Below are 72,089 nucleotides of genomic sequence, written 5' to 3' on the forward strand. Positions count from 1 at the left end.
CATGTATTAAAAATGGCTATTTTAGTGCTCTAAGTATATCAAGGACACCCGTTTTTCAATTCATATTTTTTCATTCCTGAGTATTAAGAATATTCGTCATAGTTATCTACTCTCATAAATTAGAATCTTGTTGATATGTAATCAACCATGGCCTAAGAATATCAAGACATCATATTTAGTTATAAATATATAATGTGTGATGGACTTTTTGGCAGAAGCTAATGGTCCACATGCCTTATCATGTGTGATATGATATTGAGATTTGCTTAATGTCATGTTATATTAGTATGAGTCAAGTTGGAATCAAAATATTGTTTACAAAACATACATAACTTTGAGTTTTTTTTTTTATTTTTTTTATTTTTTATTTTTTTTATTTTTTTATCTTGTTACTCTCATAATGTTTTTATTTTATTACAATATCATTGTTATGCAAGAAATAAAACGTCAATTGCAGATTCAAAGTCAACTGTTACTTTTTATGTTGGTAAATTTCACACTTTCAAACCAATTTAGCCATATATTTTCCAATTTCTACCCATAACAAGTCCAAAATAACAATAATGTATTTCAAAACCAAATGTCAAATTTTATAGGGAATATTTAAGTCGATAACCCTTTTCAATAACAGAGGACCTACACGATTGGTAGAATTTCCGAGAGAAAGCTCCATGGGCTCAGTTGGGCTTAACATGACTCTTTTCATGTCCCTTACTTAAATATATAGTAAACATATCACTCCATAATGTTTTTTTGAATATCCACACAAGATATTAATTTAAACACTTCAAAAGCTAATGTAATTGATATTAACCTATCATTGAATACAATATTTGTTGGTACTAATTCTTTCATTTATTCTTTGTTCATAACATTTCTACATCATTTGTAAACTTACATTTTTATAACATTTGTAAACGTGGTTGATATAAATTATAATTTTGCAAAAGTTTTGAAAACCACCATGATAAAATAAGTTTTTAGGTCATTTGCATGTTACAGTCATCATAAATATTTATAATAATCAACAATTATAATTGATTAAAAATAATTAAAAACGGTCATTAAAATAGTTATCTCTATTCAAATAAAAAAATCACTAAAAAAATTATTTTCTTTTCATTTCTCCACGTATCGACACCATGCCCCTACCTCTCATCTTAAACAAAAAAAAGCATACATATACATATAATGTAAATTTTTTTTATTAGTTAACAAACTCGACACAATAAAAAAAACTAATTAGAAAATAGGAAACTTACCTAATCTTTAATACAATTGAAATCGTATAGTTTTTTTTGGTAGAAAGACTTTAGTTAAATAGTTAATCCTAAAACAAATCCTAAAACAAGTTGCAACTTGAATTTTTTGCTTTCTCATTGTCTCCAACATCGTCCTTAGTTCTTCAGCTCATTTAGTAGTACTATTCACACATTCCTATTTTAACAAATTTTTAGCCATCATAATATCACGCAGTGTCATTTGGATTCGAACATCTTTGGGGAGATTAAACTTGTTTATTTGAGAAGATTTAATACCTAACCACTTGACATTTGGTGTCGTTAGATGACTATTCTCATAAGATAAATTCATTGACCCTGAAACATATATATAATAGACATTATCTGAATTCTATATGGATCACAGTCAATTAAGGCCAAAATAGGTAACTTTAGTTTCATTTTCAACTTTCGTAGAAAAAGCCGGGTGACAACATTCGGTTGCCTTCTAGCTGTTAAAATTATGCATGGAAAACGATTATAGAATTTTTCGTGGCCAAAAAAGAAAAGATTGCATCTTTTTCAAGTAAAGTATGAAAGATGCTTTAAAATGCATAATTTCAACATTTTCCACGTTGTGAGAGATTGCTTTTTTTTTTTCCGATTTACATTGTTTTGTATAATCAAAAGTATGATCATCTTTAAAAATAAGATTTCCAATTACAACTCCTTTATCACCCGTAAATATATTCAAAAAGGTTCTCGTGCAATTGAGGATACAAACATTATCTTCAATGACGGCATCGGAAATGGCCTTAAACAACTTGACATTCATATAGAAAACATCTCTTATGGTTATTGAAACATTTTGTGATAAAACCATTATGATGATTGACAGTATTCAGGATGTCATTATAGCCCTTTGAGACGTTTTTGGTTATCAAAGCGTTGCTGATAGATGTTCTCCTTAAGAAGGATCTGATCGTACTCCTTAATATAGATCTGGTAACTAATTTGTGAGAGGGTATAGTAAAGTAATAGTTGTGCCCCTTGACATTATGCTTCATAGTTGAGTGCTTTTATCACTTTATGACTCTTATGACGACTTCCGACTTTAACGTAGCAGCTTGACAAAAGTTGTAATTATAACCAACATCCGAGAGCGAACCTAGTAACTTCGGCTCGGGATTCGAGGTTTTGTGAAGTTGGATTTTTAATCTACGATGTCGGGATCTGCCGCCGTTGGTGTATTGCCCCATGATGGGGGGAGGTGGGAGCTGAAAGATAGACATGTGGCAATGGATGAGTTGAATAAATATTAGACGGAAGCAAAGGACAAAAAAGTTGAGGATGCAAGAGTATGATGATATCGAGTCTCATGACAATGAGAAAAGCTACTGCTAGGATACGTTGATGTGATTTTTTTTTTGGTGAAAAACATCAAGGGATATTAATATATGTAACCATATTTGTAAAAATTTAGACTTTGTCTGTAAAGTGTAGGTTTTTGTATATTATAGTACCAAGGAAAACCCTAAAAGATTAAAAGAACCCTAAGAAGAGAACTAACAAAGCGTTCTCTCTCGGATCTTGGTCATAATTATAACTTTCGTCAAGCTACTGCGTTAAAACTTGAAGCCGTCATAAGAGTCATAAAAGCACTCAAATATGAGGGGAATGTCAATGGGCATAACTACTACTTTAGCATACTCTCTCGCAGGTCAGTTAACCAAATCAATATTAAAGAGTACGATCAGATCTTTATTAAGGAGAACGTCTATCAACAACGTTTTGATAACCCAAAAACATTTTGGATGACTATAATTACATCTTGCATACTATCAATCATAGAGGTGACTTTATCATAAAATGTTTCAATGACTAAAAGAGATGTTCTCTATATTAATCCAAACTGTTTAAGGCCATTTTCGATGCTGTCATTGAAAATATTGCGCTTGTATGCTCAATTGCACAAAAACTTTCTTGAATATATTTGCTGTGGATAAAGGAGTTGTCATTGGAAATCTTATTTTTAAGGCAAATGATCAATACTTTTGATTGTACAAAAAAACGTAAATGGGGGAAAACAATCCCAAATGACATTAAAAATGTTGAAATTGTGAATTTTAAGGCATCTTTCATACTTTTTGTTGAAAATGATGTAAATCTTTTCTCTTTTTTGCCACGGAAAAATTATATAACGGTTTTCCATGTATAATTTTAACCGCTAGAAGGCAACCGGATGTTGCCACCCGACTTTTTCTACGAAAGTTGAAAATGGAATTTGGGTTACCTGTTTTGGCTTTAATAGACTGTGATTCATATGAAATTCAGATATTGTCTTCAGGGTCAAGGAATTTGTCTTATGAAAATGGTTACCTAATCATACCAAATGTTAAATGGTTAGGCAATCAACCCTCGCATATAAGAAAGTTCAATTTTTCTGAAGATGTTTGAATCTAAATGATACTGCGTGATTAAGAGGCTGTAAATATGTTAGAAGAGGAATGTGTGAATAGTAAGCTTAAGTGGGTTGAAGAGTTGAGTACAATGTTGGAGACTAAGGAGAAGATAAAAATTCAGACTGTGACATTTCTTGGGATGAAGTATTTAACTGAACTCTACCTACCGAAAAAGCTGTAGGATTTCGATTGTGTTTAAAGTTGGGTAAGTATAATTTTTTCTAATTAAATTATTTTTATTATGCCAAGTTTGTTAATAAATAAGAAAATTTACATTTGTTTGTTTGTTTGTTTTTTTTTTTTGTTTGTTTTTTAGATAGGAGATGTAGGGGCATGGTGGTAGTACGTGGAGAAATGAAAAGAAAATATTTTTTTAATGACTGTTTTATAATATTTATAACCAATTACAATTATTGATTATTGTAATATTTATTATGATTGTAACTTGCAAATCATTTAGGAGGTTATTTTATCAGAAGTGGTTTTCAAAACTTTTGCAGAATTGTATTTTATAGCAACCATGACACAAAGGGCAGGATTCCTGTATAAATGTTATAAAAATATAAGTTTACAAGTAGTGAAAATTTATAAACTAAGAGTACATAAAGCAATTAGTACCAACAAGTATTTCATTTAATGATAGATTAATATAATTTATATTAGTTTTTGAAGTGTTTAAATAAATTAATATATGCATGTATATTCAAGAAACAGTATGGACTTGGATATAAACTATAAAATTTGACAGCTGGTTTTGAAATACCTTTATTGTTATTGTGGGAATTGGAAAAGATGTGGCTAAACAAGTTCCGAAAGTGTGAAATTTGAGAACATGAAAAGTAACGGTTGATTTTTAATTTCTTACATAACAATGATATTGTAATAAAATAAAAACATTGGAACAATAGTTAAGTAATTTTTTTTAAAGTTAGTTATGTATGTTTTGATCCCACATTAACTCATACCAATGTAACTCATTAAGCAAATCTCAATATTGTACCACACATGATAAGGCATGTGGACCATTGGCTTTTGCCATTAAGTCTATCATATATGATATGTTAGTACTAAATCCGATGTCTTGGTATGCTTAGGCCATTGTTGATTGCAAATAACATGGGTGGTGAGATCGTTATAAAAACTAATACAAACCTCCTACATGTTTCTCAATTAACCGGTTGGTCCACATTTTCTATCGTGTATGAAATATGGTCAACCGATAGAGTATGATAGTGCAATCTCTAAAAGAAGTCTTGATATACCATGTTTCCATGGTAAGCTTTTTCAAGCTTATATGCAATAGAACTTTTCGTTGCCTAGTTTGATGCAACATACAACACCTGCTTGTATTTATATATTATATTATGGTACTTACATATATGAAAGACTTTTGTATTTCGGAAACATTCACCATGCCTCTTGTATATCATCATCTTGGTAATTGACTTCGATTTTGTTTAACTCATTTCTATTTGTTAAATGGTTTCAATAACTTTATATTGGTACATCAAAACATTGTTGTTTTTAGCTATAAACTAATTTACCTAGAAGAATTGTTTTCATCATCACTTTGTTCTTGACAAATGGTATACGAGTAACCGAAAGACAGACAAAAACGAAGGAGTAGCATGAAGCAAAGAGATAAATCCGCAGAAGAAGAGTATATATCAAGACTTGGTTATGCTGCCTAATGGGATATAAGGGGGCACATTACTCGGTGTGCTGTTGGTCTAATCCTGCTTTATCTCACCTCCCTTTCCTTGTATATCCCCTAGTCTAGGGTTTTTAGGTCATCGTTTGTAAAGAAAATTAAAGAAGGGAGGGAGAATAATACTAGCTGCATCCATCAGGTACCCTTTGCGTCTTCCTTATCTCAAATGAATATATTAATTTCAATTACATTTCTTCCTCTATCGAAGGTAACCTTCAATTTTGACTTCATACATGAATTCCAAAATGAAGCTTCCATGTGACAGTTCACAATAATTTTTTTACAACTTCTGGGAAATTGATAACCAAGAAAATTATAAGCTATATCATTTTTGGGCTAATTGTTTGATAATTATAAGCTATAAATTTCAAAATGTGGTAGGGTGACACAGATATAGTTGAAGATGTCCAGTTATGTCTAGTTGAAGATGTCCACTTTTGTCCCTCTTGGTATTTTTCATTAGTTGATTAAATAGTAACATTTTAAAGTTTTATGTAAATTACTATCTAATGATTTGATTTTGTTTGTATGTCTATAAAGCACAAAAGAATTCTTTAGTGTTGGACATGATTCTTGCTTGCTTGATACCTTGGGATGCAAGAGTTGGAACAGAAGGTTTGTTTCTTTTTTAAAATTTTATTTAAAAATTGGATAACAAATTGTAGTTAGATTATGATGGGATATAGTTATCTATTTGAATTTGGCGGAAAACCAAAATCAGAATTTCAATTTTCGAGATTAAGCCAAAATATTTCAACAATTTTAGTGATTACTATAGCATCGTTATTTCACACATTAATGTCATTATTTTTTAAGTTTAAAGTTTGTTGTCCCAAACATTCAGCAACAAAGTATAATGCATGATTATTCATTCTAACTCCGAGTTTTTCAATGCTATTGCAGATGTTACAACTCACATTACCTTCATCCTAATATTATCACAAGACATTCATGGAAACCAAAAGATATTCCCCTTAATGACGAACATGTATTTGCCATTCAATTTTAAATTAAATCCTTGATAAATGTTATAAATGTAGCTTATTAATCTGCATAGTTACATTAAAAACAGACATGAAAAAAAAAGAGTTAAATCATGAACCATGATAGATGAAACATTAGCACCATATGACACACACATACATAACATATGACACATACAACACTCACAGTTGACAGTTAGATAGCTTCTGGGATTTGAATTAGCACCCTGCATTTAAACAACACTCAAATGAATGCACAGTTTAATCAAATATAAAATTATCAAGTCTGAGATAAAACCAAACTATGGATCCAACCCTTTTCTACTCTAATTATATTTATGTAATCAATTTGACATTTTGAATTTTTAATGAAGTTTATGGATCGAGGATCATATATAGATTGGTGTTCAAGGTGCTTTTGCTAATCATTTGACTGAAGAGATTTAACTTTCAAAAGAAGACATTTACTATAACTACGAGTAAAAACATACATTAAAACGTAGCTAAATTCTACATTGGGAATGTACATATTTTGTAGAAATCGACTGCAAAATCACTTGCATTAAAATTGCGAATATACACGAAAAACGTTCCACTTTTTACCCTACTTAGATTAAAATAAATAGTAAGAATAAAGCATTTCGGACATCTTTAGGCAGCTTTTTAATATACTCATAAAACCATTTCTTATCCTCCTTTGACATGATTTTTTGGTCAACCACATTTGTTGTACATGGAAGAACCCGTAAGTCCTCTGAGTTGACTCTCTTCAAGCTACCATGACACAAAGGGCAGGATTCCTGTAAAAATGTAAAAATTTAGCCTGAAAACAAGAAATGTGAAACATGTTTGTAATAAAAGTTACCGGTCATGGAAGCAATTGATGAACATTGCATGACAACAGTTGGGCATGACCATCTTGGTGCAGGGCTCTAAGCAAATACCACTCATCTTCTCTTTCCATATCAAGATCTATATTTTTTGTGTGTTTTTTTCTATTTTCTTTCTAATTGGTTGAATATCATCTTCATTGACTTCTATCTCCAATGATTGGTTTGTTCGTAGACGTTTGAGGGGTGGCAGCATCACATCTAAAATTTTCTTTGAGATATGTTTTTGTTTTATAAAACAATAAAAAAATAGTTTGTTGTCTGACATTTCTGCAAAAAGGTTATTCTCCTAACAACCATAGCTCACAGTGTAAATCTAGTACACAACAGCCTGCTAGCCAGCTAGCAGGCCTATATTGACCAAAAGCATCATGTGAGATGAAAATCATGTACATCTGATATGATGTACCCATATGGAGTTCAATCCACATTGGAATTGAAACTCCCACACAATTAAAAGTCAATCTCAAATCATTGACCATTTTTGCAAGTTCATAGATTTTTGATGTTTGCATACCCTAGAACTCTCTTTCTCCCAAGTGAAATAAGTTTTGGTTTTTCATCCGGCAAGACCTGAAGAGAAACCGATGTTATGGTGACTTGCTAACATGGAAATGATATATGGATTTTGTTTAATTGTTTGCTTGGTTATTTACATTACTAATCTTGTGTACAACCATGTAACAGAAGTTTAAACAGGTTTGAAGGACACATGAACATGGGAAATCGATCCATTGTAGTAAAAATATGATAAAATGTATGCCGTGTCATTGTAACCCAAGTCCATTTGGGCACAAGCGCCACTTTTGCAAAAAAAAAAGAAGAAAGAAAGATTGGAAACACATTGAGATGTTGAATTTCGGTCAAGCTGGTTGAATTTACATGATTTCGGTCAAGCTGGTTGAATTTCGGTCAAGGTTGATAGAATGTATGTCATGTCATGTAACCCAACTCCACATTAGCAACTCCATCAAAAACGGGAAGGTGGGAGTTAGAAATGGTGAACTACCCTCTAAGTAAATAACATATTTAACCTTTTTTTGGAATGATATATTCCTAACCTACTTCTAGTTCCACCTATGTCCACGATGAAACCTAAGCACTAGACTTTAAGGAGGGAGAGCATTATCTGATACCCCGTTGGGGAAGAAGCCCTTCGGTTTTTAGTGTTAAATTGTACGCGTGTATTGAAAATTTTAAGCGAGTTTTTAGGGTTAAAAAGGACCATATGAGTTTCAGTTTTAGAACCAGCTTCAACAAGTGGTAAAAGATGAAAAAAAAAGTGGTTCCTAGGTGGCCTTTGGCTTTTTAAGAACCGAAACATCTTTAACAAAAATACTTTATTTTATTATAATATTAAACAAATTTTATTTTTTTAAACCACAAACAAATAATATAATATCAATTATATTTTTTAAAACATAAACATTTCATATTAAATTAAAAAAGTTACAATAAATTAAAACTTAAAATACCTAAAAACACGATTTAATAATTCAAACCACTACAAACATGGCTTAACACCGAGAGGCACGACTTAATACCTAAAAACACGACTTAATACATAAAAAACACACTTCATTAATTAAAACACATTTCATAAAAAAACACACTAAAGCAACGGGTCTTCCTCCGAATACATGCCTTCCAATTCGTCTTCCGGTGACATATTTAGATCAAGATTGTCCATCGTCCAAAGATGATCGTTCAAATGGCAGCGAAGATTGGTATGGATTACTGCTCTGTGAATTATCCTCATTCTTTGTATCCATTCTTGACCACAATATTCTAGGGGTTGTGTCTCTTGGATGACTTCATTCTCGTCATACACACATATTGCGTTTCCCTCATGTTCTATTATCATATTATGCAATATGATACATGTATACACCACTTCTGTCATAGTAGAAATATCATGAAAGATGGATGCTTTTGCAAATATCTGCCAAAGCTTTTTAAGTGCTCCAAACGCTCGTTCGATATCTTTTCTTGCTTTTTCTTGGACTCTCTTAAATTTGGACCTATAAGGGTCATCTGGACATCACAAACTTTTAATGAAAACAGAAAGCTCAGTATAGATCCCATCCACAAGATAGTACCCAAATTTATATTTCGTTCCTCGGAGTACAAATGACGAATCGGAGGCAGTACCGTCATACACCTTATTAAATATTGGTGAGTTATTGAGAATATTAATATCATTAAGCGAACCGACACTATAGAATAGGCATCCCAGATCCATAAATTCTGTGAGGCTACAACTTCAAGCACGACCGTAGGATAATGATATCCCTTTATGTATTGTCCATGATATGCGTTAGGATACATATTCCATTTCCAATGCATGCAATCTAAACTTCCTAACATTCTAGGCAAACCATGCACATTTCCATGATGAGCATACAGCTTTTGTATGTCACTAGCAGTAGGACGACACAAATATCGTGGACCATACAAAGACATGACAACTATGCAAAATTCGTGAAGATTTTTTCGGGTGGTACGTGCGAACATCCTAAAACTCTCGTCTAGTGCACCAGGGGGTGGTATATGCTAACATACAAAATACAACAATACATTTTGAATTAGATCAAAGCCTAATGTACCTCTTGCGTCCGGGAATTGGCTCATATACTCAGACACTGAAATCACACCTTCTACAATACGCATAAACAAATCTTTATGCATCTTGAACCGTCGATGGAAATAATATCCTTTAAACAGAGCATTTTCGTCAAAAAATCGTGCATGGGACGTTGGTGGGCCGCTTCAAGCCGTTTTGGATATGTCTTCTTTGTTTACGTTGCACATTGCTTGATTCAATGTTGTTAAGATGTTGTTCTGACCTATTAAGTATGGAGAAGACCGACTGTACTACACTATCAAAAACATCGTTCGGTGAAAATGACGAAGACGAAGACGACATTCTTTTTTAAAGGAAAGACAATAAAACTGAAGGAATGATACTTTGTGTGTTTCAAAATTTGCGAATGTGGTCATATATAATATATATATAATGGTTGCAATTATTGAGGTCTTGTTTGCCTATCAAGATTCCCTTTACATAAATGCGTGTGATGACATATATTAATTTCTAATATAAAATACGATTAAAATTAAAATCAAAGTCTACCTAAAAAGTACATTAAAATTAAATAAAAAATGTTGCATTAATATCTAATATAAAATACGATTAAAAATTTAAAACATTACTTACTTCCTAAATACTACACTAAAACAAGACTTAATACCGCATCTAATAAATAAAAATACTACGGCTAATCCCAATTTTATTCTTTAGCAAGATCCTTATTTACATTGTTAAAAATCCAACAATACTCCTTGGACAAGTTGTCTCCTGGGGTTAAGAAAAGTTTTAACGAACAATTCTTTTCTTTTATCTCATGGTTCCTTTCTTTCATCTTTCCCAATTCCAAAAAACCCTCAAGCTTATCGACCACCCTTTGATGTCTTTCCTTATGTCCTCCACGTCAGTCGACAAACTTTGTGCTCCTTCCAGCTTTCTTTTTTGCTTTGTATCGTCCCATAGGACGAGTTGGAACTTCATAAGGATCGTCATTGTTGAGGTCAATACCTCCGATACGCGCATTAAATTATTGAATGTGGTGTGACTCCGAAGTTCTGGTTCATTTAGACATCCCTGCGTAATCGCCAAGACTTTTTAGATCTAGCCATTTTCGATTGCCCTTCCCAACTCCCCAAAACGACTCATTGACAAAAGTTTATCCGACTTTCGCCTTGTAAATCTTTAAAACTTTAGCCATGATATCCACCTCAGTTGCACCGCTTTGGGGGGGGGGGGGTTCATCGCGTCCATGTATATGTCATTGAACTCCGTTGTGACTCGGTTGGCGGTCCTCCACTTCTAGTAAAGTGACTCGGGGTTGCGATACTTCTTATTCAAGCGGTGTTAAAAATTATTCCAAACTTTTTCTATGAATGTTGTTGAGTCTCGGTCGTTCCCATGGATTTGGTCCTCCGACACATGTAGTCATGATTGAGTTAGTGCCCTATCTTCATCATCCGCCCACCCTCTACATGGTGCCCTCCTTTTTCCTTTTTTTTTGTGCTTGTGGTTCCACTTCGGGCTCTTGAAATGATTCTTGAATGGGATCTTCAACGAGGCCTTCATCGAAAGAATCGGTTGACTCGTCGAGTAGGCGGCGTGGTTGGGATTCAAAGTTAGTTTACGGTTGGGGTTGAGAAAAGAATTGAGTTTCATGAACCTTTTCAAACAGATCAAGATCCACATTCGGACGAGGTGTTGGTTGAGATTGGTTGTAGTAATCCCATTGGTTGAGAAGAGAACAGATTAAATGGAAACATTTGCGGAGCCATCATAGGAAAGTAGAAGCTAGCGGGTGAGTGAATTAGTTGATCAAATGATGGTCGATAACATGGTGGTGATGGAAGGTTTGGGGATGGAAAGTTTGGTGATTGAGTGTTTGGAGGTGGAAGGTGTAGTGATGGAAGGTTTGAAGATTTCTTTTTGTTGGTTCTTGGGGTTTTTTTGTTTGAGATGAAAACATTTTTCTTGAATTTAGAGAGTTCCTGAGAGAGATATGGTATTTTGTGTGTGTAAATTGTTGAGAGTGTGGTTTAATTTAAATTATTTGAATGATAGTTGAATATTTATTTATTTATTTATTAAAAACATTTTTTTAAAATCAAATTTGGTAAATATAAGTTGTTGAAATATTTAATATCAAAAATAAATTATAATGTGTACATTGGTGCAATGACAGCAACATACATACAATGTTACGAATGCAACAATAAATCCAACAATTTAATATAAGCTGTTGAAATCTTTAATATCAACAATAAATTCAAAGATTTAATTTGATGGAGTCAAGAAGGGAATCCGAATAGCAATCCGATCAAACCTCACTTCCACCAATCAAATTCGTTCACAAAGTCTCTCTCTTCTCGCCAAAGCCATAGCGCATTTCAGGTAGCGAGCCCCCTAGCGAGCGCTAGGGGGTGGTGTTCATCATGCTTGGTGATCGTAGCGAGCTTCCATGGTGAGTCGACTCCCTTTAGCCTTAGAGGTGATTATTTAGAATCTAACACCTCAAAAACAAATGGGTCTCTGACTCAAATCCTATTCTATTGGCTAACGCTTCTTGAGGCGAGGAGAGCTAATGCTTTATGGGGATATTTTCTTTTTGAGACACATGTCATCATTTGTCTCATTTTTAATGTTGATGGTGGCATTTTTTTTGTGATTGTGACATTTTCTATTTGGTGATTTTTATTTTATGTTGTTTTTATTTAAATTTGAGTTGATGATCACCTTGTCTAAAAGTAAGTTAACCGATGTCGAGGTTGGTTTTGGCTATGTTCAAGAGGTAACTAGAAGTTTTGCTATTTGTCTACCTTTTATTTATTTGGGTTTCCTTATTGTTGAAAACATGATTCGTGTTAATATTTTTTTAGAATGATAATCAAAAAGAACTTCTTCAACGAAGATAGCACATTAAGAAGTTTAAAACCAATGGATTTTCCCGCATCATGAACTAATTGCCACGTTGTTGCCATCGGTGCGCTAGACAGTCTTTCGTTCAGAGATACACCCAAAACATCAAGTTTAATAATAGAGGAATGATCTATATATCTTTAGACTAAGGGCATCCATAGTCCATTGAACTCTAAGAAGTTTGATGGATTGTCACATTAGTGTTATATCAACATTTTACTTTTTATTCAACTGTACTCTTTAGCATCCACACTCCATTAAACCCTACAAAGTTTAATAGATTTCGATATCATAATCATTATACTTATAAACATAATTACAAATTATAAATTAATGTGTAATACTTCGATTAATGTAATATTTTATCTAAATTAGTCTTTATTAGATTTGTAATGGATATATTTTTCTTTTTCAGTGGGTTTTATTTTTAAATATTTCATTTGACTTATTTATTTGAAAAAATATGATACATTAAATAATATAGTACCTAAAGATATTGTTAATTTTATTTGTGGTTTAATTAAAAAAATATATAGGAATCAAATATAAAAGTAATAAGAAAATAAGATTATATATATATATATATATATATATATATATATATATATATATATATATATATATATGGTTTGAAATTTAATTGAAAAAGAAAAGATAAAATATATAAAACCATTCAATGATCATATAACTCTTCCATTCAACTCAATTCAACCTCCATTCAATTCTAGTCATCCTCTGTTCAACCCTTATTAAACTCCGGTTCTGGATGCTCTAAGTTACAAATATGGTTTTTGTAACATATCAAAAATCACAAGTTTAGTCTAAGTTCCGATATTCTGATATGGTTATCCCTCTAGTTTTATTTTGTTGCAGTTTTGAACCTAAGTCGTTAAAGTTAATAACCTAGCTGTTAGATTTCTCATAATGACACTATCAGTTCCGATTCAAATATATTTTAGGCTCGGGGCGAAAAGAAAAAACAACCACTCAAAGTCACAATAATAACATTTCGAAAAATGTGACAACATTTATAAAAATCATTAATAAGAGCATCTCCAATAGGACAACATTTATAAAAATATTTTTTTGAAAGCTTTTTCATGAAAAAACTTGAAATGAAAAAGCTCCCCAATAGCTTTTAATGTAAAAAACTTTTTTAGTCAAGTTATCTTTGTATTATCTTTACAATTATTGATTTGTTATTGGTTGGGAGGCTATTGGGCCCATCATATAATTAAAAAAGCTCAAGAGGAGAACTCACTAATTACAGAGATGTTTAAAAAAGTTTTTAAGTTAAAAAGCTCCCATAATTGCTTTTTCATATATTTGGAGCTTTTTAACTTGAAAAAACTCTTGAAAAAGCTCCTACCGGAGATGCTACAATAGCATCTCCAATAGGAAACCTTTTTTACTAAGATTTTTAGTGCTTTTTTATGACATGTCATTACCATATCACCACTTTAAAAAACTATTTAATCGTCCACTATAGAAAAGCTTTTTCATATCACCTTTTTATTTACATAATTGCATAATAATTAATTTCTTCCTCTACGAAGATGTTGACAAAGGAGTTGACTTCGTTTTCCGGTGGGGTGGGGAGTTGGGGATATCATTTTTCATTTGGCTTTGTTTGATGCTCTCAAATCCCTTTCGGTTTCTGCATGATCACTTCCTCATGGGTGGAGACGATTCTCGCTGGATAACTGCAAAGAAAAAAGGTGGGAGTGGAACGACAATCGATGGGTCTCTATCGTATAATTTCACAAACTTCCCGATAACATATCGATACTAAGCAATTATGCAATATAGGCACTAAGCATGGTACAGTGAGCAATGTTTTCATGGGGCGACACTTATCGAAACTTGGAAAGACGTATGCCTTTATCAAATTTCTTAATGTTATGAATGAATTGGAATTGGTGATGAAACTGCGATCAGAATGGATTGGGTCATTCAATCTATTTGCAAATGTTTCCAAGTTTGGTAAAGGTGCAACTTCCACCAAACCTATGCATTCTCAAGTTGTGCGAGACCCACTTGTAACTACGATCGTGGATGCGACTAAAACACATACTGGTTATTATGCATAAGGGTTCTACTTTAGTGGTCCTGATCAAATTAATCAGGATGTACAAGTTATTGTTGGAAATGTGTCCAAGGTCATAACTTATTGGTAAGGAATTTTCATTAATAGCAAGGTCCTTTTTGGGTTACCCTCAATTGTCAAGGATGTTGTAAATAATTAAAAGGGAGAGAAACAGATAGTTTTCAATTTGTTATTTGATAATGCATCAATTAGAAACTAGTTTGGAGTCTACTGGAATTAATTAGAATTAATTTGTACTAACTAAAAGTGCAGGGACTGATTGGTTATTTCTTGAAAGTTGAAGTAGGAAAGTTCTAGAACCCGATTGGGGGAGGAAAAATTTTGGCAAAGGATTTCCTTAAAATTCATTCATGGGGAGCTAAAGGAATGGATATTCTTGATTTAATTATTTAATTAATTAAATCTGGGCTTTATCCAAAAGCCCTAAGTTTGGTCCCAAGCTTCCTTCAACTATAAATAGACCTTCATGGCCGCCCCTTGAATTCACGTCTCTCTTCTCTCTTAAAAGACTTGTAGATTTTCCTCTCTCTCTCTCTCTCTCTCTCTCTCTCTCTTTCTCTCTCTCTCTCTCTCATTTCACACACCCTTTTGGATCAATTGGGTGTGGGCCATTAACGGGAACCTACTTTGGTTGCTCCTTCCTTGGCGTAGTATTTTTCGAGTGGAGCTTCTTCAAAGGGAATCACCAACTTGTTCGTGTTCTTAAAGTGGATATAATCAATTACAATATTGGTTCAGAGGCTGGTAGCTTTATATCTCTATTATAGTTGTTAATATCATTAGCTAGGAATTGCCTTGTAGGTTTTAATCAAACGCTAGGCATAGAATAATTTTTGAATGTTTCCACTGCCTGTTATTTGTTCTATCGTAGCTTTAAAACCTATCAGTAGTATCAGAGCCAATAGCTAATTGATATTTACGCTGGAAGTATGAAGCTTGTTTGATCTTGTTTGCTATAAATTGTATTCTGATCGTAGAGTGTGACACGCTCGTCATTTGTAGCACATGGTTCTTGGTATGTGTTCTGTTATTAAATCTTCTTTTATTTTTGCATTTTTGGCCTTGGACTCGGCGAGTCGAAGGACTGACTCACCGAGTAGAAGCGGGATGAGGCGCGGGGTTTAAGTTGTGGACTCGGCGAGTCGAGTCCCGGACTTGGCGAGTAGCCGCTGTTTGGACAAAAACCCTAATCCAGGGGTTTGCACCATATTTAAACGACCTTATGCAGCCTCCTTTCCCCCTTTATGCTCCCAAACACTCCTCATAGCAAACCCTAGCCGTTTTTGAGAAGATCTAAGGCTTTTTGAGTGATTCTTGTGAGTTTTGATCTCAAGGAGGAAGGAAGAGCATAGAAGGATCAGGATGGGACTGAAGGATTCGAGTTTGGTTCATCATTTGCAGTCTTTGGAAGGTATAAAGTCTAAACCTTGCTCATTCTTCTGTTAGATCCCTCTTTGAGGTGATTTAGGGTTTTTATAAGCCATTTTTGGCGGCCAACCATGTTTTCAAACATGGTTGGGGGTTTGGGCTTCTGTATCATGTCATTTTATGAGCCACAAGTCAGATCTAGGTTGCTTTTTGCACCAAGGAAGGCCCCATGCAACAAAAGAACCATTTTAGAGCCTTTTAAGCTCTAATGTCCCATGCATGCACGTAAAGTTTGTAACTTTACGTGCTAGACCGAGTTTAGGGGCCTGGATCTATCATTTGGTTAAATGTTGCACATCAGAAATCAAAGTTCTTAGTATGGAATGTGATAGACTCGGCGAGTCCATTACTGGACTCGGCGAGTCCAAGGGTTTTGATCCCATATCAATGAGGGTCATAAGGACCAGTTGAGTGTGGAAGGGTTTTAGAAGTCCCGGGAGTGACCCAACGTTCTGGACTAAGCAAAGTGTTCTGGCAATTCATGGTACTCGGCGAGTGCATGAACGGACTCGGCGAGGTCAAGACAATCTTCATGGAACTCGGCGAGTCGTTCATCAACTCGGCGAGTCGAGGACAGAACGTGTTCATAGGATGAAGAGTAACTCGACGAGTTGTTCATACAACTTGGCGAGCCAAGTCAGGACATGAGTGTCAGTTGATGATGAACTCAACGAGTTGTTCATACAACTCGGCGAGTCAGATGTGGATTCAGTCGGTGTTCATTTAAAAGGAAAAATCGTCGAGTCATCGCCTAACTCGACGAGTAGAGACAGGTATGAGGTCTGATGGAAGGATAGGGACTCGGCGAGTTGACGAGTCAACTCCGCGAGTCAGGTCAACTGGAAGTTGACTTTGACTTTGACTTGGTCAAGGGGTAAAATGTTCATTTTATCCTAAGGGTAGATGTCAGTTTCTGACTAAGTGTTTTGTGGGAATTTTAGCCGGAGGACTTCCGGAGCAGCAGCGGCGGCAGTCAGAGGATTCCCACACAATTCAGCAGATACGAGGTGAGTTACCTTCCAGTAGGGGTGGGTATAAGGCCACAATGCCGGCCCATCATTGAGGAGTATTTAGAAGATAATTGTCTTTGTGATAATTTATCTTGGTCTGGTATGCGTTTGGTTATGAGTTATATATGTATGATGTGTTACATGATAGGGATAGTTTCCCTGATAGTGGTCCTTAGGACCAAGGGGTAGGTCAATACCCGGATATGTCTGAACATGTGCTTATATCTTGCTATTGTATGCTAGTGGTAGGGGGTGGAATAGTCCCCAGTTACCGGTTGAAAGATACCGATGATGGTTACCGGTTGAAAGATACCGATGATGATTACTGGTTGAAAGATACCGATGGTATTGTATGGTATGTGGTATGATGGGGGAACTCACTAAGCTTTGTGCTTATGGTTTCAGTTTTTGGTTTCAGGTACCTCTTCGTCTAAGGGGAAGGAGCTGGCGGCGTAGCATGGCATCACACACATATGATTTTTCCGCATGGTGTTTTCTGGGATTGTACTCTGATATGACAATTGTTCATGGTTGTGGGTTTCAAATATGATACTTGGTTTTGAGTTGTCGTGTTTATACAATACTTTCTAATGAATTTTTTATGAATTAATTAATCAAAAATGAAATTTTTGGGCTTGAATTTTGGGATGTTACATCATTGAGCGTGGCGCGGCCGCGAATCGTTTCATAAAACCCTAATCGTAGAACATGGCATGTTCCTTCTTGTGCGTGACAGGCTTATGTACTGATTTTCAAATTCGATTAAAGATTTATTAGTACCAATTATCCAATGATTATGGAAAATTGATATTTTCCAAAATTAGAGGTAATGGACGAAAATCTTAAGATTCCATAATTGGACGGATAATTTTGGCTAGTTAATTCGAAATATTTTAGCAAATTAGAATGTTTAGATATGGTTTAGTTTTAAAATGTTTAAATCTAATAGATATATATTGTAACACCCCATTTTCACCTTTCAAATAGAATTCAAAATAACCCATCGTTTATAAAATTCAAAGTAGAAACATATTACGTTTTGGCCCAAGTAATCGTCATAATCATTTAGGAAACGTCAATACAATTTCTGTGGATATATAGAACGCATAAATCCGATTCGTATGAAGAAGTTATGTTTCTTCAGTGTTTTGCGATTAAACTGACACTAGCCCTGTCAAAAATACCCGTTACCCGAATTACCCACCCGAATTTTTCGGGTATCGGGTTAATTTTTCGGGTAAGTGGGTAACCCAAATTTTTTTTTCGGGTCGGGTAAAGGGTAAGTTGTTTGGGTTTCGGGTATACCCGATTACCCGATATATATATATATATATATATATATATATATATATATATATATATATATATATATATATAACAAATAATGTCTCTTTATGAGTTTATTTGTCCCTCCCAATTCTTAAATCCCAATTTCCCTCGTTTAGGCTCGTTCTATTTTCCCCACGTCAAAAAACCCTCGTACCTCGTCCGCTCTTCGTTGGTATTCGTCACCAATGGATGACTATATTGAAGTAGAAGATGAGACGATTGAAGTTGACAACCCAAACAATGATCAAGTTCCACAAGAAAAAGAGAAAAAAAATAAAGAATTCAACCAAAGATCGAAAGTTTGGAAAGAATACTTGATATCTCAAATATTATTAAGTAAAAAATCTCAATATTCAAAGTTTAGCACGACATACTTATTTCATTACATTTATTTTTAGGTGCCATTAAAAAATTCAAAAAAAAAAATTAAAAATCGGGTAATACTCGAATTACCCTTACCCGACCCATTACCCGAATTACCCATACCCGAATTACCCAAATTTAATTTGGGTAGGGTAAAGGGCAAAATTTTTTATATGAAAAACCCGAATTACCCGAAACCCGAAAATTTTACCCGATCAACACCCCTAACTGACTCAGCGTACTGTAAAAGTGAATTTTTGATAGATTACTTATTAGCCTAATTGATCTAAATAAAAGTCGTAGTAGTCGTAAAACTGAGAGCGTACACCTAAAGAACATCAGAATTTGGCTTCTTGAGATGAAGTTATGATTTTTCAAAGTTTCAGCCCAACAATGCGGGCGCATAAATTGAAATTCAAATCTATTGATTGTTAGCCGAAACAATCTAAATGAGAATTGAAGCTCTTGTTAATAAGAGACTAAAGATATAAAGATAGTAAAAAATGGAGCATGTATGTAAAAATTATGAATTTTAGACGGTTGTTAACAGTGTAATCTTCATAGACCATCAAATTTACGATTGGCTGTGAGTTAGCTGACGTCGTCTAAATGAAAGTTATAGTACTTGGAAATACCTACGCATGGATATAGATAACGTCGAAATCGGAGTTCGTATGACCAATATATGAATTTTTGAAGTTTTTCCCGTACCTACCTCTTATGCCACATTGCACCATCCATCATTTGCCACGTGTCACATTGAGAGAGGAGGGTTGCCGACCATGCTTGAGTGTAACATACACCCTATCTGTGCCCGATACCTCTGCCCTCAATTCAGCTTATAAATAGCTTGCAACTACCTTTCATTTCTCCCACAACATTCCTACTCTCCTGCTCGGATCTCTCTTCATTTGGCCCTAGAAATATCTAGCATTTAGGATATTTTAGCAAGATTTGAAGTCCTTGAGCGCCTGACATTAGTAGCTATCAGGCCGGAGTTCTGCCAATGCAATTTCCAGACTTTTGTCATGAAATCTCTGTAAGTTAATCTATGCTTACTTGGATTTTAAGTGTAACTTATATTTATAGTCATAGTCCTTATTATAAACCTATAAATAAGAGTTATCAGTATTTCCAATTATTATATCGACTGATCTACTTATGGGAGTGGTGTCTAGAATGGCCACTTTGGCTTGGTTGTTGGATTTTAGAAAGATTATATGCCGATATGGTCCTGCCTCCCAACTGTCCGACCTGACTGATCCTTATTTGATATAACTCTCAGTATTCATCGGGATTAGTACTCGTTAGGCGTGTTGACCATCAGTGGGATCACCCAGCAAGCTGTTAATCTTCTGAGAAACTATCTAGGAGAGTTATGTTGCTATGCCATGTAGTACAATATATATATATATATATATATATATATATATATATATATATATATATATATATACACACACACACACACATGTATGTTAGGATAAGGAGATGGTAGTGTAGAAAGTATAAATGTGCCTGAATTAGTAGAATCTAAAGTGCAGTGTCTATATGCGAATTATTGTGATATTAGACCTAGGTATGGGTTGATGGCGGAACGGTTAAAGTGTCGGGAACCTGTAGACCCACATAGCTTTAGTAGGGGATGATGGTGGAACGGTTAAAGAGGCCGAGAACCTATTCCAATATATATATATATATATATATATATGTATATATATATATATATATATATATATATATATATATATATATATGCAGATCATGAGCCATTGTTTGTATGCATGTATATGTATTGTGGTATATGGTGTTTTAGGGAACTAACTAAACCTAGCGCTTACCCGGTTGTTATAAATGTTGTCCAGGTACTTCATGAGAAGGGCAAGGTTCTATTGTACACGCAGACATTCACTATATGTTTCCGCACAATGTAATCACACTCTAATATATTTTAATAAATAAAAATGAAAAATTTTCGTGGAAAATCGGGACGTTACAAGTTGATATCAGAGCGCCATGGTTTGAGAGAATTGGATGAACACTCGTGTGATTCTAGACTCAAACTGAGGATCTGAGTATCTTAACTAAACTTTTTATATAAAAAAGAATAATACAAAGAGTGCGATGCGTACAGTCAGCCAAAGCTCAGAAATAAAGTGATTCCTAAAGGATCCATATTGTTATGATTGTTGATATGTAAAATGTTAGAAATGCATGCTAACACGCCAGGCTATGCGACTAAGTTCATGGATCACAAGTAAACTGAATATATAGCACAAGTACAACAATAAACCAAATAGCATTTGTGTCCCATCTTGATATTTGAATACAAGGTTTTACACATAATAATAGTACATAAATTGCCTTAATATTTAGGAATATAATACAACAAGTAAACTAGGTCACCTGTAATCCAATCCGTTTTGAATGTTTTTTTAGTTGTTTACTGAGAATACATGTAGTTTTGAGGGTCAACACAAGGTTGATGAGTGTTACAAGTTTTCTGCTAACAGCAATACTACTTTTAATAAGTCTAAAAAGTATTATCTTTGTATGTATAAAAATCGTTAAAACTGTGTTTGTACGAAAACTTGGACAAACTGTATTATACACAACTTTACCACCACCCTTTCCACCTTTACAACAAAAAAACATTCTTCATGTACCTAAACTTATCAAAAACCTTTTGTCTGTTTGTCGTTTAACCACTGATAACCATATATCCATTGAATTTGACCCATTTGCCTTTCTTGTGAAGGACTTTCAGACGCGGATTCCTATTAGAGATGCACACAAAAACCGGTTTCACTATTCAAAACCGGATCCAATCCGAAACCGGATTGGGTCAAAACCGGTTTTGACCAAACCAGATTGGATCGGATCTAAAACCGGATTTTTAATCGGATTGTAATCCTATATTCCAAATCGGATTTGATACCGGATCGTAAACCGGATTCGCTAAAAATCGGATCCAAATCCGCCCCAAAATCCGATTAAAACCTACTAAAGTCGGTTTAAACCGGTTTCAAATCGGATTCGGATTTGGTAGGAACCGGATCGGATTATGACCGAATCCAGATCGGATTTTTGATGATGTAAGCGAAACCGGATCGGATTCGGATCCGGATCAGATTCGGTTTTTGTGCATCTCTAATTCGTATCCTCCGATGTAACATCACTGGAGATCTCTATCCTCTGTCCCCGCCGTATACTCAAGTCACTACTCCGTCCACTTTTGCTGCACTATCTCAAGACTTATGGCATTGTCGCTTGGGACATCCTAGTTCATCATTGTTGCGTATTTTGAATAAAAACAATTCTATTTCTGTTGGAAAATTTTCTGATAAACATTTATGTCAATCTTGCATGTTTGGTAAACATATTAAATTGCCTTTATATAATTCTTTGTCTTGTACCTCCATGCCATTTGACATCCTACACAGTTATTTATGGACCTCCCCGGTTACAAGCACTGGAGGTCACCATTATTACCTCTTTTTCCTTGATGATTATACGAACTATCTTTGGACATTCCCATAAATTAATAAATCACATGTGTATTCCACATTTCTAAATTTCTCAAAGTTTATGAAGACACAATTTGAGCGTGATATTAAATCGTTTCAATGTGACAACGGAACCGAGTACAACAATAAATCGTTCATGATTGATGTACTCAAAACATAATGGTTTTCCACTTTTCATGCCCCCACACTTCACCACAAAATGGTAAAGCCGAACGTAAAATTCGATCAATTAATAATATAATTCGAAATTTACTTACACATGCCTCTTTTCCCACGACCTTTTGGCATCATGCACTCCAGATGGCCACATACCTTCTAAAACAAAAACCATTCCACACCTACATATTTAATATACCGCAAACATCCTACATACCATCAATTAAGAACCTTTGGTTGCCTCTTCTATCCATTATTACTTTCCACCTCCATTCACAAACTCCAAAACCGATCCACCCCATGTGTTTTTGTAACATTCCAAAATACGACCCAAAATTTTTTGTTTAATAATTACTAAAAACTCCATATTAATATCATAAAGTAAAACTCGTACGCCAATATCTCAAAATGATAGCAAAGTATTACGAAGAAACTGTATCAAGACTGTATCAAACCACATCTATGAAAAGCTAAAACAGCTCCCAGGACAAACTAAAGTTGTGGTGTGTGCGATGCCATCAACCCGAGCTCTTCCCTTTACTTGCGGAAGTACCTGAAACCAAAACTAAAATTGTAAGCACAAAGCTTAGTGAGCTCCCCCAAACTACCACATACCATACAATAACATATAAACACATACTGAGCCTTGCCCACTGCATTAGACTGAAGTCTGGAAACTGCATCAGACCGAAGTCCGGAACTAACCAGGGCCTTGCCCTCTGCATCGGACCGAATTCTGGAAACTGCATCGGACCGAAGTCCGGAACTGACTGGGACCTTGTCCCCTGCATCAGACCGAAGTCCGGAACTAACTGCATCGTACCAAAATCCGGAAACTGACTGAGAATAACATAGCATAGCAATAACATTTCAATTAGCATGAACACATAAACTGCATACTGCATCGGGCCGTAGCCCGGGACACATAATCCATAAATCCTGTCTGAGCCACGCAGGCATCAAACATCCTAACTACTGCATCGGACCGAAGTCTGGAAACGACTGCTAGTTAGACGGGCCGGCATTGTGGCCTTAGACCCATTCCTACTGAAAGGAAACTCACCTTGTGACACTGGCTGCTGAACTCCTAAGTGAGAAATCCCTGACGACTGCTCTAGCTGCTTCCCAGCTATAATGGGAAATAAATACTAAATCAGAATAGGGATTCCCTTATGGGTAAAATGACCATTTTACCCCTACTATGGTGTGGGACACAACAGGGCCCAAAACCTCAATTCCTTCTAAGTCCATCTATAGCCCCACTATAGGCCCACTAATGGCCCAATTTGCTATATTGGGCCTAGAACCCTTTTATTGGGCCTTACACAAGCCCAATACTAAATCCTTGGTCCTTAGCAACTGAATTCTGATGGGCCATAAAGGCCCAAGGACCCTAAGCCTGAAACCCAGCCCACACCGAGGCCCAACACTCGAAGCCCAAACTGGTAGCGTACGCGGGGCGTACACCAAGGTACGCTAAGCGTACTGGCTGCTGGCTTGTACGCCCAGCGTACAACCCTGTTAAGTCAACATCTCATTAAGTGCTTAATAATCCGATTTAGAAGCTACAAATCCAGATCCTAAGCTTATTCAATGACTTAAGCCATAAAGTTGCTTACTTGATGGCTTACAAGCCTTATAAAGGCTCAAACCCTCACAATTAACATTCTACTTCCATAAAACCAACTAGATCTCATGCATGGTTCCATATAAGCCTCAAAGATCGAAACTTTACTGCTATGGGGACACTTGAGCTTCAAGGATAGCAATCCCAAGCTCCAAAAACGTAGTTGTAAGATAAAGGTCCCTCCTTTGGACCTAAAAGGTCCAAACTTCCAAAAACTCCTAGATCTAAACTTACAAGAGGAAAGTTGGAAGCTTTATACCTCTTTAGAATGCCAGAAGAAGCAATGATCCCAGATCTATGAGCTCAAGGTACTCAAGTTCTCCTTCTTCCACTTCTCTTCTTCTTCTTCTTCTTCACAAAAATAAGCTCAAAGATCAAACACACACAAGCAAGGAGCAAAGGGGACGAACTAGGGTTTCTCTGGGGGGAATGATAAGTGATGAGGCCAAATGGGAGGCTATAATGGGGTTTAAATACGTCTCAAACCCTAAAATTAGGGTTTTTCCTCTTGCCGCGTACGCTGGGCGTACACTATGGTACGCTGCGCGTACGCCTCTCCTTCCCGCGTTTCATTTAGTCATTACGCCCAACGTACAACGGGTTACGCCCTGCGTACGACTTATGGGCAGGCTATAACTTGGCCCAAAACAAAAGGCCCACTCTCATATATAATTCAATAATAGCCCAAATAAAACTTGAGAATTTAAATAAATTTATACCTCGGAAAACGATCGCTACAGTTTTCCTGGGTTATCCTTCTGATCATAGGGGGTACAAATGCTATGAATTGTCAAAACACAAATTCATTATCTCAAGACATGTCGTCTTTGATGAACATACTTTTCCCTTTGCTACTCGCCACTTCACCCCTCCAACTTATGAATTTCTCCATTCTTCTTCCTCAGACCTACATCCTGCCATATGGAAATCGATTTCTACAAACCAACACACTACCATACCAACTTCACCTACAAACCAAAACATTACCACACAAACTTCACCTACAAACTAAAACATTACCACACAACCTTGACCTCCTACCCCACCCCCACCACCTCCTCTTTGTTACATCGCCCCTACCCGCTACGTATGTAGTCAACATCCAAAACCCCCGACTATTGAACAACCTTCAACCACCACCCACACTTTCAACATCAACTACTAACACACCCACATTGGTGCCCCTACCTAACCAACTAGCACTATGACAACCTGTAGCATGACCGGGAACTCAAAACCGACACAATCCCTTAACCTACACACCTATACTACCCTCGGAGAATTACCCCGTACCCCAACCGAAGCCCTTAACAACCTTGTTTGGAACTGTGCCCTAACTGATGTGTTTAATGCCCTTATCGAGAATAATACTTGGTAATTAGTACCTCATCAGCCAAATATGAATGTTATACGTTGCATGTGGATTTACAAAAACAAGATGAAGTCAGATGGATCACTTAAGAACTACAAAAGCGCGATTGGCTTGTGATGGTATAACACAACAGGTTGGAGTGGATTGCAATGAGACGTTCATTCCAGTTGTCAAATCGGCAACTATACCCTCAATTCTTAGTATTTCATTATTTTATGGATGGGAGATAAATCAATTAGATGTCAAAAATGCATTTTTGCATGGACATCTGGCAGATACAGTTTATATGCATTAGCCCGCCGGTTTCCGTCATCCATCAAATCCTCATCATGTTTGTTGACCGAGGAAATCATTGTACGACCTAAATCAGGCACCACAAGCGTGGTACCAAAGATTCACTGACTATGTCACCACCTTACGATTTCACCACAGTTCATGCGACCATTCATTGTTTGTTTATCGACACGGTCGGGACATAGCCTACCTTTTGCTCTATATGCATGACATCATTCTCACCACTTCATCACCAGTATTAAAGCAAAATCTCATGTCTCATTTATCTCACAATTTTGCCATGAAGGATTTAGGGTCTTCGCATTATTTTCTTGGTATTTCTGTCACTAGAAATCCAAGAGGCCTATTCCTATCTCAACAAACATATGATGCAGACATCCTTCTTCATGCTAATATGAAAGATTATAATCCGGTTACTACACCCGTTGACTCTGCAGGAAAACTAAGGCATTCTGCAGGTGACCTGATAGATAATCCAACCAATTATCGGAGCTTGGTCGGTGCCCTGTAGTATTTAACTTTCACATAGCCTAATATATCATACGCGCTACACCAGGCATGCATGCATATGCACGCTCCTTGCACGACACATATGAATGCTCTTAAATGCATTCTCAGGTATATTAAGGGCGCTCTCTCCATGGGCCTTCAGATGCATCACAATAATCCTTCCATCCTTACATCATACACGGATGCTAATTGGGCCGGTTGCCCCGACCCTCGTTGTTCCACTTATGGATATTGCATTTTCCTAGGTGATAACCTCCTTCATGGTCCTCTAAAATTCGAACCACAGTCGCACGATCGAGTGCAGAGGCGGAATATAGGGGTGTTGCTAATGTAGTTGCTGAAATCAGCTGGTTGTGTAATTTAGTACTCGAATTGGGGTGTCTACCCATGTGTACCTCTCTAGTTTATTGTAATAATGTTAGTGCAATTCAAATGACAGGCAATCCGATACAACACCAATGCACTAATCACATTGAGATTGATATTCACTTCGTTAGAGAAAAGATACAGAATGGCCAAATCCAGTTTTTACATGTTCCATCACGCTACCAGCTCGTCGATCTATTCACGAAAGGCCTACCACAAATACTTTTTCAACATTTTTGATCCAGTCTAAGTGTCCACAATCCTCCCCCTTAGATTGAGGGGGTATATTAGACTAGGAAACAAAACATTATTATATGTATTGTATTGTATGTTTGTAGTTCTCGGGGTACGAAAACTATAACATATATATATATATATATATATATATATATATATATATATATACACTAGTGGTGAACCCACGCGATGCGGCGACAGAAGAATTTTTTTTCGTCAAATAATTTACTTTGAATACATAATTCTCGGGTGTTGACTAATTCGTTTTTTTGGGTTGTTTTCCATTAAAAATAAAGTAAAATTGAGTTTTGATTAAAAGTTCGTTACTATTTTGTTTTAAAAATATGCATACTTTTTAGTTTTGATTTAAAATATAATTGTTCAATTTTAAAAATAAATAAATGTTCTTTATTTTATATGTTTAGATTGATAATAACATGTTGGTATTTCTCCTTCCCCTTCCGTGCCCAAGTGAATGGGGGTGATCATGACTAATAAAAATATAAGAAAATGCAAGCTAATAATTTTATATTAACTTAATTGAGTTAAACTAACAATATAGAAAGATATGAAATATTATCATGAAATATGTGAATAAACACCTTTTTTTGAAAAATTAAGAAAAATTCGGTTTGAAATTTCATGCACGACAAAGCTTTTCAGGCACGAATAACGGATTTTCTAACAAAAATTTATATTGTATTTGTACGTAATAGAAATCATTAGCTACGTGTAGACAAATGGTTTCCAACATGGATTATTTTTCTTGCGACATGCTATGTTGAACTAAAAATAAAAATACGTTTATTTGTAGTAAAAAGAAAAATATGATGTAATCCTACTAAAAAAATAGAAATGCGTTGTTTGGAATGTTGGGTATGGTAATTTCTGTTATGCGGTTGATGAATTTTTTTCGTAACATACCATATTTCAAAGAACACTCAATGTATCGAGAAATAGTGTTAAATTATATTGATTAAGGTACTATTTGGTAGCCTCTTAATTGAAAAATTAAGAGACAACCTCTTAATTTTTCAGACGTAGACTGTTTGGTTGGATATGAATTTATGCCTCTTGATTAAAAAGATGTCCCTTAAACTTTAAGACGTAGAAGTGTGTCTGAAAAAATAAATAGAACGCACGATCCTTTTTTGCCCAAATCCTCCATATCCTTCCTCTCCTCTTTCTTCTTCACAACGTCGCCTCTTGCTCCTTCCCAGTGAAACTCCGATTACAACCCTCCGTCGTCCCAGCCGGACATCGCCTCCGCCAGAGACGTCGGGCATCGCCTCCGCCAGAGACGCCGGCTTCACCATCGCCCCAGGCAGCGAAGCCCTCCGGCTCCCTCATCGATGCGAGTTCTCTTCCACCCCTTTCTCCTCCAGCTCTGATCTTGTCTGCATCCGTTCGGTCTGAAACGTTGCCGTCACCGTTGTCTTCGCCTCCGCCTCCGATTGCTTCACCCTTCGCCTCCGACATCTTATGCAGGTAACATTTTCTTTTTTTCTTGTTATGTAATGAAAGGCACTCAAGAGTACACCACTTTTGATTTTTTGTAATTATACATTCATCAATAGCCCACTGATCAAGAAATTGAAGCCCTTAGATCACTTATTTTGAAGTTATGATAAATTCGTTTATTTGTATTTTAATGGGAACTTGTTGTTTGTTTCTTGCACTATACGACAAACATGGGTTTTTACTTATGATTGCTACATTTTTTATTGAAGAGTGTAATGACTTGATTCTAAGTACTTAGATTTATGTATTGATTTATTTGTGCCCCAGGTGATGTTTTTGTCTTATGGTTGCTAATTAAAATAAAAGGGCATGGAAATGTAACTATGTTGGAATTACATCTTGTATTTGTCACACGGTTTGATTGTGCTTATAAGAGTGACAATTTAGGTTGTTTCTTGTTGAAAGTTGAAGAGTTGCTCAATGCTCAATGCAAGCCATAGCAGTTATTGTGGGTTTTGTCCAAGTTGAAGAGTTGCTCAATGCTTAATATTGATGTTGTTTTTTGATTCTTGATGTTTTTATGAGTTTTGATGCTATTTTGGTAAAGTTGAAAAAAACAATTAAAAGGGAAACCGGATATTTTTATCATTATATCATTGTACTTTCTATTTATACCTCATTAGAATGCTAGATTTTGTTATAGTTTTTAAAATACGATGTCTTAATAAGGAAAGGTTGGAAGTATAATGTTGTAATTGAAAGAAATGATAGACAAGGGTAAAATGGTCATTTTTATTATTCAACATAAAAATTCAGAGGTTTCAACCAAACAACATGTTAAAATTCAGATCTTAAAAATTCAGACACTCTTAGAAATTCAGAGCTTTTAAAAATTCAGATCTTAAAAATTCAGATCCTGTCAAAAAGCCCCTAAGAGATATAGACATTTGTTTTCTTTTTCCGCCAATAGTTTTATTTACGGTGTGTTTCCAAGTTGAAACAAAGGGATAAGATTTGACTTGTTTGATGGTGGAGTATACAACATACATGAGAATCGACAATTAGTAGTTTCCTTTCGACATATATTTTATCTATTATATTTTCTTCAATAGACGATAATTAATTTTTTTTCGACGTTTAGTTTCTTTTCATAAGCATGTCAATTTTCAAGTTATACAAAATTCAACAACAAATATAATTTAATTTTAAAAATTTATATCATTTGTGTTGATGTTTTGGGTTTATATAAAATATTTGTTTATAGTTATTTTAAGTAATCCGAATAGCTTGTTTATAAAATATATTAATATGTCCACGTATTAGGGGTGTCGAACGAGTAAATTTTTCGGGTTTCGGGTAGAACGGGTAGGGTAGAACGCGTATTTTCTTAAGGAAATAATAACCGATACCCGACCTATATTGTAATTCGGGTTTTCGGGTTTGAGGTCGGGTCGGGTAAGTTTCGGGTATACCCGAAAATTAATAAGTGACACTTATTGATAATTTTTTTTTTACATGTTGGTTGGTTTAATAACGAATTGGTTAGGAAAATACTCCATAAAATTAACAAGTACATATATAATAACAATCCAAATCATTATAATATGTTATGAAAGGTTTTGTTTTATTTGAAGTGTGCGTACGTGACTGCATTGTATAGTTGGTATTATTTAAAAAAACGAATTCGGGTATACCCGAAAATAAATATTCATACCTAAAAGCCGACCTATATTATTATCGGGTTAACCTATTACCCGAATGTTCATACCATTTACCCATTCTACCCGACCCATTCTACCCGAATTCGGAACGGGTCGGGTGGATAGAAAGGGTTTCGGGTTTTTTCGACAGGCCTACCATGTATTATGTTTATAAGACTCTTTAAAAACATATCATCATGGTTATAAATTAATAAGTAGAGTTCAAGTAGCTATATATGTTGAGTGTGGCTTTAAAAGTTATCTTCCCTATAACAAAAGTCCCAAACGCAGGGATGATGTCATCATAAGATCTGAGTAAGATTCCAAACGCCAAATGAGAATAGCTAATCTCCTATCCTAATAAAAGAGTACATTATATCCACGTGTCAATCTCCCAGTAGCCCTATATAGTTTTTTCCCGCTTATTTTCCTCATACACATTTACCAAACTGCCCTCCAGATCATTTTCATATGCAGTCAAAGTCAATAATGAAATCCGAAAAATCTGTAGAAATTTAAAACTATACGTAAAGAAGATTATCTAGAAATGTTAATTTGAAATTTAAAAGTCGTTTATATCCAATCCAATGCAAATATGGAAGTTTGTTTATTATAATGGGAAGGTAATTATTATCCAGCCAATAAATTCCAAAAAATCCTCACCCAATAAAATCATATACCGAAATATATAGCAAAATTCATTGTTTACGCTACTATTTTCTTCGCCATTCTGCTTCATAGAACTCTTTACAAACGGTGTTCAATCCTTCCTCTCTGTCCGACTTATAATTTCCTTCGCTTTCTCATCATTTGTTGCATATTCATCCTCGAGGACAACAACCACTACACAAGGTTAGTAAACTGAATTAATGCATTTGTAAAAATTCCCATAGCAGCATATATTCTTCATAGTTTTGATGTTTATGTAATAAATTCTTCTACTTTAAAAACTTTACAGGTTTACTGTTTACATTATTTACATTTGACAATGAATTAACATACCAAAATTACTTTCATAATTCGTTTTTTTATGTTTATGACATTTATCATTATACTTTTTTACTCTAATTTTCATTATTGTATACTGAATGTATAAAGAACAGTCCCTGTTTAAACAATATACATTAACTTCCTTACCTGTACAACCGAATTTGCCCAGCAAGTCCCATTTTAGCTCTAACATCCGATTTCACAAGCAATGTGAAAGTACAAAAACCAATATTTGAAATACCTTGAAAAACGCTATCACTCTATTTAACATTGTTTTCTTTAAATATTGATACAAACATCACCAATAATTAAAGAGTATACATTAACTTCCTTACCTGTACAACCGAATTTGCCTACCAAGTCCCATTTTTGCTCTAACATCCGATTTCACAAGCAATGTGAAAGTACAATAACCAGTATTTGAAATACCTTGAAAAAAGCTATCACTCTATTTAACATTGTTTTCTTTAAATATTGATACAAACATCACCAATGTGATTGATACCTATTAAAAATGTCATCATTTTATTTGAAAGTGAATTAAAAGTGTTTGCTACCTGCTAAAAACCATTTTGATATACATTAAAAATGAATTCTACCCTCTAGAACATTTTCATATACAGTCAAATTCAATAATTAAAACTGAAAAAAATCTGCAACAATTAAAAGTATACTTCATTAATGGATTATAAAAAAAAAACATTTGACTACTAATTCATGATATCTAACTTGTCCTTACTATTTGTCATCTTATCTAATTGTAAGTTGCAGGGGCAATTTCGGTATAAAGTTTGTTTTTCAATTCGAATAGAATATGATAATCACACAATCAAGAAATTCTCAAACACTTTTTTTTTGTTATCTTATTTGCTATATTTCTACTAAATAGTAACCGGTTTGCTATGTCTTTGTATATATTCGATAATTGCATATATTAATTTACAAATATGCTATTTGCTAACATTTCTATATGGTTATATATTCTATCATTGCATATATTAATTTACAAATATGGTATTTGCTAACATTTCTATATGGTTTCAATCGTTTTGCAGAAAATGAATATAGGGAAGAAAGTTTACCTAAAAAACATTGATCAAATTGATGATAATTCACACATCAAGATACGGGTGCTGAAAATGTGGAACTTTACTAGAAATAATATGGTTTGTTCAATTGAAATGATCATAATGGACGAGGAGGTTTGTTGTATTTCTTATATTTTTTGTATTCCATTCAATATTACATATGTTGCAACAAACACATAATTCTTATTTATTTGATTGAACAGGGAACACAATACCATTCTTGTGTCTTCAATCAGAATTTCTCCAGATTTGGTCATTTATTAAAGGAAAATGACACTTATATAATTATAAAACCCAATATGGCGGCTGTTCTTAATGGTTTTAGTTATACAGGTCATAAACAAACAATAACTTTGGATTGGAAAAGTATCCTTAAAAAATGTGACGACTTTTCCGAACCAGTGAATGGATTTATGTTTATTGATTTTAATTCAATCATAGAACAAACATGCCCACGAGACGCATTCTTTGGTTAGTTATTAAATTTTATTCCAATTGCTTTTTTGACTTGTGTTCTTTATTATACATTTTTTATTTTGATGTTTTAATATTAAATAATACTATAACTTGTGTTATTCTTGTGTAGATGTTATTGGACAAATTGTCTCAATTCGACCGCTTGAAACATCAAATCCTGTAGCATCCAAGCATTATATCAAACTCACACTTAGCAACCTAGAGTGAGTTTATATTATTTTTATTCGTTTATTATCTTTAATTAAATCACAACTTAATAGTATTAACTATTTTCATTGTTTATTTAGGTTTGTACATCTTAAGGTTACTATCTTTGGAACTCAAGCATACCAGCTGTCACAATACCTAAAAGAGAACCCGACAGTTAATTGTGTTGTTATAGTGATGCAGTTTGTAAAGCTTAACATTTGGGATGGTTTGTATTCACATATTATATATATATATATATATATATATATATATATATATATATATATATATATATATATATATATATGCTTTTGTATAATTGTTATTGATTTGCTATTTTAATATTACAGGAGTTGGTCAAGCTAAAAGTCATTTTGAAGTAACCAAAATGTTCATAAATTCTGACATTGTTGAAATTAATGAGTACAAGAAAAGGTTAGTTTTATTGATTTCTGTTATTTGTTTAATTTAGACTAGCACAAATTCTATAATTTATCAAATCATTTTAAACATTACAGATTGAAAGCTGATGACAATCTTGGTAAATCTGAAAAAAACATTACTTCACTCTAAAGCTACTCTTCTTCATATACAGATGACTTTAAGGACACTTTCCCATTAAAAACAATTTGTGAAATCACAGAACCGCTGAAGGTACATTGCATTGTTTGATATCCTTTTGTTTTTTTACACTATGTATTTTCCTAACTTTACATGCTATTAAATACAGGAAATGAAATTTTTGTTAGTTGCTTCAATCGTTAATATAAGACAGAATCTACACTGGTATTACGAAGCATGCTACAAAAGTGGAAAAAAAAACTTCAGTTCCAAGACACAATCATTCGTATACCGACCCTCAGAAAGTTACAGAAACTGTTGTTGTTCAGTGTAAAGATCCAAGTTGCAATAATTCGGATTTTCGTACAGTTATCAAGTAAACACTTTTTATTTATATTAATTGTTTCAAACATTATAGATAATTTATATTTATCTAATTGTTTTTTTAAGGTATATAATTCCAATCAACGTACAAGATGGTACTGACACCATTGGATTGACTCTTTTTGATAGAGAAGCAAAAAGGCTGTTAGATATAAGTGCATATGAGTTGAAAAAGATACATGAAGCGGTCTATTATATTATTCATATATTAATATCATAAGACATTTAATTTGTTAATATTTATTAAAAATCTTCTTACAGGCTAGAGACAGTGATGCACTATTTCCAATGCAACTTAACATGTTGAAAAACCGCAAGTTTGCTTTTCTTGTAGATATTACAAAATACAATGTCAACAACTATAATAATATCTACACCATTCTCAAGCTGACAGAAGATGTATCCATTGTTTTAGAATTGGAAAGTAAATTAGAACTTATGGTACAAAACATTTTAGGGTTCACCAATTATATTTGTTTACTATGTAAATACATAACGATTAACATATTTCCATTTAATTTTGTAGAGTATTGAATCTGTCTCCTTAAATCAGGTGCCTTTGGAATCAGATGATGTTGTCCAGCCTGTTCAAAAGGTTTTTCAATTTCTTTCCTTAAGCTTTATTTATATTTAATTGTTCCTATTAAAAACTTATTTTTTTAAAATAAATTTAGGATGTCATCTCACAAACAGATGAAAGCTTTACACCATCAACAGTTGATAAATCAACCGCAACAAGTCCTAGCAAAATATCAACTGATTTGAAGCGCAACCTCCAAGACATTTGTGACGTTGATTCTGGAGATGATTTAAGTTCAACTAAGGCTAAAAGAAAATCAATCGGAGAGGAAACTCCACTCTTAATTCCAAAAGTCGAGAAGTGAGTTGGTTTTGGTTATAACACACATTTACTATATTTTGATGTTGCTTATGGTTTTAAACATATTTTGATTGGTTGGTATGCTTCTTATGTTTAGATATTTAGGATGTCAATTATTATTTGTTTTGGATATATTTGGGTATTTTATTGTTTTAAAGTGGACAAGTTAGTTGCTTTTGGTTTTAACACACGTTTAATATATTTTGATGTTGATTTGGTTTTAAAGATATTTTGAATGTTTGGTATGCTTTTTATTTTTAGATATTAAGGATGTCAATTATTATTTGATTTGGATATATTTGGATATTTTTATTGTTTTAAAGTGGACAAGTTAGTTGGTTTTGATTTTAACACACGTTTAATATATTTAGATGATGCTTTGGTTTAAAAGATATTTTGATTTGGGGATAAAAAGCTAAAATCTCTTTAATTACATATAATCTTCTTTTAAAAGTTTAACTAAGGCATAGTTTCAATGTTGATTTGATTTGCATTTGTGTCCAGATTATGTAGAACCAATTTAAGTAAGTAGATTCCCCTTAACTATTTGGTTTTGTATTGATTTAAACGCTAATTATGTGTTTGATCGTATGACATGCTATTAGCATGGCATCCATAAATGCAATTTCTGACTACTTTCTTAAAAGGACTAAAGAAAAAAAAGAGTGTATAGCCATAGATGAAGTGAACCCCAGAAATATTCTTGAGGTTCCTCTTATTGTTCCAAGTTCAAGAACTTCTGATCATATCAACTTAGGGGGAAGAACTAGAAGATGTAGATGGGTTACGATAAAATGGAGCATTGTTGCATCTCAATATTGGATAATAGAACTGAAAAAACTGAAAATAGCAGGGCCACTTTGTGTGGTGAGTTTATTGCAATACACTTTGAAGACCATTTATGTGATGTCCGTTGGACATCTTAGAGAGCTTTCCCTTGCTGCTGCTTTAATGGCTTTAACTTCATGTTCTTACTACACTTTCAGTCATTATTTTATTAGTAGGTCCCACGTTTATTTCTTTGAACCATGTAAATGAACAACAAAAAAGGGTTTATCCATATATAATCGTCGTTGAACACTTTTCTGTATTTATTTGAGTTTGTCATGAAATTAGATCCTATGTTATTTGATTCTTTGTTCTTAATAATTCTTCGTTTTTCCCTTAGAATCCAAGATTTTAATTCAACATATTTGATTGTTGGTTATTTCATAAGACCCACATAGTAAAAAAAAAGTAGATATGGTAGAAAGTAGAGACCAACAAATAGTATGTGATATACACATGGCGAACATGTATATCATATGTCTCTGGAAATTTGTTTGTAATTATGATTTAAAATTACACTAGGGACTGATCATAAGGAAAAGTCTCCCCTTACAATATTGTCAGATATACCTTCACTATACTCAAGAAATGGGTACTACTATAGTACCAGGAATCATGGTATGTTTACTTGGAATATGTCTTAGGTCCATGATAACCAAGTACATAAACATATTTTAATTGAACAAAACTCTACTTGACGTAGTCACAAAAAATAAAAATTAAAAATTAAAAAATTGTTTGAACCTATAGCTTTCATTAAAGGATGATATAAAGTTTTAAAAAACTTGTAACACAATGAACAAAAGAAGATTATGTTTACATTTTAGCAATTTTACTTATTATTTTGGTCAGGTTAGTGTCTAACATTTTGATGGATCATAAATTTAATTTCTTGAACTAATAATACATTTATTTCATGGTTGCACCATATATAGTATATGTATATCCTCTATAAATAAATAAATTTCGTCTATTTAAAATATTGTAGCATAAATTTCGGTAATCCCTTATTAAATTCAAATCATATGTTAATATGTAATCAATTTGTGATCCATTAAATCCCATAAAATCAGGAACATAAATTTATCCAATAAAAATTCAACAACAATAAATTCATAAAACCTGGTAGTATATTATGAAGATATTATTATGTGAATAAGGTTATATCTCTAAATATACCTCATAACGTGAAAGCAATCATTTTGAAAATCCTCATTCGTCTTCTTTGTCTTTGAATTGGATATGCAATTCTTATTTCCTCAAAGTTACAGCAATCTGCTTCATAGAAGTTCTATTCCTCATTTCAGTTCACACGTTAACTGCTTTTCATTTTAAAGCCCTCTTACTTCCTGCAAGATTTCAATATTCATATACCAGGTTAGTCTTTTGACTTTTAATTACATTGGTTTCTGTATGGATTTATTGTTGAACATTGAAAGTCAATTGATTTATTGTATTCCAATTCCATACTCATTTGCAACTAAATGTTGAAATGGAATTGAATTCCAATTCCGACCAAACTAAAGAAAGACATCGATCAAAATCCATCTTGACTAAGAAAATATTATTTACGTGGTAAAGTTCCATCAAGTTGTTAAAGCTCTAATCTTTTGAAACAAGGTTTTTGAATCTCTTCATCTGTCACAATATCTGCAAATACTGTAAAAAAAGTGTTATCTCTTGTGAACTAGATTTCACAAACTGAAGTTTATTCAAAATATGTACATACTCGGAAAAAAATGTGTTACCTCTTCTAAATAGACATTCATTCCTACTAACTGTAACAAGCATGCTCAAATAGATGTTTTGAATCAATAATCTATTTTTTAATAAACACCACTTTTGGTATATCTAACGATTTTTTCTTCATGGTTTCCATGGAGAACTAGGGTTTTACCCCCTCATATCATCCCAACAATTAATTGGTTGAAATTGGGGAAAGAACAATTCGAAATAAAATAAGCCCTAGGTTGGAAATGACGATGATGACTGGTGATGCACATCAGGGAAGGAATTGAGGTAGGCAGTAGAATAAGGAGATTCGGGGTTAGGATCGTCTATTCTCATGGAAACGGAGACTATGTCGTATGAGGAGAGCTCACTGTAGATGAAATCCTCAAGTTTCCATTTCATGAGTTGTTGAAGACAATCGATGGTGGCTGAATCGATGAAATAAGTTGAGGGTTAACCGGCGAGTGAGTGATAGGAAGACACACACAGAAAGAGAAAGATAGAGAGAATGAGTGATGAAGAAGATGTCTGTAGAAAGAGAGTTGATGCGAGAGTATGGCGATTTCTTGACCCGATTTCTTTCTGCATATACAACACATGTGACTACTGACAGTGCGTGTGGGTATTGACTATTATTTGGATCCTTTCGACCCATATTTAGCTTTAGATATACCAAAAGTCATGTTAGCTTTAATATATTTAATTAAATACACTTTTACACATTATAAACAAATATAAAGTTCGATTTTATATTATTTAAAATCTTAAAAAGATTTAAGTTGAGTTATTTTTTAATAAAATAATACATCACTAAATTAATATTTGTAGATTTACAAAACCATTGTATTAAACAAATACATAAAAAATTATATAATCCATCGTATAATGTTAATTTGATATTTCTTAAATAATTTAATTTTTAAAATAATATCATTTATCTTTTAAAGTTGCAGACATACAATGCATTTCCATTCTAAAAAGACTACAAAAATAAATACTTCAACAACTACAACGGTTAATACTTCAATTAACAAAGGTAACTTTTCAAATAAATTTACTTTATTATTATTATCTCTTATTTTTTTTTTTAACTAAAATCAACTTTATTTAAATATTTAACATATATATTCACATAAAAAAATAGATAAATTGTCAAGTACTTCGTCCCCTGCAAATCAATATTCTTCTAAATTGGTAACCGATGCTTACAAAGGTACACTTATTTATTCCATTGTATTATATAATCATATTATTTACCTAATTTCACATTTCATATCGTATCTTATGTGTTCTTATGCAGAAAACAATAATAACATGTACCACATGCAAGCCCGAGAGAAAAGAAGACAAAGAAAAATATATTTGGAAAATAAAAGATCGAAGAAAATGAAAACAACATTGAACGTTCCAAGTACATTAATACTGCATCTCTTAAATAATATAATTAACTACATCCTAATATTATTTTATATTTTATGTTTTACTGTTACTTTGTTTTATACATATCTTTAAAAGTTTTATAAGTTGTTGTTATTTGCAGATCAATCGACTAACATTGTTGGTCAAACTCAAAATGTCAATTCATTTACTTCACCTGGAATGCATACTACAACCATACAACACTCTCCTTCCTTGACATATGTTAGAACTCCGTTATCTAACATTACAAATGGTAATTATTTATTGTTTTTAAAATATACTATTATCCATTTTGTATATAATACATACATACACATATATATATATATATATATATATATATATATATATATATATATATATATACTTATTATAATTTCTTTTGGTTAGATAATATTAGTATCAATAAATATGCCACTTCCAAAATACCAAACAGAAGACAATACTATGTACTTTCAAATTAAATGACATCAAAAAAATGCATCTACAGTAACCACTTCTTCATCATCAATCAAGTAAAATCCAAGATGTCATAGATTAAAAACGAAGACAAGACATTTATCCCCTATCCCATTGATTGATTTGACAGAAGATGTAGAAAATATGCATCAAGTGAACAATGAAAATCTTATAGTTGGTATCTCAAATGGTAATAAAAAATAATATCCATTTTACATTTCAAATACTATGTTGTATATGTTGGATTAGTGTCTAAGTCCATAACTATTTTGGTATGTACTTGACCCGATGGTGCATGGTCCTTTTGGGTTGCCTTCACCAAAGCAACTTGATAGGATGAATTATGGAGAGAAAGGATTAAATATGATTTATTAATATATTATGAGAATAATATATTAAATGAGAAATCATATTGTTTAATTAATATTAGTCAATAATTAATTGGTAATTAGTTTTGTGACTAAAAGAGATTAATTAAACTTAAGGGACTGGAATTGTAATTATAAGATAATTGCAATTAGGGCCATGGATTGCCTTTTATTATAAGGTGGACGAATTCTATGGGGGAAGCCCATATGAAGTCGTCCAAGGCCTTAAGAAAAGGGCTCCATGGGTTGCTTAGGGCTTAAGCAACCAAATTAGGGTTTCCTTGTTAGATAACCCTAATAGCCTTATTATATAAAGACCCCTTATGCCTCAAAAACGTGGACAAGCAACCTTTTAGGGTTTCATACGTTTTTTGGGCAGCCTCTAACCTCTCTCCTCTTCATCCTCTTGCTTATGGTGTTTGTGAGCCATTAGAGGAGTGACACTTGTGACTCTAAGCCTTCCAAGGTCAATTCAAGGAGGAATTGGATTGTTATTGCTATATAACAATCAAGGTATGTTCTTAAACCTATTTACATGTGAATTCTAATGTCCATATGCTAGAATTAGGGTTTATAGTCTTGGATTCAAAGCATGTACAATAGAGAAACCTAGATCCGAGCTTTAGGGTTTGTATGAGCACATAGGATGTCTTATGACCAAAACCCATCAGTGGTATCAAAGCCTAGATTGGTTTCTATTGTATTGATGCCTGTTGTAACTGAAAAATTCGATTTTTTGCATTCTGGAGGCTGGACTCGCCGAGTCCATAGCTGAACTCGCCGAGTCCAAGGTGACTCGACGAGTCCAAGCCTGACTCGACGAGTCAGCTCGTCAGATGGAGGGTACTTCGAGATTTCTTGCTGTTTTTGCTTATGGATAGTTACCTTATCATGTTAGATTTATATTAATCCGATTATATGATATATTTGACTATATTTTTGATCTAATTGAAGATATTTATCAATTAATAAGATAATTGTTTCCTTATAAGATAATTGATTAATTATTTTGACTAAACTGATAAATTGTTTTGCAAGAAATCATTAAACAAATCAAATATGGATAATTATGTAATTAAATGTTAGTTTAGATTATTTGTTATTTGATCCTTGTTGTTATGAAAAGTTTCATATTTTGCCCTTTAGGTTTTATAGTTTAAATTTGAACCCAATAGTTTTGTAGTTTTGAAATTTAAATAGTTGAAACCCTAATGTTTTGAAATGTTTCAAAACTTGCCCTCAAGTTTTGGAATTTAAAGGTTGATTAAAAGTTTAATTAGAAATGTTAAATTCTAAAACTCTAGTATTGTTTTGAAAAAGTTCAAATCACACCCTTATGGTTTTATTAATTAATTAAGGTGTATAATTAAAAGAGGTTTAATAAATCCATAAAAGTTTAGGTTAACCATTTAATAGAATTAAAAGTGTAATTGTTAAAGTTAACCACATAGTATTTTTAAAAAGTTATAAAATACACCATATACTATATGTATAACATTAAAGGTATAACATTATATATATGTATGAGTAAAAGTCAGTCTTACCGTTAGTAGGCCTCATTCACGAAGCTGGTCTATAAGGGGTGTTTAAGGAAATTGCCTATAAAATGGCGATTGAATAGGTATCCACTCTTACCCACCGCACTCTTGACTAGTGGAGGGTCGTTAGCCGAACGGGTAGGATAAGACGAAACCTTCCATTATAAGTATAATGAATTACTAAAGTAACTAAATGTTTTCATAAAATTCCCAATCTTAGTTACTTAGGCAAAAGTGAATTGATGCGATTCCATGAAATTACACTTTGTGCCCTTGCGAAGACGTTAGTGGAGCGTGTGTGGTTAACCGGCATACTAAATGGGTCTAAGCAAAGGTAGCAAAGGGTGACTCAATGTTTGTCATAGTTCGATGGAGCGTGTGTGGTTTACCGGCACATCGAATAGGTGATTGTAACATGTGAGGGCACCATGTAGTTTGCATGGTTATTCACACCCGCTTTGTGATCCTCGGCATCCCAGTCACAAACAAGAGGGGCATATCGAGATATAAACATGCCATTGAAAGTTCAATGTATCTCAAAGGATCTAGGATTTTTCATAGATTTAAAACTGAAATTTCTTTTTCGTTTTTCATGGTGGAAATTAGTGAATCGTCATTCACTTACCTTCAAATATTCTGCAACTAGATTACGGCATCCCTTTTCTAGGTTGTAGCGTATTGTGTTGGGTCCTAGCCTTGGAATTTCATTTGGGTGATCTACCAAGGACTCAATCTATCAACTAACTTGAATTCGTTTTTCTCCCGTTTTGTAGATGTCAAAGTTCGACAACTATGGTCTTCTCAAATCCCGTAGAACAAGCATTCCACATGAAGATGATATTCCACGATTCGATCGAGGAACAAGAAATCATGCTTCACTTCCTCTACCTCCTCCAATTATTCTCCCTAACCCACAAGTTCAAAGGCTTGAAAAGTTCAAGATCACTCAAGCCCTTTTGGCAAGTAAACATAAAGAAGGAAAGTCCGTGTGTGCACACGTCCTAGGGATGAAGTCACACATTGATAAGTTAAGAATGTTGGGATCCGTTGTCTGTGAGGAAATGGCTGTTGATTGGGTTCTTCAGTCACTTCCCAACTCATATAGTGAGTTCGTAAGAGAGTACTATGTGATGAACTATGACGTGACCCTTATAGATCTCACCTATATGCTTATTGCTGCTGAATCTGCAATGATTTGGCGCAATAGAAAAGCAAAGTTGATTGGTGAATCTGACTTCGAGACCTCTATGGATATAGACAATGGCAACGAAAGACATGCTATGATCGAAAAGTTTGATCATAAGAGAAAGGCGATGTCTGAAGTAGTTGCATGTCCTGTTCCAAAAGAGTCGATTTGCTTTTATTGCCAAGAGAAGGGGCATTGGAGACGAAGCTGCCCCATTTACCTAAGAGATCTAAGAGATGGGAGAGTCGAAACACATGGCTCTAATCTAGGTAAAATCCATTAACTAACTCTTTTAAGATTCTATTCTAGATTCTTAATACATAATGTGATAAGATTACAATTGATGTTTTGTAGGATCGAAGAAAAGAAAGGGAGATTAAGGGAAGAAGTGAGCAAAATCTAACCGTAAAGGAATGGATTTCGATCGCATTTCTCGAAGATTAGATTCTTGAGCTACTACTTAGAGTTAGAATTAGATTGCTAAGAAATATGAATTAGCATAAGTTTTCAAATGAGTTGCATTGTAAGGACAAATTTTTCCGCAATAAAATAAATTTTGATTTTAAATTTTATTTATTTATCCTTGCAATGGCGTGTATGAAAAATTGATGTTAAAATGTTTCTATGGATTTGGTTCTTATTGTGTTATTTATAGAAAGTTGAGGATTTACCAAATAGGAAGAGTTTCTCATCGCCCAAAGTTTCAATTGGACAGAAATTTGGAATCACGCAACTTGGTTGCACGATGAATGAGAAATTTCATATTTGGAAATTAGACAAATTCATTGACAAAGTGTCAAGTGAAGGACTAAGAGATCGAGCACACAATGTTGCGTGTTGATCAAGTCCACCATAAGAGTAACAATGATACTCGTCATGATTTACTAAAGGTTTAGTAAATATGATTATACTTACAAGATTAAGTGTAATTTTGAATTGATTAAAGGGTTTAGATCAATAGCAGAACGAATAAGAAGAATCAAGTAGGCAGAAAGATAAAAGTTTCTCCATTCTAAGAAGATGGGAGAGTACATTTTATGCTTTATGATAGGTCTTAATGATTAAGAACCATATCTCAATTGATCCTCTAAGTGAGTCTTAGTACAATTGTATGTCTAAGAAGAGGAATCAAGAATTGAAGAAATGGTTAAATCAATAAGTCAATCATACTTCGTTCCAATAAAAAAATCTTAAAGTTAAGATTGTGACATTGAGTGAAAGGTATTAAGAAGGTTTGTAACTTTCATTAAATGTGGAAAGTTGTGATGTCTTGGATAAGACAAAGACCAACTAGGACCAATTTATGAAGTGTTTTGATAAAAGCTACACTAACTCTTGAATATTTGTTTGTCAAGAAATGGTTATTAACAAGAGAACCTTATATGTCAAGGAGTCAGTGGGAGTCTTAATTGTCTTGAAAGGTTTCAAGAACAAATCAAATAAACCTTATCGATCATCACTAGCACACGAGTTGAGGTTTACAACCTATCGTGTTGACATTATTTTGATTCTGTGCTAATCCAATCGAGTTAATTATGCATGAGAGTTTTATGAGTTCTCATTTTGACCGCATAAAAGGCAAAGCACCTTAATCAATGAAAGGTACATTGATAAGAAAAGGTGACTCGCTTAACTACTTGGAAGACATGGTGGGCAGCTGTGCTACCATAAGGCAAGAAATCAAGATTAAGAAAGCTCGGTCCATATGAGTTTGAATTTGTCATAAACTTTGGTTTTAACAAATTCACATGGATAGGAACACATACACCGCTCAAATCTAAGTGTCATAAGATTTCCTCCTTCATGAAAATGATTGTGAAGAAATGCTTTCACTAAGAGAGATTTTAAGAAGATAGTGATTGTAAAATTGCATTCTCAAATTCAATCATGGTTACGGCATCCCTTTCCATAATTTAATTGTGAGGTTTGGCAATTAGTCTTAATTGTTTAGACACACATATGAACTATCGAAGGCAAAGGTGTATAAGTTCAAGAAGCATTGATAAAGGATTATCAAAGCACTAAGTATTAGAAACATGAACTTAAGAAATTCAATAAGTATTGTTTTCTGAAAGTTAAGATGTTTATGAATACATGTCGAAGCTAGTGGGAGCATAAGTGTTATGTTTTATAGTAATCATCATGATAGTGGGAGCATAAATGTTATGATTATTAAGGAAAGTATTGCAAGGTTAGCAATATTAATTATAGAAGACAAGAGTCATACTTTGCAAAGTTGTAAGAGTTGAAAGGTTGTTTTGCTATAATTAAGGGAGAGAATATTATGCTTCATTTCAAATCTAAAGGATTAGGTTGAGAAATGTTAATAAATTTAGTCAAAGGTACATAGTGTGTTCTTAAAATTTCGATTATGATTACGGCATCCCTCTTCACAATTCGAATTTTGAGAACATAGCAAATAAAACATTATGCGTCGTGTCCCATACGCTTCGAGTATAGGATCGATTGCAAATGCTTTAATGTTTGACCATTCTAAAATTTTCCAAATGTCGAGCGCATTTAGAGGGAAAAGGGACTAGAATTGGTTTTGACTAAAACAATCAAACAACTATCAAAGGACAACCCAAAGTTCGACGAGGATTGGTCGCTTGTGAGTAGTTGGAAGTATAGTATTGGAAAATATGGAAATGTTTCCATATTGGATGGACCGTATCGACATCATTACGAATAGATAAGATTCTATTAAGAATGAGTTGTCATATGGAACATATGGAAGTGTGTCCATATTGGGAATTGAATATTGAGAAATCTATGACTAGATTAGAAACTTCTATGCAAAAGGATGTTCAAAGAATGTACTTTGAGTGAGAGACATCACGTCTATGGAATTGTCTTGTAACAATCTTCGATAGAGGACTTTGTAATATCATTGGCAATAGTCTTTGTGACTTTGATGCAGTGACATTACAAAAGAGATCATTGCATAAAATGTTAGAATCTAGCATATTCTATAAGTAGCAAGAACTTGATATTCTTTCACTTATAAAAAGGATTTGGAGTTGTGAAATGAGAAGGATTGGAAATGTGTTCAATGTGATCTATTTCACAAAGTAAGAACCATAGGTAAACATTGTGTGCATGCTAGGAGCATGGGACAAGTGTTGGAATTCAAGTAAAGAGTTGATTAACCGAAACGACAAATAATGAGTAATCGATATGGTGATAAATAAAAGGTGTTTTATTTATACTCAAAGGTTTGAGGCCATATGGGATTAGTATTATTCTTGTGTTTCACTTTGCATGTTTTGACTTCCAGAATAATTGAGTTTATTAAGAATAATCGAATTATTCGAACGGGCCACAGTCATTCATATGTTGGAAGTAGATATGAATGAAGACTGTCGTGAATTGGTGTGTGGATTTTCTAAAAGAGTATTAGACATAAGCAAATGTTTGCTGCAACGTTCATGAGTGCTTATGAATGTGATTTGAGCATTGGATTAGACCCACGCTCACTTAGATCACTCCATGGATTGTATCACGAGTGATTGGTGAGACGATAACATCTTATATTCTTGAAACCAAGATGTGTGAGTTGTATCTTGTGAATCGGTTGCACATTGATAATATATAAACGCACTAGTAATTTGGTGTTATAAAACATATTGTTGTGTGTGATTCGGTGCGTGAGTACAAGCGAGCATTGTATCAAAGTTTATCCGTTCCTTTTATTCAAAGTAGAATAAAAGCGATATCTTTGGGCCCCTCGATGGTTTAGTGATGACAAACGTAAATGCTCGGCCGGGCTAGGGCTAATTTGATTTGTTCAATTAGTCTGTCGTCATAAATCAGAAATCGAGAAGTAGTACAAAGAGAATGATTTGAAATCATATCTCATATGATATCTAGAATGGAGGAATATATGATCCCTTATCTAAGGACACGCGTATTTGATATGATCAGAGTTGACAGCGGCTTTGGAAAGCTACGATTGCAGATTGGGATCTGAAGTCATACGCAGAATAGTTATTAGACTTATCCAAGTGGGAGACTGTTGGATTAGTGTCGAAGTCCATAACTATTTTGGTATGTACTTGACCCGATGGTGCATGGTCCTTTTGGGTTGCCTTCACCAAAGCAACTTGATAGGATGAATTATGGAGAGAAAGGATTAAATATGATTTATTAATATATTATGAGAATAATATATTAAAGGAGAAATCATATTGTTTAATTAATATTAGTCAATAATTAATTGGTAATTAGTTTTGTGACTAAAAGAGATTAATTAAACTTAAGGGACTGGAATTGTAATTATAAGATAATTGCAATTAGGGCCATGGATTGCCTTTTATTATAAGGTGGACGAATTCTATGGGGGAAGCCCATATGAAGTCGTCCAAGGCCTTAAGAAAAGGGCTCCATGGGTTGCTTAGGGCTTAAGCAACCAAATTAGGGTTTCCTTGTTAGATAACCCTTATAGCCTTATTATATAAAGACCCCTTATGCCTCAAAAACGTGGACAAGTAACCTTTTAGGGTTTCATATGTTTTTTGGGCAGCCTCTAACCCCTGTCCTCTTCATCCTCTTGCTTATGGTGTTTGTGAGCCATTAGAGGAGTGACACTTGTGACTTTAAGCCTTCCAAGGTCAATTCAAGGAGGAATTGGATTGTTATTGCTATATAACAATCAAGGTATGTTCTTAAACCTATTTACATGTGAATTCTGATGTCCATATGCTAGAATTAGGGTTTATAGTCTTGGATTCAAAGCATGTACAATAGAGAAACCTAGATCCGAGCTTTAGGGTTTGTATGAGCACATAGGATGTCTTATGACCAAAACCCATCAGTATATACTTATAAAATTCATTGATATTTTATTCAATGCTTTTATTTTACAGAATATTTGGATCATGGTGATCAAGATGTTGTATGTCAAACATGTCGTGCAAAGTTATGGAGAAATGAATCCATTAGAGGTAAAGAAAAGGGGAACACGGATTATTCATTATGTTGTGCTTACGGCAAAGTTCAACTTCCAGATTTAAAGAAAGCACCCCCGACTTATGAAACAATGTTCCGAAATATGGATTCAAAAAGCAAACACTTCATGAAAAACATTCGACGTTACAATTCAATGTTTTCTTTTACGTCGATGGGTGGTAAAATTGATTCTTCAATCAATAGAGGAAACGCTCCATACATTTTCAGATTGGGTGGTCAAAATTATCATAGTATTGGAAGTCTTTTACCAGCAAAAGGATCGGAACCAAAATTCTCTCAGTTATACATTTATGACACTAACAACGAAATTACAAACAGACAAAGATGTTTTCGGTATTTTTTTCAAACTTCTTATTCATAATTTATTATTATTATTCATATATATATATATATATATATATATATATATATATATATATTACTAATATTATGTATAAATTTATTTATTTTAGTGGGGAAAAGGATCAATCAACATCAATTGATAGTGATATTATTGAAGATATTAAGGTGATGTTGGATTCAAATAATGTCTTGGTTAGATCTTATAGGATGGTAAGAGATACCTTTTAGAAAAATCCAGAAGTTGATATGAAATTACGACTTATCGGGAGAAGGGAGCAAGATGGAAGAACATATAACCTACCGACTGCTTCTGAGGTTGCTGCTTTAATTATTGGTGACATTTCTGATTCAATCGAAAAGAGGGACATCGTCGTTCAAACAAAAGATTGTTCTCTACAACGTATCAGTGAATTGCATCCTTCGTACCTTCCTCTCCAATATCCATTGTTATTTCCATATGGGGATGATGGTTACAGTGTTGACATTCTTCATAGAGGTGTGTCATTTACGGCCGACAGCAAGCGTGCGAAATGTACAATGAGAGAATATTTCGCTTATAGGATTCAAGACAGAGATCATTCGTTCTCTCTCATACTTAATTCAAAAAGGTTGTTTCAACAGTTTTTGGTAGATGCCTATACTATGATGGAAACAGAGAGATTGTACTACATACGTAGGCAACAACATGTTCTTAGATGTGATTCTTATGAAAATTTACGTAAACAAAAAGCTCAAGGAACGACTGATATCTCGAATGTCGGCCAACGTGTCATATTACCTTCGTCCTTTACCGGTGGTGCGCGCTATATGCTGCAAAACTATTTGGATGCCATGTCACTATGTAAATGGTTTGGATATCCTGATTTCTTCATAACCTTTATGTGTAATCCCAAATGGCCTGAGATTAAAAGGCTTCTTAAGGATACTTCACTTCAACCACAAGACAGGCCTGATATACTATGTAGGTTGTTCAAGATCAAGCTTGATGCATTCATTAAAGACTTAAGGGAGAATCAAATTTTCGGAAAAGTTCAAGCATGTAATTAAAAATATATTTATTAATTTTTTATAAAACATTGATCTTATTAATATATTTTAAATATTTTTTTAAAATCTAATTACATTTTCTTTTTTTGGCAAATTCTTTTTTTGGCAAATTCTGACAACAAGCTACCAACTGTTGAATGTATCGATCCGATAATTTCAGCAGAGATACCAGACATAATTGAAGATCCTGAATTGTATTCACTTGTGAATGAGTTTATGATTCATGGTCCATGTGGAGCTGAAAATATGAATTGTCCATGCATGGTGGATAAAAGGTGTTCTAAAAACTTTCCAAAACAATTCTGTAATCATTCGTCTGTTGATCAGAATGGTTTTCCGTTATATAGGCGAAGAAACGATGGTCATTTTGTTGAAAAATCAGGTGTAAGGTTGGATAATAGAAATGTTGTTCCATACAACAAATATCTATTGAAAAGATACCAGGCACATATTAATATTGAATGGTGCAATCAGGGATCTTCTATAAAGTATTTGTTTAAATACATAAATAAGGGTCCTGATAGAGCTACAGTTGCTATTGTACCAACCAACAATGAATGTGAAAATAACGATGCGGTCGATGAAATAGCTGAATATTACGATTGTAGATATTTATCAGCATGTGAAGCATCATGGCGAATTTTTACATATGATGTTCATTGCAGATATCCATCTATTGTCAGACTACCTTTTCATCTTCCTAATCAACAGCAGATTGTATATGGCGAAGACGATGATATTGATGATGTTCTTGACAAACCTTCTGTTGCGGCTTCAAAGTTCACATCTTGGATGAAGTGTAATTCAATCGACAGTGAAGCACGAAAACTCACATATGTTGAATTTCCTACAAAGTTTGTTTGGATATCAAATGGTCGGTTTTGGAAGCGAAGGAAAGTAGGAAAAGCCATCGGTAGAATTCATTCGGTTTCACCTAAACTAGGTGAAGCATATTTCTTAAGGATTCTTTTAAATAAAGTAAAAGGTCCAACATCATTTGATGATATTCGCACGGTAAATGGTGAAACACATTCTTCTTTTAGAGATGCTTGTTATGCACTCGGGCTATTAGATGATGACAAGGAATACATTGAGGCAATTAAAGAAGCAAGTCATTCTGGATCTGGTTTTTATCTACGCTTCTTATTTGCTACATTGTTGATGTGTAATAGTATGTCTAAACCAGAGGTCGTTTGGGAAAATACATGGGAATATCTGGCAGATGGAATTCTATTTAACCAACGACAAAGATTTAAGTCTGCAGTATTGCATTTTTTTCTTATTTTTTATTTAAATTAATTTATTTTTATTATTCAACACCCATTAAATATTTAGTAATAAAATTATTAAATATCGAACACATATTTTATTAATTATTTAATATTTTCGTGCAGAATTATCACTCGGATTAGATGAACTTAAAAACTTAACTTTGTTCGAAATAGAACAAATTTTACTTCGAAACAACTCTACTCTCAAAAACTTCAAAAACATGCCATACCCAGATGTTGAATCCGTTTCTTCTTCAAACAATCGACTTATCACCGAGGAGCTAGATTACGACATTCCCGTTATAAAGAATGACTATGATCGTATGTTTCTTTCATTAACAAATGAGCAACGTAACATTTTGCTAAACATCATGAGTGCTATTCAAGAAAATAAAGGAGGTGTCTTCTTTGTTTACGATTATGGTGGAACGGGTAAAACTTTTTTTATGGAAAACAATATCTGCAGCAATTAGATCTGAAGGTAATATTGTCTTAAATGTTGCTTCAAGCGGTATTGCTTCCTTATTGTTACCCGGTGGTAGAACAACACACTCTCGATTTATACTTCCATTTGAACTTACAGAGGATTCTTTTTGTAAAATAAATCCAGACGGTGAGTTGGCTAGCTTAATAAGAAAAACCCCTTTAATAATTTGGGATGAAGCACCTATGGTCCATAAGCATGCATTTGAAGCTTTAGATCGAACTTTGAAGGATTTGTTAAGGTGCGGAAATTCAACCATCTCAAATATTCCATTTGGAGGGAAAGTTATTGTCTTTGGAAGAGATTTTAGACAAATTCTACCTGTTGTTCCGGGTGGCAGTAGACAGAACATTGTAAATGCTTCTTTGAGTTCTTCATATTTATGGCAACATTGCAAAGTCCATAGATTAACAAAAAACATGAGGCTAACTGTTGGAAGGGATCAATCAGATATAGGAAAAATAAGAGATTTTGCAAATTGGTTGTTGGATATAGGAGAAGGAAAACTTGGTGGTCCGAACGACGGTGAAACGATTATCGATATTCCGGATGATATTCTCATTAATGATTCACATGATCCTATAGGTTACTTAATTGAGTTTGTATATCCTTCAATTCTAGAGAACTATAGCGATATAAATTATTTCCAAGAAAGAGCGATACTTGCTCCAAAAAATGAAGTTGTCCAGGAAATAAACGACCGTCTGCTTAAGAAGTTTCCCGGAGATGAAGTTGAATATTTAAGTTCAGACATCATATGTGAATCCGAATTTGTCCATGATCAATTTGATGCAGATTTATACTCTCCTGATGTATTAAATGGTCTTAAAGTATCCGGTTTACCAAATCATAAGTTAGTTTTAAAAATTGGTGTTCCAGTAATGTTACTGAGAAATATTGATCAGAAAAACGGCTTATGTAATGGCACAAGACTACATGTGTTATCATTGGGGAAACGTGTTATTGAGGCACGTATAATAACTGGAACTAATATTGGAAACCGGACTTTTATTCCAAGAATGTCTTTAACTCCATCAGAAGAAAAGATTCCCTTCAAATTCACAAGAAGATAGTTTCCTTTGGCCGTATGTTTTGCAATGACTATTGTATGTTGCATTATCAAGGGTTGGTTTGTTTCTGAAAGATCCAGTTTTTTCACATGGACAATTGTATGTTGCATTATCTAGAGTTCAAAGCAGAGAGGGATTAAAATTATTAATTTTAGATAAAGATGACAAACTCACAAATAAAACTTCCAATGTTGTTTATAAGGAAGTTTTTCGAAATTTGTAGCCAACTTTTGTGTAGCATATTTTATTCATTTTTAGCAAATCATACTTAATCCATGATATTACTTTATTTATTTATAATTACGTATTGTTGTATTTTATGTTAACTTCATTACACATATTGGTAAAGCATCATATGCGTATGTCCAACAAGAATCATCCACCAAAAATAAGCGTTTTCAAAAATCGACATTTCTAATTAAATACTTACCATTTAGTTTGTAATTAAATACTTACAAATAAAAAATTTATTGAAAAATGCAATATTACAAATCATAAGTTGTCAAAATTAATGAAATATTATTTTATTAAATAATTAATTTTTAAATTCAATTCAAAATCAACACCCGTGGGTTCCACGGATTTTAACCTAGTAACTTGAATAAACTGCAAATTTGGTCCATGTGGTTATCAAAAAAATATGGATAGGGTCCAAATTTTTTTCAACTTGTAGTATTGGTTCAAAATCAAATTCTTTTTGTGGTTTTGGTCCCTAGAAAAATTGAAATGACTTTTTTACCCTTTTACTTTTATTTTTGAATTTCTTTACTATTTTTTAACATTTAAAAAAAGAAAAAGAAAAAATAAAGTGGCCAATATTCTACCCACCCGTAACCCTGCTCTCCTTTTTACATTCTTCATCTCTTTGACCCCCCCCCCCTCCTCCTTCCTATCACCGCTATTGTTGTCTTCATCCCTTCGCTTTCTCTATGTTAAGCACATTAACCTGCAAAACTTACCTATGTTCTTCACGTTCTTCACAACCACTGATCAAATATCGAAACAAAACAAACACTTTACATGTAGATACACCTACTTGCAACTTAAAAAAAACCCACCCTACCCTGTATCTCTCTCTCTCTCTCTCTTAAGATCTAAAAAATCCATTTTACAACACAATTAATATGATCGATGACTACACCAAAATATCATGGAATGGTGGGAGGTTAGTCTAAACCATCCATGCTAGAAACCAACCTGTAACATTTTCGTAGCTATTCAACCTCTCCAAAAAATGGTAGAAACTGATCTCTAAGATATGAAGCACAAAAAAAACTATGAGATGTATCAGAACAATGGGGAAGAAGTAAACAACCTGATTCCCACCCCCTAGCCTTTTCCTGTCTCTGTGTCCTCTCTACTCTCCCGTTGTTGGTTACCCAAACACCAATAACCAACTGAAAAGAATTGGTTCCTCAAGAATCCCCAAATTGAAGATGCCACACATAACCTAATCAGGTAAAAATGAGATTTCTTCAACTGAGATAATAATTGAAGCAAGCCCCACTTATGATGAACATAATCAAGAAACCCAAAATAGAAAATTAGGTTTTTTGTCAACAACTTCTCTAGCATTGGAACTGATCAAGATGCAGGTCCTAAAGTAGAAACAATCTTCGTTTTCGGCCTTTACATACCTACTAGTTGCGGGCTCTGGTCAATCGTTATTTGATCCATATTCTTTTCGATCGATTGTCTCTGTTATATGCTCCTTGGAAAACACCACCAGCTCCTCCCTCATTTGCATCATGATTGTTGGTTATAATTTTAGTGTGTTTTGGTTTTTGATTAGGTGAAGAAGTGGTGAAGTGAAGGAGTTCGATGGGTATCATGTTCCATATTGGGGATACAAGGCAGAAAAACGGGATACATAGGAGAGAGAGAGAGAGAGATAGAGAGAGAGAGAGAGAAATGAGGGTACATATGGTGTGGGTGGGCCACTTTTTTTTTTTCATTTTTTTTAATATTAAAAAAGAGTAAAGAAATTCAAAAATAAAACTAAAACGGCAAAAAAGTCAATTCAACTTTTCTAGGGAGTAAAACCACAAAAAGAATTTGATTTTGAAAAGATTTTGGACTCTATCCATATTTGTTTGGACTAAATTTGCAATTTAGTCTAATAACTTCATAGAAATTGTATTTAAGTTAAAATATAATGAAATAAGTAAAAGTGTATAATAAATAAAATACTGCAAAACTTATAATAAATAAAATACTATAAAACTTATAATAAATAAACTTATAATAAAAGAAAAAGTTAAGATACGAGGATGTGATTTAACTGTTAGATAGATTGGTACGTACTACGTCGTGCTATTTTCAAATTATATATGATAATTTTCATATTTAAAGTATATTCTACAGAATATAGAATACAGGTTGACATAAAAAACTTTAATATTTAATGTATAATTCCTTTTTTTTTTTTTTAAATATCACTATAACTTTTTTTAATAAATGTCCAATTGAAAAGAAATACCATAATTCTTAATGTTCAACTTTGCACCTATTTAACCCTATCAAATAGTTATTAGAAATTTCTTTCTAAAAAAATATTTGAAGATGATAATAATAATAATAATAATAATAATAATAATAATAATAATAATAATAATAATAATAATAATAATAATAATAATAATAATTTCAAGAAAATAATAATATATGACTATAAAAAGATACGGTTAAATACACCAAAAGTTACGTGTGACTTTTTTTTTTTTGACATTCATTCAATAGAAATTAATTTCTTAATTTTATATTATTTCAAAACAATAAGTATGTTATATTTCTGGATAAAATGGTATTACAAAGTTATATATAGTAGTTATATATAGTATGTACTTCAGTACTTGCAAAGATAGTACTTGCAAAGATAGAAAGATAAATAAAAATAATAATCTCTTCAAAAAAAAATCATTAACCCATTATTTAATTACTAAACATAAAAAATAAAAAAAAGGAAAATGATACACATTTTTACCACTTATCTTCTCTGCAGACATCATTTTTTTAAGAAAAACTCACATTTTGTTTTAAAATTGCATTAATCTGTTGATTGATGTTATTAAATTGCATTAATCTATCATTTGTTTATACTTTTAGGGTTCTTCATTCCTGGGATATTTACAAACCAAATGCATCAAACCAGGCAACATAATATATTAAGTTTAATAATATATGTATTCCGTTAATTAATACACTTCTTCTAATAAAAATAAAAAATGGTGTATCTTGTAAACCATCCTCAATTTATTACGTTTTGTCTGAATTGTTTTTTATTTAAGAGCAAGAAATTCAACATGCTAAATCCTCGTAATAATATGTCAAACAACTAAACATTTTTATTTATAAAACCTTTAGTAAACACAATGGTCTAAAAACGTAACACACACAAACACAAAGATCCATACCCACATTAGTAGATTCTCGAAGACAGTTTTTGATATGAACAATCATGCTTTTGATAAAAGATAAAATCGTTTGTTGAATTAAAAAACTTTTATTTACAAAGCAAAGTGAGTAAAAACAAAAAACATTTTAAATTTTATTTATCTGATGCTAACAAAAAAATCTCTTTTGCCATCATACTCTCACCTAAAGCCACCTACATAAAATATCATATCTTAACAATGAACATGAATAATTACTCAAACTTTTTTTAATGTAGCACTTTCTACAATACACCTACAAACATATTCGACTTTTTTGTAATTACAAAAAAACGGAAATGAATAAACAACAAAATGAACAAACACAAACTTATCTTTGATTGACAACGGATACTACATTTTCTAAATCAAAAACGTCAACAGAAATATAGATCAAGACAGATTTGAATACAGAAAACATTAGAGATACAAAGATCTAAATATCAAAAGAGCTTCTTAAAGAAAAACTATCTTCAATGCATGGCATGCATGAGGAGTGGTGATGGCGATGAGAGGAGATGGTGGTTGTGATGGCGGAAGTAGTGGCGTTGGTGGGTAATGGAGGTTGGCTAACGTTGGTGCTTTATGGTGTTTGGAGAGAGAGAGAGAGAGAGAGAGAGAGAGAGAGAGAGAGAGAGAGAGAGAGAGAGAGAGAGAGAGAGAGAGAGAGAGAGAGAGAGAGAGATTTGGTAAATATTAAAATTGAGATTGAAATGGTGGAATATATAAGATCCGAATGACTAGTAATTTGTGTGTCATTTTGTGTTTGTTTATGAATGATATATGGTATATTAAGCTTGAAAAATTGTACATTTAAAGTCATTGTTTTTGGAGAGTTTTCATTGGCTAAATCATAATCACATGGATCACCAAAAAAATAATCTACACCATTCATTTTTAATCAAAAGGTCTATATTTCACCTCCTTATTTTTAAGACTTTGGTTTTAAAAAACCGTGGAGCTCACAATTATGTATGAAATATAATATAGTAAATATATATATATATCCTCTAGTCGATAATTATTGGGGAACATGTTAAACAGATTAAAATTTTGGAACAAGAGAGAGCTTCCATCACCAACTTGCTTAACAATGGCTTCCATGGGCTTGTCTTTGTGTCAAGGTTCCTGATAGCTGCCTCAACAGCTCCTGGAGACAAAACACCCATTATTAAAATCACATGTCATATATTCAAGGGATAATGACTTGAAAGGGTAACGAACTTTTGACTTTTGTCACATTTAGTCACTAAACTTTTTTTCGTTATCTATTTGCCATTGAACTATTGAAACTGTTCACATTTTACCCTTATGACCGGCTGTTGCCGGTCATAAGGGTAAAATGTGAACAGTTTCAATAGTTCAATGACAAATAGGTAACGAAAAAAAGTTTAGTGACTAAATATGAACAAAATCGAAAGTTCGTTTCCCTCTAAAAAGTTCAATGACTAAATGTGAACAAACCTCCTCTTGTATTATGTTTTAGCAAATTATTTATTTTTGTTAAATTGTAACAACATTTGTTGATAAAGAAATCTATGAAATAAAAAAAACAAAACAAAACACTGAAAATATATTTAAAAAAAAACAAAAAACCAAAAACAAAATAAAAAACCAATGGTTTGACATTTTCCAAAATAAAAAATCAAAATTTCCAATCTGATTTTGGTTTTACAAAAAAATAAACCATTCTCACTGATGTGAATTATGACCATTGTTTTGGCATGCGAAATTTGTGACATCCCATGAATATGTAGTTACAACATCGTTTGAACTCGTAATTCATAGTAAGGGGTTAGAGTATCATCGCATGAATACGTAGTTACAACATCGTCTGAACTCGTAATTCATCACCTACAGGTTATGGGCCTGCTGGTGTTTCCACTGGGTTGTCTAGAATAGTCCGTGGTCGCCATCTATACTCTGGTAGATGACTACATCGCCACATTGCTGGTTAAGGTTATGGTATCTCCTTTCATCCAACATCACATATTCATCGTCATCTATTTACCTAATTATCACCACCTTTCTATCATCACCTATCTCTCATCATTTTATTTCATCACACACCAACTATTTCATCTATCCATGTTTCATCCGCAATATATTTGTAGATATAAAATAAATATACCGTTTAAATCTTTTAAAACATGTATAAAATCGTTCATCCAGCATAGACAGCAAGTATTCAAATAATATGCACACATAGCACGTAATTTATATAAAATACTTCATATCTATGTGTAAGATTAAAGTAACTATATATACCATAAAAATCCCATAAATGCTTCCTAACTTCGAACCCCAAGGTTTACTCTACTAAAGCTTCATATTCTCGGCTCTCTGAACCTAGAAGGGTCCAGATCTATCACACCAAAAAGCTCAAGATAGCTCTTCCTCTCACTCTACACACTCAAGCTCGCTAGGGTTCTCATTTATGGGAATGGTAGTCGCAATTGAAGGCCATAAGTGCCTTTAAATATGGCTCGGGCACAAAGATTTAGGGTTTCTGCCAACAGCGCGGACTCGTCGAGTCGCCTCACCGACTCGTCGAGTCCATTCATTAATCTGAGTCATCAGTCGCGACCTTACTCGACGAGTTGAGGCGTCAACTCGTCGAGTCTCTCTTCTTAACTCAAAAGAAAAATACTTAAATGATGATACCTGGAAATCCGGATGTTACATTTTGTTTTTTTATTTCATAGATTTCTTCATCAACAAATAATGTTGCTACAATTAAACAAAAATAAATAATTTTGCTAAAACATAATACAATAGGAAGTTTGTTCACATTTAGTCATTGAACTTTGTAGAGGGAAATGAACTTTTGATTTTGTTCACATTTAGTCACTAAACTTTTTTTCATTATCTATTTGCCACTAAACTATTGAAACTGTTCACATTTTACCCTTATGACCGGTAACAGCCGGTCATAAGGGTAAAATGTGAACAGTTTCAATAGTTTAGTGGCAAATAGACAACGAAAAAAAATTTAGTGACTAAATGTGACAAAAGTCGAAAGTTCGTTACCCTTTCAAGTCATTATCCCTATATTCAACTTTTTAATGTCATTTTTTTAAAGGTAACAATAGTAACTAACCCCATTCCATAAAGCAACTTCATGTTCTCTAGCTTGTTCAAACAAAATTATTTGAAACCAAGTCATTTATCATATTACATCTACTTAATAAATACTCGATGCTTTCTTCTCAGAGCAATTCCATAACAAAGCTGAACAAGCCCTTTAAATGACAAATTTTGTTACCACCAAAAAATGACATAAAATGACCCTTCCTCTCAGCCATCCTTAAATTACAGTTGGTTGCTCCATCCAAATAATCTGAAAGTACATAAGACATCAACATGGACCGCAAAATAATAGACCCTAACAAAGCAATGTAGAGAAAAGCAACATTTCCTTTTTGTTGAGAACTTAGTCAAACCTAATTGAGTAGTCGTGAATAGATGATACGCTCATTAAATTACATCAATTTCGATCAATTCTAAGGAAAAACCTACACTACACCAATCTTTAGATCCATATGCAAAGTATACAATAAAAAGTAATATTTTTAAAATAAATCCAAGTAAAACCACATAGAAATCACGGATGCACAAATTGACACTTCAAACACATCATATACCTTAGATCATATCCAAGATCAATAATTCATTAAACAAAATTAATCCAATGACTCTGATATATGAAATCAAAGAGCTAAACTTTACAGTTTTAATGTAATCTCCTGCATGTAGACACGCAGATTCGTAGAAACGGATATAGTATTAGATCGGCATAGTACTATACCTGAATCCCAACTACTCTGGATTGATCAAGAAAAACACATAGAAATTGAAAAACTCAAAATCAAACCAATCTAATTGAAATTTCGATTAAAATCAACAAAATCCACACATAATTAACAACTAATTCGAAGAAAACGACGGTGATTCTAAATTGAGACGACAGGGGAGTAGTTCGGCTGGTGGAGGAAAATTTGTGTCACTTCATTTTGAAGTAAATTACTAAAAATGCCATAAAGCCATCTTCACTACTCTCCACAACAGCAGTCGTGGAGAGCTTCTAGATCAGCCACCATGAGCCAACCTTATTCCATGGAGTACTCTCCATTGTGGAGAGAGAGAGAGAGAGAGAGAGATCGAGAAAAGAGATAAAGAGAGAGAGAGAGAGAGAAAGAGAGAGAGAGAGAGAGAGGGAGAAAGAGAGAAAGAGAAGAGAGAGAGAGAGAGAGTAACATCTTGTTTTGAGAAGTTTATTATTTTTGGGATTATGGACAATGAATGGATTAAGTAAATATCTTAGGCTTCAAGGGAATGGGGTTTAGACCTTATTGGATGATAACAATGTTGGATATTTGATTATAGCCTTGGTTTGTGTCTTGAAATCAAAGGGTAAAATAGGTAAAGTGATGTTTTAGACTTCTTTCATGCATTATGGTTTTTAATTCGACATATGTTAAGCCAAAACTAACTATATAGAAGTATGGGTCTCGTCATTACCTTTCCGTGGATATAAAGATCGCCGAAAATAGAGTTGAAACGAAGAATTTATGATTGTTTGAAGTTGGAGTGAAATTAGTTGAAAACACGTTCTAACGAGGTGAGAAGTAATTCTCATGACATGAGAGTGCTCACGAGGTGAGAATATATTCTCACGACATGAGAACTGTTCGACCCAAAGCCCATGAAAATTTTAGGGTTTTCAAGTTATTTAAAGGTAAGGATTCATGTTTTAGGGTATTTTTGTAACACCTGGATCATAAGGTACATCGTTCATAATCAAATTGTCACTTTGGGGATTACCACGACGTGGTGGAGGCACCACCACGACGTGGTGAGGCAAAATGAGTTGCATGTTCATTTATGTCACCACGGTGTGGTAGTATTGGCCACGACTGGTGGTGACTGGCATGTAAATCCTATTTTTCCGGGTTTGCTCCATATTTAAAGGAATGAGGAGGCTAGGGTTTTCTTATCCTCAGACTCCATCAGTTCCTTCAAGCCCCAAATAAACCCTAATCACTTTCTTCCAATATTGAGCTAGTTTTGGTGTTCCTTGAAGATAAAGGAGGAAGAAGGAAGAAGAAAGAAGCAAAGATCAAGTAAGCAAATCTCCATTCTTCACCCCTAACACTCTTTACCGCGATGTGGTGAGGCAAAATGGGTTGCATGTTCATTCATATCACCACGGCATGGTAGTATTGGCCACGACTGGTGGTGACTGGCATGTAAATCCTATTTTTCTGGGTTTGCTCCATATTTAAAGGAATGAGGAGGCTAGGGTTTTCTCATCCTCAACCTCCATCAGTTCCTTCAAGCCCCGAATAAACTGTAACATCCCAGAATTTAGGTATATCTCTTTTATCCTTTTCTTCCTCAAGTTGTCAAAATTAGTCATTGAAAAGAATGTATGGCATTTGAGTACGCTGGGCGTAATGAAGAGTACGCTGCGCGTACTCATGAGCGTGTTCTTGACGCGGAGGCTACCCAGTACACTGGGCGTACCATAGTGCACGCTGGGCGTACTAGGTTCAGATTGAAACCCTAATTGTGGGGGTGAGCCCTATATAAGGAACATTATGGCCTCACTTGTAGCCACCATTTCCAGAGAGCAAAACCCTAAGTGTGCCCTAACACTCGTTCTAGAGCTTGTCTGCGTGTGGTTGAGCTTGAAAGTGTTCTTGTGTGATTTTGAAGAGAAGAAGGTGCCATTGAAGAAGCTAGAGTTGGAGTGCAAGCCTTGGATCTGAGCTTTTCTGTGGTTGGAGCATCAGTTATGGTAAAAAGCTCAAAGCTTTCTCCACTTTTTTTGATTTGTGCATTATGGACCATTTTTAGGGTTTTTGTCCCAAAGGTGGATACTTTATGAGTAAAGGGTTCCATAGACCTTGATCTGCCCCTTTTCAGTGTATATTGTGAGGTAGATCCATAAAAATCCAATCTTGGACGTTAGGAGTGAGCTATGCATGAGATATGAGCTTCTTAAGGAAGGAAGTGGTGTGATTTGGGTGTTGGTGACCTTTACAGCCATGCAAAGGCTTAAAGTCACTGACTTTATGGATTAAAAGGCATTAGAGTGACCAAATATGGGATATGAACTTATGTCTTAATCGATTAAGAACAAAATCATGAAAATGGTGAAACTGGGGCGTACGATGGGCGTAATCCTAGTACGCGCAGCGTAGGGGTTGAGTGTCCCTGATTCTGTATAGCATCCGAGTACGCCCAACGTACAGAGCTGGTATGCGCCGCATACTCCTTAGGGTTGACTTTTAGGGTTTAGTCAACAAGTGGACTTTTGGACCATTGGAGGGGTAGAATGGTCTTTTACCCTTCTGAGAGAGCATAGGAAGGGATTAGTCTATCCTTTACGAGTCATTATTAATTAGAGGTAATTTCTATATGTGGTTAGGCAGAGGCTAGATCGGTGTTTCGAGTTCGAGATCATCCGAGTTTACCCAAGGTGAGTTTTCTCACTATACATTACCTAGGGTGGTAACTATGTGTGGATCGGAAGGTCATACATGTTTGCTTGAAATTATGTGTATTGTGATTTATGTATGCTATGTGCTATTCTGACCGGACCGGAGGGTCCAAAGATTCATGAGGCCAGAGGGTCCTCAACCAGACCGAACCGGAGGGTCCAACGAGCTAGGCCGGACCAGAGGGTCCAAAGAGCTACGGGACTGGAGGGTCCCGCTGAGACACATTGACCAGAGGATCTTATAGAGTTTAGCCTCGAGTGGCGAATTATTCTATGTGGTATTTTAAGGAACCCACTAAGCATTCGTGCTTACCGTGTTATGTGTTATGTGTTTCAAGTACCTCAGAGGATTGCGGGAAGGCACCAATGTGATTGTACGCACACTTTGGATATGGAACTATGTTTGTGGATCCTGGATTTGAATAATTGTTTTGAAAACTTGTTGATTGATTTTGAGAATTAATGATGATACACATGTTTTTTGAGTATTAAAAAATGAAAAATTTGCTTTATAATTTCTTGTCGTTACAAGTTGGTATCAGAGCCTTGGTTTGAGAGATTTGGATACACCTTCGGGCATATCTGGACTCAAACTGAGGGTTTGAGAAAAGTTTTCAAAAAGAAGCAAATTTTCGAAAAAGAGTAAAAGATTTCCAGAAAAAGCGGAAAAGAGCAGTGTGTACAATCAGCGAGCGCCCGAACGGTGATTTCCCAAAATACCCTTACGTTATGTGTTATGATATTATGAGATGTGTTATGCATGCTAGAGTAGGCTAGGTAATTCATATTTTAGGACTAGAGTGGTCTGATTTGTGATGCCTTAGCCTAGGAGTTTCTGTTGCTGTGAGTTGCTTTGAGTGCATATAGGTAGCAGAGAGTAGCTTATGGGAAGTCTGCTAGAGAGTAGGTTGTATTCAGAGTGGTATAGAGTACTTGCGAGTTAGGATCCTAGGGAGGAGGACTTGGGTGGATACGAATACGGTGTGGAAGGTAGTATTGGGCCCGTACTACTGAAAACACCGGATAGGTAAGAATTCCAAGTAAGAATCCTCAGGATGCTAAGGAACAAGTAGGAACGGTTGATCGAGTGTAAGTAATCTCGGTCGATTCTCTGATTATTTTATGCTGTATTTTAGAGGCATCATGGTGGGTATGCGCCACAACTCAGGAGGCAGTAGTACCAATGATGAGGAGATCCGTAGGATGATTCACAAGGAGGTGGCTGCAACTATTCGAGCTGAGATACCAGAGATGTTTGGGTCTATCAAGACCACGCTGATTGAGACATTTGACGAGCGATTTGTTGCTCTTACCGAGGTTGCTGTTGCTGCAGCCACCGCAGCCGTTGCCGCTGCTGCAGCCACCGCAGCCGTTGCCGCTGCTAGGCCACAGAGGGGTGACTCGTTTATGTATCGAGAGTTCAACAACACGAAGCCGCTAGAGTTTGACGGGACGCAGGACCCGATTGCTGCTATGAGATGGATCTCTGACATTGAGGGGTGTTTCTACACTTGTTCCTTCCTGGAACATTTGAGGGTACGGTTCATGCTGAACCAGCTTCGCTTGGGGGCGAAGGACTGGTGGAAGTTTGTGACAATTGACTTCACTACTGCAGAGCTTACCGCGGTGACTTGGGAGAGATTCACCGCTATGTTTCGAGATGAGTACGTTCCCTCGGTGGACAGGGAACGGTTGGCCCAGGAGTTCTTGTCCCTCAAGCAGGGGATTGCGTATGTGACTGTGATCACACGGATATTTCATGAGAGGGCATTGTTTTGCCCTGAGCACGTGTCTACTGAGTAGGCACGTATGAGCCGATATCTGAGCATACTGAGGAGAGACATTCGTGATTTCGTGGCAAACTCGACATAGCGAACATTTGTCGAGCTCCAGGAGAATGCTCGGAAGAGGGAGATTGAGCTAGAGACTCAGGCCAGGGAGGAGGCGGAGTCTCAGAGGAGGGATAGGCGGCCGACACAGTCTCAGCCGGCGGCCAAGCAGGCAAAGCCCGCTGATTCGAGATCAGGACGTCAAAAGGGCCGCACTTTTGGGAAGTGTGGCAAGAGCCATGATGGGGTGTGCAGAGCAGGTGTGTCACAAGTGTGGGAAGGAGGGGCATATCGTGAGGGATTGCCCCAAGGGATTTTCGGTTTGCTTCCATTGCAACTAGACTGGCCATAAGAAGGCCGAGTGCCCGCAGTTGCTTCAGGGATCAGTGTAGGGATCTACGCATTCTGTTACTCGAGCTACAGAGATTCGGCCAGTGAAGGCCGAGGCACCAAAGGCTCGTGGTAGAGCCTTCCAGTTGACCGCAGAGGAGGTCCGCGCAACACCCGACGTTGTGGCTGGTATGTGATCCTTTTCTTATTCTTTTGTTTATATATGGTGCTTATTTGTGTTGTGCTTAGGTACTTTTCTTGTGATTTCTGTTCCTGCTTTGGTGTTGTTTGACTCGGGTGCGAGTCGGTCCTTTGTATCGCTAGCATTTAGTCGTCACATCAGTATCTGACGAGAGGCGTTGAGTCGACCTTTGAGAGTCTCCATAGCTGATGAGCATGTTGTGTTTGTGACTGATGTGATCCGGGGATGTGTTCTTGAGATTTTTGGAGTTGAGTTTCCGATAGATTTGATCCCTATCGCGATGGGGGATGTATGTGTCATCGTGGGCATGGATTGGTTGAGTCAATTCGGAGCTATGATCGACTGTGAGTGTCAGATGGTGACCATCCGAAACCCTAGTGGGGGAGTACTTATAGTATTAGGAAAGGGTACCCGATTTGGGTCAGCATTTTGTTTGGCTGCTCGAGTGAGGCAGAGCTTGCAGCAGGGTTGCATGAGTTTTCTGGCGTATGTGGTAGATACGTGGGATGTTACAGAAAGACCGAGTTCTGTCCCTGAGGTTCCGATAGTGAGTGAGTTTCCAGACGTTTTCCCCGAGGAGTTACCAGGTGTGCCTCCCGAGAGTCAGGTGGAGTTTCGTATTGATTTACTTCCGGGGGCGACACCTATCGCCAAGGCACCCTATCGCCTTGCGCCGCCAGAGATGTACGAGTTATTCTCGCAGCTTCAGGAGCTGTTGGGAAAGGGATTTATCTAGCCGAATAGTTCTCCGTGGGGAGCACCGATCCATTTTGTCAAGAAAAAAGATGGTTCACACCGGATGTGTATTGATTACCAGGAGTTGAACAAGCTGACAATCAAGAACTGTTATCCACTCCCGATGATCGACGATCTATTCGATTATTTGTAGGGTGCATCTTGGTTTTCCAAGATCGATTTGAGGTCTGGTTATCATCAGATGAGGATTCGTGAGGAGGATATTCAGAAGACAACATTTAGAACTCGTTATGGGCATTACGAGTTCATGGTGATGCCTTTTGGGCTCACTAATGCACCAGTTGCGTTCATGGACCTCATGAAACAGATATGCAGAGCTATGTGGGATCGTTCGGTGATCGTGTTCATCGATGATATTTTGGTGTATTCGAGGCCTAGAGAGCAGCATGAGGAGCATTTGAGAGAGGTCCTTAGTGTATTGAGATCGGAGAGGCTTTATGCCAAATTCTCCAAGTGTGATTTCTAGTTACGAGAGGTCCAGTTCTTGACACACCTCGTTAATCAGAATGAGATTTTGGTCGACTCGGCCAAGATTGAGGCGGTTATGAGCTGGGAGGTGCCGAGATCCCCCACCGAGATCAAGAGTTTTCTGGGGATGGCCGGCTACTATTGGAGGTTTGTTAAAGATTTCTCCAAGATCGCCGTTCCTCTCACCAGGTTGACCCGGAAAGGCGTTGCTTTTACTTGGGGTCCCGAGCAGTAGACCTCGTTTGAGACTCTTCGCCAGAGAATGTGCGAAGCTCCAGTGTTAGCCCTTCCTGAGCGGATGGAGGACTTTGTGGTTTACTGCGATGCATCTATATCAGGGTTAGGTGCAATGCTTATGTAGAGAGGGCACGTAATAGCATATGGATCGAGGCAGCTAAAGCTCATGAGACGAGGTATCCCACCCACGATTTAGAGTTGAGGGTGGTGGTGTTCGCCCTCAAGATCTGGCGCCATTACTTGTACGGGGTTCAGTGTACCATATACACGGACCACAAGAGCTTGAAGTATCTGAAGGACCAACCCAATCTGAATATGCCCAGAGAAGGTGGTTGGACGTGGTAAAAGATTATGACTATAAGATTCTGTATCAACCGGGCAAGGCTAATGTGGTAGTCGATGCCTTGAGCCGCAAGGCGGAGAGTGCCCCAATTCGGGATATATGCATGAGGATAACAGTGATGACTCCGGTGTTGGATACCATTCCAGAGGCCTAGGCGGAGGCCGTAAGACTGGAGAACCGCAAGAAGGAGCGGGTGATTGGACAAGTATCCGAGTTTGTGACGGATAACCAGGGACTTATGACCTTTCGAGGTTGGGTTTGGGCGCCTTATACGGGCGAGCTCATAACACTCTGATGGAGGAGGCGCATAGGTCGAGATTTTTGATCCATCCCGGGGCTACTAAGATGTATTTGGATCTGAAGAGAGACTATTGGTGGCCCTGTATGAAGAGGGATGTTGCTTGGGTGGTCGAGAGGTGCTTGACCTGTCGCCAGGTTAAGGCCGAGCACGAGCGTCCGCATGGCAAGTTGCAGCCGTTAGAGGTTCCCCAGTGGAAATGGGAACAAATATCCATGGATTTTATCACCAAATTGCCGAGGACCGCGCGGGGCGTCGACACGATTTGGGTGATTGTAGATTGGCTGACGAAGAGTGCTCACTTCATTGCTATCAGTGAGAGCTTTTATGCAGAGTGACTAGCAGAGATATATGTGAGAGAGGTGGTGGCTCGGCGTGGAGTTCCGACGTCCATAGTGTCAGATCGGGATGTGTGGTTCACTTTCAATTTTTGGAAGAAATTTATTAATAAACCAAAATATTCTCTCTTCCTCCTTAAATTACCTTGTCAAGTTGCTTTGGAGAAGGCAACCCAAAAGGACCATGCACAACCTGGTCAAGTACATACCAAATATAGTTACAGGCTTAGACACTATTCCAACAGTCTCCCACTTGGATAAGTCTAGTAACTATATCTCACATACGACTTCAGAATCCGATTAGCAATCGTAGCTCTTATACTCTGCTGTCAACTCTGATCAACTTGTCCTTTAGATAAGGGATCGTATAATCCTCTGTTCTGGATATCATGCTGACAATGCTTATTGTCCAACATTTGTTCCTTGATTTCCGATTTGTTTGACATAGAATTTAGTTGAACACATCAACTTCATTCTGACCGGGCCCGACACATAAGTCAAACCAAATCATCAAGTGGCCAAGATATCACTTTTATTCTCATAGAATAAAAGGAACAGATCAACTTCGACTCATATGCATCCATTATTCACTAATTGAATCACACACAATAATGCATTTTATAACATCAAGTTGCTGATGCGTTTTCACATTATCAATGCATAACCAACCAGCAAACAACAACCATATCTCTAAGTTAGGACTATATGATGTTATCGCTTTGCGATCACTTAAGGTAAAACACCACGAAGTGATACAGCAAACTCGGGTTTATTCCAATGCTCAAATCATATTCATAAGCACTCATGAACTTTGCAGCAAACCTTTGCTATGTCCAAAACCTTTTAGATAATCTACAAACAATTCATGATAGTCTTCATTCATATCTACTTGCAAAATATGACCGAATGTGTACTTTTTGAATAATCCTATCATTCAGGAAGTCAAAACATGAAAAAATGGAAATAATAGATAAATAACCAACACAAGATAGTAGCTTTACTCATAAATAACACAATTTTATTTATTCATCAAATGTCAAGTACAAACTATCTATTACACGTTTTCTATCTAATCCAAACTTATATCATCCTTCAGCCCAATGCTCCTAGCGTGCTGCAAGTGTTTGAACCTACTTAGTACCTTCGTAAGCGGATCTGTTGGGTTTTCTTCTGATGATACCCTCTTCACAACAAGGAGTCCCTCTTCTACCCGATGTCTGATAAAATGGTATTTTCTGTCAATATGTCGAGATCTACCATGATCTCTCGGTTCCTTGGTCAAGGCAACCGCTCCTTCATTATCACAGAAAATTTCCATCGGATCCTTTATGGATGGCACAACTCCAAGGTATCCAATGAAGTTCTTCAACCATATAGCCTCCTTTGACGCTTCGCTCGCCGCAATGTACTCTGCTTCGCACGTTGAATCAGCTACGGTCTCCTGCTTGGAACTTTTCCAAGTCACTGCTCCTGCATTTAGGGTAAAGACCCAGCCCGACTGCGATCAGAAATTATCCCGATCCGTCTGAAAACTGATGGGTTTTGGTCCTAAGAACATCCTATGTGCTCAAACAAACCCTAATGCTTGGATCTAGGTTTCTCTATTGTACATGCAAGTTATCCAAGACTATAAACCCTAATTCTAGGATACAAGTAACCATATTAACATGAGAATAGGTTTAAGATGTTACCTTGATTGTTATGTAGCAATAACAATCCCAAACCTCCTTGTATTGACTTTAGAAAGCTTAGAGTCACAAGTGTCACTCCTCTAATGGTTCACAAACACCATAAGAAAGAGGATGAAGAGGAGAGAGGATGGAGGCTGCCCTAAAACATCTACATACCCTAGAGAAGTCTTAGCCATGTTTTTAGGTCATAAGGGATCTATATATAGGAGGCTATTAGGGTTATCTAACAAGGAAACCCTAATTTGGATGCTTAAGCCCTAAGCAACCCATGGACTCCTTTCCTTAAAGGCCTTGGACGATTTCTAATGGGTTTCCCCATAGAATTCATCCACTCCTTAATATAAGACAATTCATAGCCCAAATTACAATCATCTTATAATTACAATTCCAGTCCCTTTAGTTTAATTAATCTCTTTTAGTCACAAAACTAATTACCAATTAATTCTTGACTAATATTAATTAAACAATATGATTTCTCCTTTAATATATTATTCTCATAATATATTAATAAATCATATTTAATCCTTTCTCTCCATAATTCATCCTATCAAGTTGCTTTGGTGAAGGCAACCCAAAAGGACCATGCACCATCGGGTCAAGTACATACCAAAATAGTTATGGACTTAGACACTAATCCAACAGTCTCCCACTTGGATAAGTCTAACAACTATTATGCGTATGACTTCAGATCCCGATCTGCAATCGTAGCTTTCCAAAGCCGTTGTCAACTCTGTTCCTATCAGATACGCGTGTCCTTAGATAAAGGATCATATATTCCTCCATTCTAGATATCGTATGAGATATGATTTCAAATCATTCTCTTTGTACTATATCTTAATTTCCGATTTATGACGACTGACTAATTGAACAAATCAAATTAGCCCTAGCCCGATCGAGCATTTACGTTTGTCATCACTAAATCATCGAGGAGCCCAAAGATATCGCTTTTATTCTACTTTGGATAAAAGGAACGGATAAACTTTGATTCAATGCTCGCTTGCACTCACTCACCGAATCACACACAACAATATGTTTTATAACACCAAGTTACTAGTGCGTTTGCATATTATCAATGTGCAACCAATTTGCAAGATACAACTCACACATCTCGGTATCAAGAATATAAGATGTTATCATCTTGCCAATCAGTCGTGATACAATTCATGGAGTGATCCAAGTGAGTGTGGGTTTAATCCAATGCTCAAATCATATTCATAAGCACTCATGAACGTTGCAACAAACATTTGCTTATGTCTAATGCTCTTTAGACAATCCACACACCAATTCACGACAGTCTTCATTCATATCTACTTCCAACATATGAACGACTGTGGCCCGTTCGAATAATTTGACTGTTTTTAACCAATTAAATTATTCTGGAAGTCAAAACATGCAAATGTGAAACACAAGAATAATACTAATCCCATATGGCCTCAAACCTTTGAGTATAAATAAAACACCTTTTATTTATCACCATATCGATTACTCATTATTTGTTGTTTCGGGTAATCAACTTCTTACTTGAATTACAACACTTGTCCCATGCTCCTAACATGAACACAATGTTTACCTATGGTTCTTACTTTGTGAAATAGATCATGTTGAACACATTTCCAATCATTCTCATTTCACAACTCCTAAGCCCTTTCCATAAGTAAAAGAATATCAAATTCTTGCCACTTATAGAATATATTAGATTCTAACATTTTATGCAATGATCCTTTCGTAATGTCACTGCACTAAAGTCACAAAGACTATTGCCAATGATATTACAAAGTCTTCTATCGGAGATTGTTGCAAGACAATTCCTTAGATATGATGTCTCTCACTCAAAGTACATTCCTTCGAACATCCTTTTGCATAAAGGTTTCTAATCTAGTCATAGATTTTTCAATATTCAATTCCCAATATGGACAAGCTTCCATATTTTCCATATGACAACTCATTCTTAATAGAATCTTATCTATTCTTAATGATGTCGATATGGTCCATCCAATATGGAAACATTTCCATATTTTCCAATACTATACTTCCAACTACTCACAAGCAACCAATCCTCGTCGAACTTTGGATTGTCCTTTGATAGTTGTTTAATTATTTTAGTCAAAACGGATTCTAGTCCCTTTTCCCTCTAAATGCGCTAGACATTTGTGTTATGTTTAGAATGGTCAAATATTAAAGCATTTGCAATCGATCCTATACCCAAAGCGTATGGGACACGATGCATAATGTCTTACATAAAGATTTGATACTATATCAATCTTCTGCCATAATGTTTTATTTGCTATGTTCTCAAAATTCGAATTGTGAAGAGGAATGTCGTAATCATAATCGAAATTTTAAGAACACACTATGTACCTTTGACTAAATTTATTAACATTTCTCAACCTAAGCCTTTAGATTTGAAATGAAGCATAATATTCTCTCCCTTAATTATAGCAAAACAACTTTACAACCCTTACGATTTTGCAAGGTATAACTCTTGTTTTCTATAATTAATATTGCCAACTTGCAATACGTGCCTTAATAATCATACAATCATAACATTCATGCTCCCACTATTATGATGATTATTATAAAACATAACACTTATGCTCCCACTAGCTTCGACATGTATTCATAAACATCTTAAGTTTCAGAAAAACAATACTTATTGAATTTCTTAAGTTCATGTTTCTAATACTTAGTGCTTTGATAATCTTTTATCAAGGCTTCTTGAACTTATGCACCTTTGCCTTAGATAGTTCATATGTGTGTCTAAAAAATTGCCAAACCTCACAATTCAAATTATGGAAAGGGATACCGTAACCATAATCGAATTCGAGAATGCAATCTTACAATCACTATCTTCTTAAAATCTTTCTTAGTGAAAGCATTTCCTCACAATCATTTTCATGAAGGAGGAAATATTATGACACTTAGATTTGAGCGGTGTATGTGTTCCTATCCATGTGAATTTGTTAAAACCAAAGTTTACAACAAATTCAAACTCATATGGACTGAACTTTCTTAATCTTGATTTCTTGCCTTATGGTAGCACAACTGCCCACCACGTCTTCCAAGTAGTTAAGTAGCTCACCCTTTCCTATCAATGTACCTTTCATTGATTAGGGTGCCTTGCCTTTTATGCTTTCAAAATGAGAACTCATTGAACTCACATGCATAATTAACTCAATTGGAACAGCACAAAAACAAAATAATGTCAACACGATAGGTTGTAAACCTCAACTCGTGTGCTAGTGATGTTCGATAAGGTCTATTTTGATTTGTTCTTGAAACCTTTCAAGACCTTTAAGACTCCCACTGACTCCTTGACATATAAGATTCTCTTGTCAGTAAACATTTCTTGACAAACAAATATTCAAGAGTTAGTGTAGTTTTTATCAAAACACTTCATAAATTGGTCTTAGTTGGTCTTTGTCTTATCCAAGACATCACAACTTTCCACATTTGATGAATTTTATAAACCTTCTTAATACTTTTCCACTCAATGTCACAATCTTAACTTTAAGACTTGTTTTGGAACGAAGTATGATTGACTTCTTGATTTAACCATTTCTTCAATTCTTGATTCCTCTACTTAGACATACAATTGTACTAAGACTCACTTAGAGAATCAATTGAGATATGGTTCTTAATCATTAAGATCTATCATAAAACATAAAAGGTACTCTCCCATCTTCTTAGAATGGAGAAACTTTTATCTTTCTGCCTACTTGATTCTTCTTATTCGTTCTGCTATTGATATAAACTATTTCAATCAATTCAGAATTACACTTAATCTTATAAGTATAATCATATTTACTAAACCTTTAGCAAATCATGACGAATATCTTTGTTACTCTTATGGTGGACTTTGATCAATACGCAACTTTGTGTACTTGATCTCCTAGTCCTTCACTTGACACTTTGTCAACGAATTAGTCTAATTTCCAAATATGAAATTTCTCATTTATTGTGCAACCAAGTTGCATGATTCCAAGTTTCTGTCCAATTGAAACTTGGGCGATGAGAAACTCTCCTTATTTGGTAAATTTTCGACTTTCCATAAATAACATAATAAGAACCAAATCCATTATTGCTAATAATAGAAACATTCAAACATTAATTTTTCATACACGCCATTGC

The 72,089-nt window shown here is 34.8% G+C and overlaps 2 protein-coding genes and 1 long non-coding RNA gene across 8 annotated transcripts in view; 2 read left to right on the plus strand and 1 right to left on the minus strand.

Annotated features, from left to right (window-relative positions):
• Positions 1–6,497, plus strand: part of LOC145049742 (uncharacterized) — a 7,870-nt gene extending 1,373 nt beyond the window's left edge. For 3 of the 6 annotated variants that reach the window (XR_013683320.1, XR_013683322.1, XR_013683324.1), the window contains 4 exons: positions 1–5,532; positions 5,775–5,842; positions 5,934–6,008; positions 6,297–6,497. The exon at positions 1–5,532 is cut by the window's left edge and continues 125 nt beyond it. This is a non-coding gene — a long non-coding RNA (uncharacterized LOC145049742). The remainder of the gene's footprint in view (positions 5,533–5,774; positions 5,843–5,933; positions 6,009–6,296) is intronic. The other 3 variants (XR_013683323.1, XR_013683325.1, XR_013683321.1) reach the window with 2 other exon arrangements.
• A 2,381-nt stretch (positions 6,498–8,878) lies between these two features.
• Positions 8,879–9,954, minus strand: LOC145066474 (uncharacterized). The gene is made up of 2 exons (XM_079013739.1): positions 9,873–9,954; positions 8,879–9,300 (listed from the first exon to the last, which is right to left on the minus strand). Exons 1-2 carry the CDS (start codon positions 9,952–9,954, stop codon positions 8,879–8,881), a joined length of 504 nt encoding a protein of 167 aa, XP_078869865.1.
• Positions 9,955–32,301: 22,347 nt separating this feature from the next.
• On the plus strand, positions 32,302–51,536 carry LOC145066480 (uncharacterized). Its single transcript, XM_079013752.1, has 22 exons — positions 32,302–32,445; positions 32,535–32,802; positions 32,918–33,011; positions 33,096–33,223; positions 33,348–33,432; positions 33,516–33,538; positions 33,593–33,651; positions 33,728–33,783; positions 34,009–34,129; positions 34,204–34,383; positions 34,469–34,537; positions 34,617–34,822; positions 38,335–38,417; positions 38,526–38,594; positions 38,682–38,792; positions 38,922–39,053; positions 47,217–47,652; positions 47,772–47,826; positions 47,890–48,690; positions 48,832–49,879; positions 50,103–50,330; positions 50,446–51,536. The coding sequence occupies exons 1-22, from the start codon at positions 32,302–32,304 to the stop codon at positions 51,534–51,536; spliced, it is 5,487 nt and encodes a 1,828-aa protein (XP_078869878.1).
• The last annotated feature ends 20,553 nt before the right edge of the window (positions 51,537–72,089 follow it).

The sequence above is a fragment of the Lactuca serriola genome, chromosome 1 (genome assembly GCF_051521515.1).
Source record: "Lactuca serriola cultivar US96UC23 chromosome 1, Lser_US96UC23_V15, whole genome shotgun sequence".
In the NCBI taxonomy this organism is placed as follows: Eukaryota; Viridiplantae; Streptophyta; class Magnoliopsida; order Asterales; family Asteraceae; genus Lactuca; species Lactuca serriola.

Excerpts from the sequence above, each read along its gene's own strand:
- LOC145066474 (XM_079013739.1), bottom strand. The coding sequence starts at position 9,954 with ATGCATAAAGATTTGTTTATGCGTATTGTAGAAGGTGTGATTTCAGTG. Across the intron at positions 9,301-9,872 it reads CCAATTCCCGGACGCAAGAG|ATGACCCTTATAGGTCCAAA; the intron begins GTACATTAGGCT and ends TGTGATGTCCAG.
- LOC145066480 (XM_079013752.1), top strand. The coding sequence starts at position 32,302 with ATGAATATAGGGAAGAAAGTTTACCTAAAAAACATTGATCAAATTGAT. Across the intron at positions 33,539-33,592 it reads GAAAGCTGATGACAATCTTG|ATGACTTTAAGGACACTTTC; the intron begins GTAAATCTGAAA and ends CTTCATATACAG. Across the intron at positions 33,652-33,727 it reads AAATCACAGAACCGCTGAAG|GAAATGAAATTTTTGTTAGT; the intron begins GTACATTGCATT and ends TATTAAATACAG.